This window comes from Oncorhynchus kisutch, linkage group LG6, assembly GCF_002021735.2.
Source record: "Oncorhynchus kisutch isolate 150728-3 linkage group LG6, Okis_V2, whole genome shotgun sequence".
NCBI classification, from domain to species: Eukaryota; Metazoa; Chordata; class Actinopteri; order Salmoniformes; family Salmonidae; genus Oncorhynchus; species Oncorhynchus kisutch.
The window spans coordinates 49,480,958-49,533,035 of NC_034179.2; the positions used below are offsets into that span (position 1 = coordinate 49,480,958).

Genomic DNA, 52,078 nt, shown 5'->3' on the forward strand with positions numbered 1-52,078 from the left:
CTCTCTCTCTCTCTCTCTCTCTCCCCCTCTTCTCTCTCTCCTCTCTCTTCTCCCTCTCCCCTCTCTCTCTCCTCTCTCTCTCTCTCTCTCCTCTCTCTCCCCCTCTCTCTCTCTCTCCTCTCTCTCTCCCCCTCTCTCTCTCTCTCTCTCTCTCTCCCTCTCCCCCTCTCTCTCTCTCTCTCTCTTCTCCCTCCCCCCTCTCTCTCTCTATCTCTCTCTCTCTCTCTCTCTCCCTCTCCCTCTCCCTCTCTCTCCTCTCTCTCTCTCTCTCTCTCTCTCTCTCTCCAGCCCTAGTATTGTTGGTGTTTCTGAACATGATGCTTTTCTATAAGCTGTGGATGCTGGAGTACACCACACAGAGCCTGACCTCGTGGCATGGCCTACGACCACAAGAAAGGTACTTCACACAAATACAATACAGCCCAATTCAATACCGGTGCTGATTGGCTGAAACAGCATTCCAGCCACGTGTATATCATACAAAATATAGTACCACTGCTATGACGACTACTTGTTTACTGTTATATATATGTTGGTAACTTATAATATCAATAAATGCACTTCACCGTTTTATGGTATATGGCCAATGTACCACTGCATTCAGTTGAACAACTGACTAGGTATCCCCCTTTCCCTTTATTCGGGCACTTTACTTCGCCCCTCGGACCTTATTGCTAAAAAAAATCATACATATCAGCCATAATACATTACATCCTCTAGATGGCAATATTTCACTGTGTGTGTGTGCGTGTGTTTCTCTCTCACAGTAAACTTCCACAGACGCAGCTGGAGTGGGCCCAGCTTCTGGAGTCGCAGCAGCGGTACCATGACGATGAGCTGCAGAAGTGGAAGGAGATCATCAAGTCGTCGGTGATGTTGCTGGATGAGGTGAGACAGCCAGTCAGAGCTGAGAACACTGATTCATAACTGACTCATTTGGTCAGAGAAAGAATGGTCATTCACAAACGTTAAAGAACTTTCTTTTTCCTTTAAATATTTCCTTTCCTAGATGAAGGACTCACTACTAAACCTGCAGAAGGGCATGGCCTTAAGAGACTATAACTCTGAATCGGAGGAGAAGAGGAGTCGATATCACTGACAAACCTAACAATCCTAAGCCACCAGCCAGGACATTATGTGCAATATCTAAGGAACCATTTATGGGAAAGTCTTGGGAAAAGTCTTAGGAAAACAAGAGAAATATGTTTTCTTGAACGGGGGGGAACGACGACAGGTCTCCCAGAACGACCGACTCCACTCCCACCGCCCAACGTCTGGCAGAAAGTTACCTCATCACCACCAGGACAGGATTGGGGCGGACGCAGTCTGCACCGTTGCATCATGGGAAAAGACAGAGGTGCCATGACCTACATTGGCCTAAACTCTGACTTTTTTATCACCTCGTTCTCTGAGAATGTTGTACTGTAAAGTGTTTTTTGTTTTGTTTTTTTGGGCCACGTACGGACAAAGCAAAGATAGAAGGGATGGGTCAGGGAAGCTTGCATTTCTTGTCTCCGTCGGATAAAAAAATAAAGTTTTCGGTGGGGATGTGTATTGAAACGTTGGCATATTTGTCTCAGAAGAGCAAAAATAATACTGGGTCAGGGGTTCCTTGTGTTCCTCCATAGCCTTTTTAGGAACTCTTGGACAAAGTTTTGGCGCTGCAGTATCCCTTTTTTTTTTTTTTACAGACCTTTGGACTCTGGGACCAGGTTACGATCATAAACGGAACCACAATCAACGTGCAGTGTTTCAACACAACCCATCATTTATAGGATAGAACCTCCAGGAATCATAGTATATTATAAATGCATATATATATATACATATATATATATATATACGAATATGAATATATTATAATAACGTATGTTTTTTTTTTGTAGAATTGCAGTCAGGGCAAATTTTTACCAGGCTTCCATGGTGTATCAGGGCAGGTTTCCCTGAAAGCTTGTGCCATGGCGTTGTGTTTGTGTGTTCATGTTTTCTAAGGCATGCTCTCTACTGCGTGTAGAGTACCCCTACCCCTTTGATTTGTATTCGTGGACAGGGGAGCTAGCCATTGCTTTTAGCAGCAGTGAGAATGTATTGGATAACTGGCTACGTTGCCAGCTTGTTAGCATACAAGGATGAGAAAGCGGTCAGCTTTTGCAGAGGTACACAGTAGGTGTTTCTCAATATGCATACTACCGTGCTCCACACTGTCGTGCTCCGAGTGCATTCTTAGAAGACGCTCTCTTGAGTACATTCTTGTGAGGACGAGAGTGTGGAGAACGCATAAAACATTAACATTTGAGAAGCACACCCCTTATTGTATTCTCATGCTGCACTTCCCCATTCACGGAACTTTCTTCCAGCCAGGACAATGACAATAGAGATGAAACCAGATATACACAAAGCAAATTGTTTTACTTTATAACTATCAGCTAGCTACATGTGAATTGTAATTATCTAGCTCATCAGATAGTTTAACAGGCAAAAAAATTACCTAAAACTAATGTCATGCAAAGTAGATGTAAATTCTTCATGGTTAGCTAGCTAACAGTTCTTTGTGACCATCTGGCTAGCTAACAGTGTAGCTAGCCAGTTAGCCCTATTGACTTACTACGGGCTTGCGATCTACATATACTACAGTGGGTATTGTAGGCAGGTAAACATGCCAAAATTAACACAGCATGTATTTATTAACGTATCCAGATAAAACATTGTAGTCAAGGCACCATATGAGATGTCAGAGTTTATTTTCTCCCATTTCAGCTAAAATAATGTCTGCCATAGATTTCTAATAATTTTGTATCATTTTTTTTACATGGTTGCATCATATTTCTGTGCATACTTTCCATTGAAACTTGCATTGATTCATGCTTCAAAATATGTACAAACAGAGTACGCATTCGAGAAGTGCCCTCCGTGCTCTGTTTCGCATACTTTGATTTGGACTCACACTCCGACCCTCCTGTGCTTCAATTTGCGTGCTTGGAGCGTGATAGTATGCATTTTGACAAACGCCCAGTATTTTCCAGTGATGCAACGTTCTTCCGGGAACAGGGCTTTCTTGGCCCTAGCCAACCCCAAATGTTATATCAACGTTGTGTGCTTAGGTTTTTATCCATACACGTCTTCAACCTTGTCCTTCAGGATGATTTGTTTTAGGTTATGGATACATCTATTCATTGTTGCCAAGATTTACGTGTCAAGTTTTATGCAAACGTATCTATTTTATTTTGGGCAGTATTGTTATCTTTTATTTAGCCGCTTTGTGTTGTATCAATTCATTTGTGGCTGTCCTGTATTGGCTGGAACAGGATGTACTTGGGAGTGTACTGTATAGGCATTGGTATGGACCCTAAGTGATTTTACACATTCGATGGAGCTTGAATGTGTCTCTACCGGCACTTCAAAAATAATTTAGGTTGTTTTACCCAGTATTTGTTATCAGCCCAAATACTGTGTCAGACAGAGAGAACATAATGATCAGTGTTATGATCATGTGGATGTTATACTATGTCGCTCTATGAACCTTCTTCACATGGCACCTGGTTGTTCAGCTGTTAACCACAGACGGAGTGGACAGTATTTTAGGGAGGGTATTTCTTCGGAGAGGGACGTCATTTTACGAAGGGATACTGCAGCTGAACCCGAAAAACTTTGATCACTACGAAATATTTGATGATTAAAACTGTGAACTTCCTCATTGAAAAATATGCTTGAAGCTGGAAAAAACAAGACTAACGGAAATTGAACAGTATTCAGAGGCAGATATTTAGGGATTTATTTATGTACAGTGTATACAGGAAATGTAAAAGAAACGTTTGGGGAAACATTCAGTGGTCACCCACTGAAGAACTGGATTCAAATACAGTACCATTTGAAATCATTTCAAATATTTCAGCTGTGCTTGATTGAGTTTTCCTGGCTTTTATGGACCAATAGAAAAGTCCTAAAACTGCAGACCCCACCCATTTGACACTCTATGCAGGCTAAAACAAACTCAAAAGTATTTGAAAGATTTCAGATAGTATTTGAACTCGGGTCTGACCTACTGTACTCCTCTGTCTTCCCAAAGATGTCTGTTGTGGGCTATGTCCTGGCATATTGGATGTGTCAAGTTGACACAGTCAACCATTCCCACATCGTTTGTGATTTTGTTGATTTAAAATGCCCAAATGTAAAAATGTACAAGAATGGTATCAACTGTGGCTAAAACTACAATTTTAGTATCTCCCCATCTGTCTATGGAAGAAGCATAGCTATCAAAATACATTTTCATTTCGAATTGCATTTCGACAGCTAAACACTTCCATATTTGCTTGCCACCCATGTATGTTCAATTGGTTGGACTCTCAAGGTTTCCTGTGACGACTTTGGAAACAAACAAAGCATGTGGCTGTTGATTCAGCCACTAACTGGTATGTTTGAGGGATTGGGATGAAGACATACACAGTGCACGGTGTGCAGAAGTAACATTTAGGCCAAAATAATGATGTCTTGAGTTTATCAACGTTACGCATTGGGATACAACGCTTTAGACATGGGTCATATTCACTACGAAGCAAACGGGCGAAAACAGAGAAGGACGTACCTGAAGTTGTCCAATAAGAAACTAGTTTAACTAGTTTTCCTCTACAAAGCATTTTGCTATTGTGTGCGCTAATGACTATGACCCTGCACTCATTGGCTTTGCAGACAGTGGATCGGCACAACTCACGTACATTCCAAAAAGAGGATGGTTTCATCTGAAAGAAGAAACAACAATATATGCAATGGATTGATACAGTGGGTAGCACTTCATACATTATGAATGCGAATCATTTACATCATTGCTGAATGATTTTCCCCACTCCCTTGCGCTATGACATGGTCAATGTTGCTGAAATGGCCATTTGACCTTGTTCAGGTCAAGTTGTTAAGCCTAATTTTAAGAGTGATAATTGAGACGAGATCTATTCAGGGCAGATTAAATGGTATTCTTGAGAAAAAGGGCCCATGATGAGATTACAATGATTTATACTGTACCTTACATTTTTCATCAGTCGACATGACAATCATTTCTGTTGACTTGGTGAGAGGAGTAGAAAGCGGTCAACCAACGTGAGATGATGTGCAACCAGAAGGTGACCCTTGGAATAAAGTGGAATACGCAGCAGGAGGAAACAACGCAACTTGCCGCTCCACCACTCGTTATTGATTTTGTTGCCGAGGAGGGTCGCACAACTGTGTGCAAGTACATATTGTGCTCTTCTATCGTGTGTGCAATGCTGTTGAGGTGGGAAAAAACAGTGTTCGTTGATTGCAGTAACTTTGTTGTTGTAATTTCTCAAACGGACGTGGCTGTTTCACCATTAGGGATTCAAAGAAAACGCTCGATTAATCCGATGCAATACATATATTTAATACATTATCTAACATTTTGATAGTAAGCTGCCTTCGTTTGAGTTTCTGAAAAACGTAGAGACCCTTTGATGACCCTTCTATAGAGAATGCATGCTAGATTCTTGTCTCATTCGATTTAATTCATGATCTCAGATGTGTTCTATGCATAGGTGCTTTATATATGCAGGAATGCCTCAAATGGCCCTGAAAATGAAATTGTTAAATTGTGTTTTTAATAGAATGGTCAGTAAGCATGTCTGAGTGTCTGAGAAAACAAACAAAATATGTTGCACCCAAAAAGTAGTGTTCTTAAAAACCTGAAACTGAAAGAGCTTTCTTTATTAATTTGAACGCTCACAAAGCTGCAGCTTGACCTGTTCATGTTTGCCAAATGATAGTAAATTCTAAGGAAATTATGAACAATATGCACAATATAGGTAGAAAATAGTGTCTTAAATTGAGCATGAGACATAAATAGCGAATTGAAAGGATGTATTTTAGAGCTTGTGTTTGTGGTTAAGTTTCCATGACAATCCCACGAAGCCTGACCTCCAATGCTTTCAAACCCTTCACTTCAGTACACACACGAGCGCACGCACACACCTCAGACCGGTGCAAGTTTTCCATCTCAGAAACACTTGTTGTGGTATTGTATATCCTCTGTGTGTGTGTGTACAATACCTGATATGTTTTTTTTTAAGTGTTTTGATCTATATATATATACATGACTGAAATATTTCTACAGATAATACTGTATGTATATGTTGTGTATAGCTCCGGTGTACACAGACTAGAGAAACCCATCCACGCTGGGCGTGGTCTTGGGGGGGGGGGGGAACTTTGAATGGAAAAAACATTCTAAAAGCTTTATTGGTTTGTGGAGGAGTAGAGATGAAATAAAATAATGGAAAGTATGACTCGTGTCTGTTTGACTCACCCCGTTCAGCAGTCTGTTTGTGTGTCCTTACCAACAGGACAAAGGAACTGTGATATTATTTCAATATGAGTCAAGTGTTTTTCCTGTACCCCTTTGAGCAAATTTCACATGGCTTCCATTTGTGTTAGTGCTACATTTGGTCATGCATTCATTCATGCATTCATTCATGTAAAGTCAATATGTTCATTCATGTCTTTACTCTGATAGTGATGCTGCCATGTTACCAGGATATTTCTAAATAAGACATACATTTTATAGCCCAATTAAAAGGATAGAATAAAGGAGTGAATGCATTTAGAATTTCAGCTCTTCATCATTGTTCATTCATGTCCTTGCCTATGATTTCCCATGTTATCTGAGGTTGTGTTCCAAATGGCACCCTATTCCCTATATAGTGCATTACTTTTGTCCAGAGCCCTACACAAACATACATTCAGAGACATCCACTGAGTGTACAAAACATTATGAACATCTGCTCTTTCCTTGGCATAGACTGACCAGGTGGATCCAGGTGAAAGTGACGATCCTTTATTGATGTCACCTGTTAAATCCACTTCAATCAGTGTAGATGAAGGGGAGGAGACAGGTTGAAGAAGGATTTTTAAGCCTTGAGACATGGATTGTGTATGTGTGCCATTCCGAGGGTGAATGGGCAAGACAAAATATTTAAGTGCCTTTGAACTGGGTAGGGTAGTAGGTGCCAGGCGCACCAGTTTGAGTGTGTCAAGAACTGCAATGTTGCAGGGTTTTTCATACTCAACAGTTTCCTGTGTGTATTGAGAATGGTCCACCACCCAAGGGACATCCAGTCAACTTGACACAACTGTGAAAAGCATTGGAGTCGACATGGGCCGATATTAGGAACGTGTTCCTAATGTTTTGTACACTCAGTGTGCATTCCCTACATAGGGAATAGGGTGCCATTTGGGATGCACATGGCTGGGTCGTTCCACGAAATGAGTCTCTTTTGCATCCCTTTGATATTTTAAGTAGAAATTGTACACCAATATTGCATTTTAAAGGCCTGTTATATTAAATGATGTGCTCTTTGATATAGACCATATGGAAAATTCTAGAATTCTAAAAATAAACAATTTTGACATCCCTCTGTGCCCTCTGTGACTTCTAGGAAGATTTTAACCCGAAAATGTCTCAAGTTTTTACCATCATTGTAAAGCCCTAATTATTTTATTGCTTTGACAAAGACTTTTCTGAAGATTATTGTTATTAGGGATTCATAAAAAATAAAAAATAAAAACGGTCCCTTATTTTAAAGTCAACCCTGTTATGTGAGCTGAACTCTCGTAATATGGTGAAACTGTTCCTTTTTAAATTCCTTTTTAAATATTTTTTTTCTAAAGAAACATTGAACATCTAATGGTCAAATCATAATGTAAAAGAAGATGAGCTGGTTCTACACTTTTGGGCATTTACTGTGATAGAAAACTGAGTGGGTCGAGAATAACACGTCAACCTTGTTACCATTAGATAGACAGGCTAAATTGTTTTGTGAAGCTTGCATTCCCAGTTGCACACAACACACTTCCATTCCCCCTGCCAGAAGGGGATTTATGGCTGATTTAAGGTTAAATAATTGTCAACTCTGTTACTTTATTTGGCACTTACTATAGTCCTTTTTTATTTAATCTATTGAGATGGGAAACCTTGTTTTTTTTATTCAGTTGAAAATGACAGAATGTTAAAATTAGGTTAATTCATACGTTTTTTGTTCACCAAGTTACACTACCCAAAAGGGGCTCATTTCGTGGAACAACCCATCTACTGTATCTCCCAGAAATGAGCAGGCTAGAGTAGTGGCCACTGCAGGCCGCACGTTCCATTATAGGCAAATGTTCCAGACACTTAAAGATGAGTGAAGAGGACAACTGTTGTTATGTACACCCAATGTGTTAATTAGATAATATGTAGCACTAATGTGATTAAATTGTGTGAGTGATTGAGTGAGCGATCGTATGCATATGGCCACCAAATGACGTCTTCCCCTTGTTAGGCTATAACGTACCCAATCTACAGGCAGAAAGTAGGTATCCAGTAGGCTACTTATCAGTGAACTAATTGCAACCAACCTTTGTTCTTTTGTTTCTAGTACAAATTATGTATAGAACCGGCTGTCTCCCTTGCTACTAGACAGTCATATGATGGCCTCATGTTGAATGTAATAAACGGCTCTCTATCCACCGGAAGTGTACCAAACTTACTAAAAGTGGCAGTAATAAAGCCTCTCTTGAAAAAGCCAAACCTTGACCCAGAAAATATAAAAAACTATCGGCCTATATCGAATCTCCCATTCCTCTCAACATTTTTTTGAAAAAGCTGTTACTGCCTTCCTGAAGACCAACAATGTATACAAAACGCTTCAGTCTGGTTTTAGACCCAATCATAGCACTGAGACTGCACTTGTGAGGGTGGTAAATGACCTTTTAATAGTGTCAGACCGAGGCTCAGCATTTGTCCCCGTGCTCCTAGACCTTAGTGCTGCTTTTGATAACATCGATCACCACATTCTTTTGGAGAGATTGGAAACCCAAATTGGTCTACACAGACAAGTTCTGGCCTGGTTTAGATCTTATCTGTCGGAAAGATATCAGTTTGTCTCTGTGGATGGTTTGTCCTCTGACAAATCAAATGTCAGTGTTCCTCAAGGCTCCGTTTTAGGACCACTATTGTTTTCACTATATATGTTACCTCTTGGTGATGTAATTCGGAAACATAATGTTAACTTTCACTGCTATGCGGATGACACACTGTACGCTGTACATTTCGATGAGACATGGGGAAGCCCCAAAATTGCTCTCCTTGGAAGACTGTGTTTCAGACATAAGGAAGTGGATTGCAACAAATGTTCTACTTTTAAACTTGGACAAAACAGAGATGCCTGTCCCAAGAAACAAAGAGATCTTCTGTTGAATCTGACAATTAATCTTGATGGTTGAACAGTCGTCTCAAATTAAACTGTGAAGGACCTCTGTGTTACTCTGGACCCTGATCTCTCTTTTGACGAACATATCAAGACCGTTTAAAGGACCCTCTGCGTAACATTGCAAAAAATCAGAAACTTTCTGTCCAAAAATGCTGCAGAAAAATGTATCCATACTTTTGTCACTTCTAGGTTAGACTACTGCAATGCTCTACTTTCCGGATAAAGCAAAAAATAAAATTCAGTTAGTGCTAAACACGGCTGCTAGAATCTTGAATAGAACCAAAACATTTGATCATATTAATCCAGTGCTATCCTCTCTACACTGGCTTCCTGTTAAATAAAGCAAGGGCTGATTTCAAGGTTTTACTGCTAACCTACAAAGCATTACATGGGCTTGCTCCTACCTGTCTTTCTGATTTGGTCCTGCCGTACATACCTACACGTACGCTACGGTCACAAGACGCAGGCCTCCTTATTGTCCCTAGAATTTCTAAGCAAACAGCTGGAGGCAGGGCTTTCTCCAATAGAGTTCCATTTTTATGGAATGGTCTGCCTATCCATGTGAGAGACGCAGACTCGGTCTCAACCTTTAAGTCTTTATTGAAGACAAATCTCTTCAGTAGGTCCTATGACTTGAGTGTAGTCTGGCCCAGGAGTGTGAAGGTGAACGGAAAGGCACTGGCGCAACGAACCGCCCTTGCTGTCTCTGCCTGGCCGGTTCCCCTTTCTCCACTGGGATTCTCTGCCTCTAACCCTATTACAAGGGCTGAGTCACTGGCTTACTGGTGCCTTGCCATGCCATTCCTAGGAGGTGTGCATCACTTGAGTGGGTTGAGTCACTGACGTGATCTTCCTGTCCGGGTTGGCGTCCCCTCTTGGGTTGTGTCGTGGGGGAGATCTTCGTGGTCAATACTCGGGCTTGTCTCAGGATGGTAAGTTGGTGGTTGGAGATATCCCTCTAGTGTTATGGGGGCTGTGCTTTGGCAAAGTGGGTGGGTTTATATCCTGCCTGTTTGGCCCTGTCCGGGGGTATCGTCGGACGGGGCAACAGTGTCTCCCAACCCCTCCTGTCTCAGCTTCCAGTATTTATGTTGCAATAGTTTATGTGTCGGGGGGCTAGGGTCAGTCTGTTCTATCTGGAGTATTTCTCCTGTCTTATCCAATGTCCTGTGTGAATTTAAGTATGCTCGCTCTAATTCTCTCTTTCTTTCTTTCTCTCTCTCTCTCTCTGAGGACCTGAGCCCTAGGACCATGCCTAAGGACTACCTGGCCTGATGACCCCTTGTTGTGCCCAGTCCAACTGGTCGTGCTGCTGGTCCAGTTTCAACTGTTCTGCCTATGGCTATGGAACCCTGACCTGTTCACCGGACGTGCTACCTGTCCCAGACCTGCTGTTTTCAACTCTCTAGAGACAGCAGGAGCGGTAGAGATACTCTGAATGATCGGCTATGAAAAGCCAACTGACATTTACTCCTGAGGTGCTGACCTGTTGCACCTTTGAAAACCACTGTGATTATTATTATTTGACCCTGCTGGTCATCTAAGAACATTTGAACATCTTGGCCATGTTCTGTTATAATCTCCACCTGGCCACCCCTCATAGCCTGGTTCCTCTCTAGGTTTCTTCCTAGGTTTTGGCCTTTCTATTTTCTTCTTAGCCACCATGCTTCTACACCTGCATTGCTTGCTGTTTGGGTTTTAGGCTGGGTTTCTGTACATCACTTTGTGCCATCAGCTGATGTAAGAAAGGCTTTATAACTAAATTTGATTGACATTTGATTGATAGCAACACAACTTGGTACAAATATTATTGGACACAGACAACAGCACAAAAGGCAAGAAGGTAGAGACAACAAGACATCACGCAAAGCAGCCACAACTGTCCGTAAGAGTGTCCATGATTGAGTCTTTGAATCAAGCGATGGAGATAAAACTGTCCAGTTTGAGTGTTTGTTGCAGCTCGTTCCAGTCGCCAGCTGCAGCGAACTGAAAAGAGGAGCTACCCAGGGATGTGTGTGCTTTGGGGACCTTTAACAGAATGTGATTGGCAGAATGGGTGTTGTATGTGGAGGATGAGGGCTGCAGTATATATATCTCAGATAGGGGGGGAGTAAGGCCTAAGAGGGTTTTATAAATAAGCTTAAACCAGTAGGTCTTGCGACGGGTATACAGAAATGACCAGTTTACAGAGGAGCATAGAGTGCAGTGATGTCCTATAAGGAGCACTGGTGGCAAAACTGATGGCCGAATGGTGAAAAGGGGTTCTTCATGGAAGATCATAGGAAATCCCAGGACACAGTGTCTATAACACTGTAGTAAACTCACATAGTTGCTGTCACATTCTCCACACAGATGTCACTGACTAGTGGGATATCCATTTCACACTGAGCCAACAATGTATGTATGTACAGCATTCTTATAAATACATTTTCTATCAGGTTTTTGCTTTGGCAGACCATCTTTATTGGACATTTGTCAATGAAGCTCATGAAACTGTTTGTCAAACTGTTTTGTCTTCTACTTGTATCCCTGAAAATAGAAACCGACTTCAATGTGAGGCTAAATACGAGGGCATTGCATTTCTGATTTTTCACTGGGGGATTTAATGGGACTGACTATGACTGACACCAAACTAGAGTTGTCTTAGGGGGTTGTTTTAATATGGGTGTCTTTTTTTGTGTGTTCACATGTCACAAGCGTTTGTACATTCACTCTGGCGTAAAAGTACACAATCAGTCTCTCACCTATCTAGATCACTTGAAACAGTCTAACCACTAACCACTAACACAAATCCAATGCAACAACCCAGCAGTTTGTAGCTTGAGCACACCGTTTAGAAACCATAAATCACGCAGGAGTGATGGTGGGACTCAAAGAGTTAAAGGGCAGCTGAACTTCCCGATTTGACGACGACCAAATTCAAAAAGAAATGTGAGTTATAGATCTATCATTCTCATTGAAAGCAAGTCTAAGAAGCTGTAGATCTGTTCTAAGAATCCTGTTCTTAGGTTTTGTTTTTGCATCTTTTTTTGCATATTGCACCTTTAAGAAATTCATGACTGAATTCAAACCTAGGTTCATTTCTTGGGTGTAGTTTGATGTGAGAGTCTGTGTGTTCACAGGTGGGAAGAGTTAGCCAAATGATTTCGCCAATTAGCTTTAGGTGGCTGGTGTGCAACCATGGCAAAGTTGACTTTGGAAAGCCTATCTGTGGGGCTAGTTAGGGACTGTCAATAAATGACACAATGTAAATGAGACAACCTTTTGGTTTTCTTATTGAACGCTTTCAATTTGTATATGAATTTCTACAATTTATAGTTGGTTTGAGGTTTTTAAGTCATTCAAACTTAGCTATTGTAATTTTAACATATTGTCCAACGTATGCACCACACTGAACACACTATAACTGCCTCTGCGACTCAATGCTTCAAGGCAAACACAGTGTTTCATTGGAAATGAATGTAATTCTGGCGTACCAAAATGGAATGACGCTGTCGGTGTGATCGAAGCATAAACTGTGCATGCTTTTTCCAAATCGCAGTGGGAGGACCACGTGACTGAAAATGTACCTTGGACATGATGGTTATTCCAAAGACAGAACAGTAGTTTTTATTTTTTACAAAAGCAATGTCTCAAAATCATCATCACATGTAATGGAAACGGCAGATATAGGAGACATTTTCTAAAGATAGACAACATTTTATCTGTTCGACAGGGCTGGATTTTCCTTTTGTCTAACTTTATTATTGTGACAAATGATGATGGAAACGCTGTTGTTCGAATAAATGATGATTGCTGAATAATTTAAGGTACACGGGGCATTTGACGTCATCACGTAACTGTACAGCTCCACTCCACATTTGATTCTAAATGCGTCCTACTTGCAAAATGACTTCAGATCTACAGGAGTGCAAGTTACACCATGGTACAGACCGTAGCGATACGTTGACATATGAGAATAATTAGAATATGGCAAATGTTAGTAAATGACTGCATTCTATCCATGCCGGCTTCGTGGGCCTGACACATGAAACAGTCTCAACAATTTCTTAATGTGCATTCTGCATAAATAGGTAATGGAAGCACTTCAACCACAACATTATTATTCAACACTGTAGGTTTTTGCAAAAAATACATCGTTTTTTTTCTCTGTGTGACGTCATTACGTCCTGCTGTTTTATCGACACACGATAGTTACGTGGAAACGCACTCTAGCAGGCAATTTTCATATATATTTTTCTATTCCATCTTTCTACAATGTTGGGGGGGGGGGGGAAATCACTGGACAAGTTAATGGAAACATAGCTAAGATCCACTCACTGTATACAAACTGAATCAATGTTGTTTCAACCTAATTTGTCAACGTATTGTCACATAGCATCTGTAGAAAATACCCTGGATTGGCAAAAAGTCATTAACGTAAACATTTGTTTTGAGGGTGAAACTTCTTACCACAGAATTATGTCATCATGGGAACCAATTTTCAACATAGCTTATACACGGTTTGTCTATTTTGCATTTGTACCTTTCATACAACGTCAGATATTCAATGGTATATCCACTATCAGAAAAAAAACAGGATGGGCAGCACCTCCTACTCTAGAGTCTATCTACAGTATCCATTTGGTCTCCGATCCAGGGTTTTCACCAAGCCCTACTTAGCTTTGATATTGTTTCCTGACTACTACCAATGTGCTATCGTGAAAATGAGTCTTGAGAGATCTCTTAATAACTAAAGAGATTCACTGTTGCTATCCAAAGGAAAGGTTTAATAACAGAACAAATTAAATGTAACCATACTTTATAAGTCATATATCATCAATGATACTATTTAGGGCTTTTTGGCATTTGCAAAGTCATCAACAGCTATTGTTAGGGGGTGGCAGTTAGCCTAGTGGTTAGAGCTTTGGGCCAGTAACGAAAGTGTGCTGGGTCGAATCCCCAAACTGGCAAGGTAAAAATCTGTTGTTCTGCCCCTGAACAAGGCAGTTAACCCACTGTTCCCCCAGTAGGCTGACATTGTAAATAAGAATGTGTTCTTAACTGACTTGCCTAGTTAAATAAATGGAGATGGAGATGTGAATCCAACATATCAATTATTAATTTGTAGACAAACTGGAATTAAATTCAGACTAAGTCAGCGGCCAAACACAATGTTGCTATTTGGGGAAACAAATATATTTGCTAGTTAACCATATGTTTAATAAAGTTGATAGCTGTCAACATGTAGCTAGCTAACATTAGCTACGGTAAATCGAAACTTCTGGGGGGTTAACTCCCACCATCATCACTCTAGCTAATAATGTTCGGTTTCTAGAAAAGAAAAGCAATATATTTGCTAGCTATATTTTAAACAGTTGTTACAGACTATTGAACACTTTTTGTCAAACAACTTTGTTCCACTGCCTGTTTATTGATGGAAAACGTTGACAAGAAATAGGCCCCTCCTGCAAATAGGCTGTATTGTTTTGGTATAATTTGGCTGAAAAGGCTTGTTTACATTTACAAGAGTGTTTAGTTAGCCAAGTTACTGACTGACTAGGCTCATTATTATTCATGTCTTTGTTGTTATTGCATTTCAGAAGGAGAAGGAGTAAGATCACTAGAAAGCAGAATGCTGCCAGACAACCACAGGACCCTAGAGGTATTACAGTCAATGCTTATGAACTGGATATTGTATATGAATTGCCCGTTTATATCAATGACACTAACAAAATGGTTGAATTGTTCAGCAACATGTGCAGTAAATGGTAACACGGCTTTGGTGATGAAATGTACATAATGTATATATTGTCATCTTCCCATCAGGCCTCTGCATGCTGTGACATGGGTCTGGATGGTGATACATCTACTTCCAGCTGCCTGACTGTTACTTTACCTGACAATTAAAGCGAGAGTCTCCTTATCTCTGTCTCGTAGCCATTTAACATGTTAATGTGTATTTTTACAAACTGCCACAGTACAATAACTGACTTATATTTACTTGTCTATTTGTCCTATTCTTCAGGCTAGTGTGGTATATATATTTTAGTTGGCACAGCTGTGTGATGTCTTATATACTTATATTCAATACAAATTGAAGTCTGCATGTTGTTTGATGTTTAAGTTACAATACTAGTTAGTGAAAATGTGAAAAACAGGCTATTTTGTAACAACTTTAAAAAAACGAACATGAGTAGTTATTACAAAACTTTGTGTTTGGTGATTATCCTCCAAATTTGAAAAGCCTTGATACTCTAGTTGCATTCCTTCCTCAGGGAACTGTCTGCTGATAGCTGTTTTTTATGTGCAGCTCTAGAGTTCCATGGCCCAGCAGACTCACCTGGGGATAGGGGGATGGACACGTGTTAGTTTGTCTGGGTGACTTGTCTGGAGGAGATAGTATGAGTTTTGGAGTCAGTACATTAAATCCAATCCAACCAGTGGCCCTGGATAATATGCTGTATGTCATCACACAGACAGACAGCCATAGTGAAGGAGGTTTATGTAACAGCGTTGCTTCCGTCCCCCTCCTCACGCCAACCTGGGCTTGAATTAGGGATGCGTAAAATATACAGTACCTCAATGGCATTCAAAGAGAGGAGTGTGTTGGGGGAGAGGCTTGAGTTGTGCTGTCCATCAGAAAAGTTGCAAAGACTATCCTTCAAACCAATTAAAAAACGTAAAACAGTGTATTTCCTGACCAAACAGCTGTGTTGGACATGCGTTTCATGCATTTTGGTTTATAAACAGCCTTACTCTGTGGTTAAATTTGAATCTTCCCATTGGCCCATGGCCTCCTGCCAAACCCTCTAATGAGTCTCTTTGACAGGTTACTCCAGGGGTAGACAGGTTTATGATGTATAGGGCTTCTCCACTCCTCTTATGAGTGGAGAATTATATATATTTAAAAAATATGCATGACATTTATGACATTGAGTGCTCCATGTTCCTGCTGGTAGAAGGCCTTAACCTGAATGCATGGAAATGTCTTGCAGGACTCCTGCGTTGGAGTATGGTTGTATATATCTCCACCAGGCTCCTGGAAATCAAATAACAAACCTGCATAGATTAACAAAATAAAATGGTACTTGCATTTAGTCAGTTTTAGTCATTTAGTCAAAAAAGTCATGGCAGCCATATATGTTTTACGCAGTGTACAGGTTTTTGTTCCAGCACTTCACTAAAACCTCATTCAACTAACTGTGGTCTAAATTGAACAAAAACTTCAAATTAAAATCAAATCAAATTTTGTCACAAATACGTGTTTAGCAGATGTTATTGCGGATGTAGCGAAATGCTTGTGTTTCTAGCTCCAACAGCGCAGTAATATCTAACCAGTAATATCTAACAATTTCACAACAATACACACAACACAAACAAATCCAAAATAAAGGAATGGATTTAAGAATATATAAATATTTGGGCGAGCAATGTGACTAAGATACAGTAGAATAGGATAGAATACAGTATATGCTGTACATATGAGATGAGTAATGCAAAAATCATAAACATTATATAAGTGACTAGTGTTCCATTATTAAAGTGGCCAGTGAATTCAAGTCTAAGTATGTTGGGCCTCTAATGTGCTAGTGATGGCTATTTAACAGTCTGATGGCCTTGAGGTAGAAGCTGTTTTTCAGTCTCTCGGTCCCAGCTTTGATGCACCTGTACTGACGTCGGCTTCTTGATGATAGCAGGGTGAACAGGCAGTGGCTTGGCTGGTTGTTATCCTTATTTCTGTGAAAATTGGGTGATGTAGGGTTCCTGCAGGGTAGGTAGTTTGCCCCTGGTGATGCGTTGGGCAGACCGAACTACCCTCTGGAGAGCCCTGCGGTTCGGGCGGTGTAAATGCCGTACCAGGTGGTGATACAGCCCGACAGGATGCTCTCAATTGTGTATCTGTGAAATTTTGTCAAGGTTTTAGGTGCCAAGACAAATTTCTTTAGCCTCCTAAGGTGTTGAGCCTTCTTCACCACACTGTCTGTGTGAGTGAACCATTTCAGTTTGTCAGTGGTGTGTACGCAGAGGAACTTGAAGCTTTCCACCTTGTCCACTGCGGTTCCATCGATGTGGATAGGGGGTTGGTCCCTCTGCTGTTTCCTGAAGTCCACGATCAGCTCCTTTGTTTTGTTGACGTTGGGTGAGAGATTATTTTACTGGCACCACACTCCCGGGGCCCTCACCTCGTCCCTGTAGGCTGTCTCGTCATTGCTGGTAGTCAGGCCAATTCCTGTTGTGCTGTCTGCAATCTTGATGATTGAGTTGGAGTTGTGTGTGGCCATGCAGTCATGGGTGAACAGGGAGTACAGGAGAGGGCTGAGGACGCATCCTTGTGGAGCCCAAGTGTTGAGGATCAGCGAAATGGAGGTGTTGTTTCCTACCTTCACCACCTGGGGGCGGCACATCAGGAAATCCAGGACCCAGATGCACAGGGCGGGGTTGAGACCCAGGGCCTCAAGCTTAATGATGAGCTTGGAGGGTACTATGGTGTTGAATGCTGAGCTATAGTCAATGAACAGCATTCTAACATAGGTATTCCTTTTGTCCAGATGGGATAGGGCAGTGTGCAGTTCGATGGCGATTGCATCGTCTCTGGATCTATTGGGGTGGTAGCAAATGGAAGTGGGTCTTGGGTGTCAGGTAAGGTAGAGGTGATACAGTGCCTTGCAAAAGTATTCACCCCCCTTGTCGTTTTTCTTATTTTGTTGCATTACATCCTGTAATTTAACAGTATTTTTATTTCATGTAATGGACATACACAAAATAGTCCAAATTGGTGAAGTAAAAATAATAATAATAATAACTTGTTTAAAAATATATATATATATTCACCCCCTTTGCTATGAAGCCCCTAAATAAGGTCTGCTGCAACCAATTACCTTCAGAAGTCACATAATTAGTTAAATAAATTCAATTTCAGTGCAATCTAAGTGTCACATGATCTGTCACATGATCTCAGTATATATACACCTGTTCTGAAAGGCACCAGAGTCTGCAACACCACTAAGCAAGGGGCACCACCAAGCAAGCGACTCCATGAAGACCAAGGAGCTCTCCAAACAGGTCAGGGACAAAGTTGTGGAGAAGTACAGATCAGCATTTAGTTATATAAAAATATCTGAAACTTTGAACATCCCAAGGAGCACCATTAAATCCATTATTAAAAAAATAGAAAGAATATGGCACAACAAAAAACCTGCCAAGAGAGGGCTGCCCACCAAAACTCATGGACCAGGCAAGGAGGGCATTAACCAGAGAGGCAACAAAGAGACCAATGATAACCCTGAAGAAGCTGCAAAGCTCCACAGCGGAGATTGGAGTATCTGTCCATAGGACCACTTTAAGCTGTACACTCCACAGAGCTGGGCTTTATGGAAGAGTGACCAGAAAAAAGCCATTTGATTAAAGAAAAAAATAAGCAAACACATTTGTTGTTCGCCAAAAGGCATGTGGGAGACTCCCCAAACATATGGAAGTAGGTACTCTGGTCAGATGAGACTAAAATTGAGCTTTTTGGCCATCAAGGAAAACTCTATGTCTGGCGCAAACCCAACACCTCACATCACCCCGAGAATTTCATCCCCACAGGGAAGCATGGTGGTGGCAGCATCATGCTGTGGGGATGTTTTTCATCGGCAGGGACTGGGAAACTGGTCAGAATTGAAGGAATGATGGATGGCGGTGAACCTGTTTGAGTTTCTGCCTATAGGAAGGGAGGAACAAAATGGAGTCATGATCAGATTTTCCAAAGGGAGGGTGGGGGAGGGCACAAACACAAAACAGGAAACAACTACCCACAACCACAGGTGGGAACAGGCTACCTAAGTATGGTTCTCAATCAGAGACAACGATGGACAGCTGCCTCTGATTGGGAACCATACCAGGCCAAACACAGAAATACAAAACATAGAACAAAACAGAATGCCCACCCCAACTCACGCCAGTACCAAACCAAAGTATAGACATAAAAAAGGAACTAAGGTCAGGACGTGACAGTAACGTAGTTACTTTGTATAAATAACTTTTCTTCTCCCCATCAAGTTATTTCCTGAGATTTGCGAATCGCTTTCTACAAACTTACAAAACTTTCTACAAGTTTATGAATCTCTTGGTAATGTGACAACAGTGACAGAACCCTGAGCGTGCACAGAAAAAAATCTGCACATGTATTTTTGATTCACAGCGGAGTATTCATAGTCATAAATGTTTTAGTAATAATTCTGAAATGTGCTTGCATATCTTATTGAATATATTCAAATGTCAAGTTACACGTTTGGGACCATAGTTAAATATTTCACACATCATGATACAAGTTTACGAAATTAAATTACACATTTCCAAATTGTCCTTACAACCACGAATATAAATGTGTGACCACGAAATTCAAAATTCAAATTTACGTGGTTCTGTCATCCTTATTATCCCATAATCATGTAGGCTATACCCGCACTGTATCTGCGAGTTCGAGCTGTTGGCTATGTACCAAGACCAGAGTGGACATATTTGCTATATATAACGCAACATTTTTTGTCCCAAACCATCAGTAGAGCTGAAAATGCGATGTAAACCCTTTTAACTAGTATTTGTTATTTGGTACACGGGAAGTGAACTGCAACAGTTCTTTTTATGTGCACGCACAGCCATTCATCTGCAACAAGTAATTTGATGAAAACACGCCACTGGGTACAAACTGGTTGAATCAACGTTGTCTCAACGTAATTTGTCAACGTATTCTGAGGGGGAATCCTTGTAGAAAATAGATTGGATTTGAAAAAAGTAATCAACATAAACGGTTGTTTTGAGGGTGAAAGTTCAACCACAGGATTATGTCATCATGGTAACTATTTTTTTACATAAACAAACCTTGTATAAATATGTTTGAATTTGTATGTTTGAAACAACATGAGATTTTCAACGTTATATCCACTATCAGAAAAAAAGAAGTTGGTGCAGCATCTCATACTGGAGTGTTATTGATCTACAGCTAGCCCTTTGGTCTCCCATCCAGGATTTTAGCCAAGCCAACCACTTAGCTTTGATATTTGTCATTGAATACTACACATGTGCTATCCTGAGAATAATTATTAAGCGATCTCTACTGAATAACTAAATATATTCACTATTGCTATTGAAGTCATTGCAATGGGTAGGTTTAACAGAGCAAATTCCATTTGTCATACAATATATCATCAACAATACTATTTAGGCCAATACAGCATTTGCAAAATCATCAACAGCTATTGGTTCAATTCAACCCAGGGTTTGGCTAAACTTTGGTTGACTTCAAATGTAATCTACAACTTAATAATCAATATGTTGGATTCACATCTCCTTCTCAACCAAATATATATGTTAAAGAATAGGACTAGATCAAATCAAACTTGATTTAAAGTCCATTTAAAGTTTGATTTGATTTAGTCCTATTCTTTAACAATATTATATTTTATAGTTGTTTGAGATGAAGACATGAATCAAACATATCAATTATTAATTTGTAGACAAACTGGATATTCAATTGTGTTTGGTTGTAAATGCAACCAAATATCAACACTTGAAGGAGATGTATCTTCTGATTGGATAGTTCCATCTGTGCCACTGACTTAGTCTGGCTTTAATTCCAGTTTGTCTACAAATTAATAATTGACATGTTGGATTCATGTCTCATTAATCAAGGTTAAAGAATAGGACGAAATCAAATCAAACTTTAAATGCACTTTAAATAAAGTTTGATCTGATTTTAGTACGTCACTAAAGTGACATGGACACATTTTGATTGGACTGTATTTGTCTTCTAATGTAATCACAGAAAGCGTGTATGTTCAAGATAGCATGCAAATGTCACCGGTCTGTGGAGATCTTTACATTTTCTATAATAATCTGCGCTGAATCTTGAACAGCATTGTTCACTTACACTATGTATTTTTTATGTAATCACAAATGCATTAGGTTGTGTTAATAGATGATGCACAGATATTGTAAGTTGTTGTATAAATACGCAATAGGCCTATCTGATACAAAGTATTCCATGAATGTTGTTGTGCTTTTAAATGGTTGAAAGCGTAGTGATAAACACATTGAGAATTCAACAAACGTCTGGCTGTCTTTTTGAATGGGTGAATAAAAGGTTGAAGTCTCATTGATCAACATCTCAACCCAATATAATCAAAATATCCACGTTGAAATGACATGGTGTGCCCAATGGGACATCTCTGGGAGGAAAATGCGCATATAGTTTTTATGCCGATTTTAGAATATGAAAATCGCATAATCGTCACCTATTGGATGGAGACCTAGCTGGTGACTGCAATGGGTTTAGGCGAGGTAGCCAGAGAATGTGCATGGATTTTCATTAAAGGCTGGCCTGGTACAACTTGATCAACGTGGTCTGCTCCCTTGGTGTCAACTTTTACGCATTAAAATTGTCAGAGGGAATATGATGTTGCAAGCAATGGAATACTAAGGAGAGCTCAGTGTCCAATGACATCTTAAAGAGTAGAATACCTTTTGAATATTAACTATTTTGATGTTCTGGGCAACCAATGGACCCTCGGAAAAGGCCGGGCATGCTAATGTCAAATTGACAGCTGCGGAATTGGAATCCAGCAACAGCATTGAGCCAGCAGGAGGAATGGGTTCGGTACTGGCTACAATGTTGCGCAGCTGTAACCTAACGCTTGCTGTGGCTACTTCGAATATCATGAATATCAAAGACTGAAGTAACTTTGAAATTAAAGAATATATGCAGAATATTTATCCGTACTTGGATACTAAATAGGAAGGAACGCCTGAAAAACGATCGGAGAAGAGTCAAAGAGCAAGGAGAACGATGTACGGAGCGTTTTCTTTCCCAATGACAGCGGAGCGCAGACGGAATAAGGAGCGCCTTGAGGCGAGTTTGGCCGGTATATGTGAGTTGGAGCTACTGAAACAGAGCCAGGAATGCCTAGTGCTCAGCGCCCTCTCCATCCGGGACTCTGTCCCAGGACGCCCGGCATGGGGCAACCTCCAACCGACCCGGCCTTCTCCCGACACAGCCAACTGTGCGCTGGAGGACTTGAGTTATAGGCGCCAGCCGGTAAGACTTTCGTATTTGACTTAAAATTGCATATTAAATCGATAAGAAAACATTTTCGTATCGATCTAATTCATAGTCTCTTGTTGGACATTTTTTAAATCAATTTGGTATTAGTGCGTGGTTATGCTTTTCGTGCTCTTGGAATTAAATTGGCTCATAGCCTAGTGTATCTGTGCTGAATAACAGTACCATCACAAATGTTGACCCGACACCCACATAGAGTGTGCTCAGAGCGCGGGTGACCATTTAAGGCAAACTTGGTGTATTCTGCGCTTGTGTTTTTTCATTCCATTGTCTATTGAAGCTGTTTCGAAAAATATGTTCACCTGGCTATATTTTCGATAAGTCTTGTTTTGAAAAGGTCGGACCGTGCCCACCATCATACTGTAGCATCGACCCTGAAGGTTGTTCATAGTTTCGGGGATAATCTTAGTGTCCACCATTGGTTGGGACACCTGTCAATTATTTATCTAGCCTACTTGGTAATATTCCTATGATGAACTATAATATCTCCATATCTTTTATTGTGTTTTACAATTCGTATTTATCTTTCTGATTATTATTTATTTAGGCCTATTGCAGGTTATCTCCTGACTGCTTTTTTAAGAGAGATTGGCCGAATTCTAAGAATTACCTAGGCTTAATTAGGTATGCCTAAAACACATGTTAAAATATTTTTAGAATTTAAGATATTTGTGCAGTCATTGCACAGGCAGTTGTTCATTGACCAAGCAATGTTGCCTGGCTACCCAGACTCCTTGCTCTAGAAATACACTGCCATGCCCATTGATATTAGTTTATTCTCAGCAATAAGTCTTGATCTGACTACCTTCCCTACCCTTCACCAAATGAGAACACATTCGTGGCCATCTGATTGGTCCAGAAACCGATGGGTTGGGCCAGAGCCAGAATACATGTAGGTAAAGTGGCCGTTTGAAAATTATCCTTGCTATCAAGAATCCTTGGGACATCCCTACCCCATTGAAGTTGAAATGTAAAATGGTAAGGGTTAAGGTTTCGAGTTTGGTTGTCTGTGGCTCAGTTGGTAGAGCATGGCACATACAACTCCAGGATCGTAGGTTTCGCGACCCACTGAGGCCATCAATATGGAAAATGTATACATTCATGACTGTTAATCGTTTTGGCTAATAGTGTCAGCTAAATAGCATATATTATAGGTAAGGATTATAGTTAAGGTCAGGGTGAGGGTAGGGGTTAATGTTAGGGTTTAGGGTAGGGACTTCCCAAAGATTCCGGATAGCATTGGCCGTTAGAAAATACGTAATTAGCTTTGATACTCTGATTGGTTGGAGACGATCCAATCGCTGATGACTTTGTACAAGCCCCTCTTGCCCCTTGTCACCATAAAAGTGTTGGGAAGATCAGCTCTTTTTACTGACTCTTGAAATTTTCGACTCGTTCAGTCAAAAGAATGAATCTTTCGACTCATTTAGTTCATTTGAGTCAGTAATGCCCAGATCACACAGGACCCCCTATCGGCCAATGATGAACTGAAAACTCGAAAAACCGAAAGAGTCTACAAGCCTCTCGCTCACATGTCCTTCACCATAGGGGGCTTATTGGAGCCGTCCTTTCTGACGGAGACTTGTAAACGTGGGCTTTAAACTATTTATATTTGATTGCTAGTCATACAACAAATATACTTTTTTTTAAACATTTGAAACGAGGTCTGGTTGTGGCCGCAACCGGACTAGATTGTGAACGACTCTTGGCGGAGTGCATTGCTTGTCTGCCGTGAGGGTGATGAGCACAATATTGTCCGTGGACTTCAGCCACCCAAATGGTTCGCTCTCGAGTTCCAGTTTGTTGAGCAGAGGCCATCTATGTTTTGGTTCTACAAAGCGGTGTCTATAATAACATTCAATATTCAATTAATTGCATTCATTCTTGCACCACGCGATCAACTATCAGTCTGTTTCTTCTCTCTGCTGCCGGCAGCATGATCTATTTTCCCATCGTGCAGGTGAAATGAACAACTTAAATGAAACGGGTCACTCAGAAAAACAAATCATGACTCTCGAATCAGTAAAAAGAGTAGTTAAAAAAGAACAAATCGTTCATGAACTGCACATCAGTACATCACAAACAACTTCAATGGATTTGCAGTCTCAGACTAAAGTATGTTGCAAATGACAGAGCAGGGGAAGAATTTGCTGTGAGTTGTCAGGCTACAAGTGCTGTACTTGATGCAAGTGTTGCTATCGCCTCATCATGGTCTTGGGTGGTCTCCATAAAGCATGGATTACAATAGCATTGGTAAACAAACAAGACAGGACAACATGTGCAAATTTTGCATAAAGTATTATTTTCTCCATTGATTAAATTGGTGATATGGGGATAACCTGGACATGGCTTAGAAAATTTGCCACGGGCTACTAAAATAAGAACCATATATATATATATATTTTACCCCCCTTTTTCTCCCCAACTTCGTGGAATCCAATTGTTAGTAGCTACTATTTTGTCTCATCGCTACAACTCCCGTACGGGCTCGGGAGAGACAAAGGTCGAAAGTCATGCGCCCTCCGAGACACAACCCAACCAAGCCACACTGCTTCTTAACACAGCGCGCATCCAACCAGGAAGCCAGCCACACCAATGTGTCGGAGGAAACACCGTGCACCTGGCGACCTTGGTTAGCGTGCACTGCGCCCAGCCCGCCACAGGAGTCGCTGGTGCACGATATCCCTACCGGCCAAACCCTTCCTAACCCGGACGACGCTAGGCCAATTGTGCGTCACCCCACGGACCTCCTGGTCGCGGCCGGTTAGGGTGCAGCTAGCGCTGCAGTGCCCTTAAATTAACCACTGCGCCACCCGAGAGGCCCCTGAAACATATATTTTATGTTAAATACAATTTGCTTGCCACGGCAATGAACTATCTCGCTGCCTATAAATAGCATCTTAAAAATTGCCTCCAGCATCAAGCGAGAAATTGTATGTGAATGTAATCTAAATGGTTTCCTTGCCTTTTAGCTTTCCATCTAATATAGACTGAAAAACGACACGCATGACTTGCACACAACCCCTATATAGAGGTCACTTTAAATCTCTGTCTCTCTCTCAGTCGCTTCGGGACACTGTGTGAAGAATAGCCACAGATTAACTGGAATATTGATAGGCCATTGTGTTGTTCATTTTGCATCGTTCGGTGCCCCGGGTGGTCGAGGTTTGCGCGTTTTAGACCATTCCATTGGTCCACATAGTGAGTCATGCAAAACAAACTCACTCAATGATCACCTTGTGGGCAATTTGGTTAGGCGCTAATGCTTGAAATATTTTTGAAGGATTGTCTTTGTGGGTTTTAAACAATAAATCCTTCAAAATGTTCATTATGTGGACTATCCAGTATGACTAGCTGATGATTTTATATGACTATTTCTACATAAAAGAAAGATATTGGGCCATGCCGTTTCGGGGCCCAGATTAAGCCTAATCCTAAAAAGCATGTTCACCGGAGATTCTCAATTTTAAGTCATTTTTGTCCAATGCTTAATCAGCGCAGCACAAGTTATTCCTGGCCCACAATATATGCACCAAGCAAAAAAATCGGCAATCACTATTTCTCCAAATGCTTTCCTACATGTTACAAATTCATCATTGGGAGCAGATCTCCAATGGAGGAGCTATTCATTAAGTTACGTATAGGTCAATCAATAGGGAATAAGGATTTTGCCATCTGACCTCCTCCCCACATAAAGGGCTGTGCATCCCAAATGGCACCTTATTCGCTATATAGTGCACTAATTATGACCAGAACATATGGGGCTCTGGTCAAAAGTAGAATGTAAGGCATAGGGTGTTTTTTGGAACACATCCAAGCTGACCCATTGCAGATAGCCTGCTCTTAGACCAGACCTCACATCTGCCTGATTCATAACCAAACAGTGCTTGATTCTCCGTCTGTAGTGTGATAAAGATAAGGCAATAACCAGGGCCAGGTGTAAGGGACTGCTGTGTGTTTGTTTGTATGACTGTGTGTGTGGGCATGTGTCTGTGTGTGTCACAGGAGAAAGTTGAGTGTGTGTGAGGAAGATGCTGCCATGTGGTTAAGGTTGGAGGTGTGTGTGCGTGCCATGTGCGTATGAGTTTGTGTGTGTGTGTGTGCATGTGTATTTGTGTGTGAGCAGACCCTCCAGGTTTATTCCTGAGGCAGTGGTGCTGACAGCCATCTTAAAACAGATAACAGCTGGGAAATCACATATGGTCCCCATTTCAGAGGAAAAGTGTGTGTTTGTGTGTGTGCTTAACAGATAAAACGGATGAATGTGTTTGTGTGTGTACATGGAGGGGGTTTGGAGGACAGATTGTGTGTATTGTATTTGTGATATCTAATCAGTGCTGCTATGTGATATCAATGTATGTGTGGGAATGTTATTCACATAATATGTTTGTGTGTGTGTATGTGTGTGGGCACACGCGTGTGTGTGAATGTGCATGTGTTTGTCCTCCCATTAGCAGGCTGTACTGTAAGCCCCCCCATGGAGCCTCTTGCAGCTGTGTGGCCATGTGTCACCGGAGCTTCTCATATTGTGACACTCACACTCTACTCTAATGTTTAATGTGTGTGTGTGGGTGGGTGTGTGTGTTTGCGTAGCCTGTGTGTGTTTTGTGTGTGTTTCATGCCTAGCTGTGTTGGGTAAACATTGTGGAGTGTCAAGCGAGTGTGTGTACAGAATCAAAGCAGTAGAGCGAGAGAGAGAGAAGGGGGGTTGTTGTCACTTCTCTCTTGTTGTGGGGTCTCTAGACACAATCTGGGGTGAAGTTTCCCCTAGGTACACATCTATGATCAGATTCCCCTCCCCAATCCTAAACATAACCATTAGTGTCTATGGACAACTTCACCCTACTCCCTCTACACACAGTTCCAGAGATGAGGGGAGTGGGTAGAAGCTCCAAACCACTGACGTAGGGTCAGATCTTTTTCCATTCCCCTAATGGTTTGTATAAGGGAGTAATTTGATCCCAAATCTATGGCTAATGACAACCTTGACCTCGAACCCCCCACCATCTCCAACCTCCTGAAAAGAACCCCCATGTTGGCTTGAGGTGAAAATACGTGCAACATAATTATGGATCTCCTCTATCACCACCACCCCCCCCCCCCCCCCCCCCCCCCCCCCCAGCTCCACGGAGGCCGACTACCAACCTCAGTACCCAGCTTCAGGGCTCCCTGCTAGGCTTCGCTGAGCAGCAGGCTGCCTTCCCTCCCCTGCTGGGAGTTGGAGGATAAAGCAGGGGCATAATTAGCCGTACTCAGTGCTGAGAGAAGCTGTTAGCGGTTGTTAGCAGTGAGCCGCGATGCAGGCTGTTAATAATTGATGGGAACAAAAGGTTTAATTGCACAGGAATCCTGCCTGAAGAGAAACATAAGTGGAAGCCGGGATGAGGAGTGTGTGTGGACTCGAATGGAGCATGCTTGTGGGTGTATTGTAGCTGGGTAGAAAGGGATAGGAAGTTGTATTGTATTGTAGTGCTGGTGTCTGTCTGTTAGGGTGAGTGTTTTGTTTGGGGAGTGTGAAAGGGAGAAAAAGGGATAGGAGAGGGCTGAATAATTGATTAAGGGAGATGGAGATGCTTGTGGAGATTGATTTAGTGTTGCTCTAAGGGGATTGCTGTGTGACTTGCCTTCAATCTCTCTCACTCAGTCGCTCCTCCGAACTCTCTCTTTCTCTCCTTCTTTCTCTCAATTCAATTTCAATTTAAGGGGCTTTATTGGCATGGGAAACATATCTCCTTTTTTCTCTCCTGTCCTTTTCCCCTCAATTTCTTTTTCTATCCCACTTATGGAGAAGGCACCTCACTTTGTTGCCGTGACAACGCTAGGGGTGTTACGTCATTTGGTTTACCTAACAAGCTTAAGGCGGTGTCCCAAATGGCATCCTATTCCCTTTATAGTGCACTACTTTTGACCAGGGCCCAGGGAATATGGTGCCATTTGGGATGCACAGTTAGAGTTGATTTTACTTTGGGTGCTTCCAGCAGGCCCTTTGGGGGCCCCCGTCATCAGCAAACACAAACACACCACTGTGATTTGACCTGTCAGAGGGCCCTGCACAAAGGCAGCGTGGCCTCCCGCGTACTCACACACACTACACTGCTCCACACCGCACCACACCACAGCACACTGCACAGTGTGGGGGCTTCTGTTTGAGCTGGATGGTTTTGTGCCCTCCAGTGTGGTCTGTATGCACGTGCGTGTGCTTGAGCGAGAGTGTGTGAATGCGGGTGTGTGCACACTATTGAACAACTCACAAAGCAAAAAAGTCTATACAGTTAAGCACAATGTGACTTCATTCAGCTGCACCACTCTGGAAACTCTGTGTGCACGTCCCCAATGGTACCATATTCCCTATATAGTCCACTCCTTTTGACCAGGGCCCATAGTAACCCAGCAATATAATACTTTATTAAAGGATAAACCCACTCCAAAACGATATTTTGGTATTTTGTTCATTAGTCCACACACTGTTGATACAATCCCAAAATGTTTTGATTGTCAGCAGTCAAGTTTTCAATATATTTTACATTCAAGAAGCAATGTGAAGCAACTTGCCACATCAAGATGATGCCGAACTAGAGGAAATATGGGAAGGTTCGAGGCCCTCAGGAGAGGTACTAGGAGTTAGGCTAGACTCCCAGAACTTGCAGGGAGAATGCATCTAGATTGAATCACTTTTTAAAGATGGCTTGAATCATTTAGACTAGGGAGATGAACTGTATGTGAGGTAGGGGAGGGGGAGAGAAAGACGCTTTACTGTAACTCAAGGCAATTGCTGTTTATTAATATGTTTTAGATTATGAGCCTTTTCAGCGTTAATAATGATGGTATTTGGAAACAAAGGTTCTAACGCTGAACTGAGCTTTAAGATTATTTTGGGAAACCGGTCCCAAAGCTACTTACAGGCGCAATTAGGGTTAAGTGCATTGCTCAAGGGCACATTGACCGATTTTTCGCACAGGGATTTGAACCAGCGACTTTTCAGTTATTAAACTAACGCTCTTAACCGCAAGACTACCACAGCCTTGTGCGTGTGGGGTGCGTGCGTGCGAGAATTACCTGAGTTAATGTCATGCATGCGCTGGATAAAAGGACCTGTGTGTGGGTTTAGGAGCAACTCATGTGAGACCGCATCGGTTCAATAGGCACTTGCTTCCTTTATACACACATACACCTCACAGCTTCTATGTGTAATCCCTAAGATCAAACCTCTGTAAACCCTATACAGGTCAAACTACAAAGGCTCTGGTCCTACGTATATCCTCGGATTAACACTCCAAGTGCACCAGTCAACTCCACTTACAATCCATTTAGTTCACATGGAGAATAGGGAAGTGTTCCCCTGCTCTAGCAGGCTTTTGTTCCAGCCCAGAACTATCTGTCGTAGTACTAAATTAAATCAAATTGTACTTGTCACATGTGCCAAATACAACAGGTGTAGACCTTACTGTGAAATGCTAACTTACGAGCCCCTGACAGAGCAGTTAAAAAAAATACGGATAAGAGATAAAAGTAACAAGTAATTAAAGAGGAGCAGTAAAATATTCAATATATACAGGGGGGTGCCGGAACATAGTCAATGTGCAGGGGCACTGGTTAGTTGAGGTAGTATGTAAATGTAGGTAGAGATTATTAAAGTTACTATGCTTAGATGACAACAGAGAGTGGCAGAGGTGTGGAGAGGGGAGGGGGGCAATGTGAATAGTCTGGGTAGCCATTTGACTATATGTTCAGGGGTCTTATGGCTTGGGGGTAGAAGCTGTTTAGAAGCTTCTTGGACCTAGACATGGTGCTCCGGTACCGCTTGCTGTGTGGTAGCAGAGAGAACAGTCTATAACTAGGGTGGCTGGAGTCTTTGACAATTTTCAGGGCCTTCCTCTGACACCGCCTGGTATAGAGGTCCTGGATGGCAGGAAGCTTGGCCCCAGCGATGTATTGTGGAGTGCAATAGAGACTTCATCATCTGTGGATCTGTTGGGGCATATGCAAATTGGAGTGGGTCTAGGGTTTCTGGGATGATGGTGTTGATGTGAGCCATGACCAGCCTTTCAAAGCACTTCATGGCTACAAACATGAGTGCTACGGGTCGGTAGTCATTTAGGCAGGTTACCTTAGTGTTCTTGGTCACAGGGACTATGATGGTCTGCTTAAAACATGCTGGTATTATAGACTCGGAAAGAGAGAGGTTGAAAATGTCAGTGAAGACACTTGCTAGTTGGTCAGCGCATGCAATCAGTACACGTCCTGGTAATCCATCTGGCCCTGCGGCCTTGTGAATGTTGACCTGTCTAAAGGTCTTACTCACATCGGCTGCGGAGAGTGTGATCACACAGTCTTCCGGTACAGCTGGTGCTCTCATACCATGTTTCAGTGTTATTTGCCTCGAAGCTAGCATAGAAGTAGTTTAGCTCATCCGGTAGGCTTGTGTCACTGGGCAGCTCTCGGCTGTGCTTCCCTTTGTAGTCTGTAATGGTTTGCAGACCCTGCCACATCCGACAAGCATTAGAGCCGGTGTAGTATTTAAAAAAATATATATATTTCACCTTTATTTAACCAGGTAGGCAAGTTGAGAACAAGTTCTCATTTACAATTGCGACCTGGCCAAGATAAAGCAAAGCAGTTCGACACATACAACGACACAGAGTTACACATGGAGTAAAATAAACATACAGTATAAACAAGTCTATATACGATGTGAGCAAATGAGGTGAGATACGGGACGTAAAGGCAAAAAAAGGCCATGGTGGCAAAGTAAATACAATATAGCAAGTAAAACACTGGAATGGTAGATTTTCAGTGGAAGAATGTGCAAAGTAGAAATAAAAATAATGGGGTGCAAAGGAGCAAAATAAAGAAATGAATAAAATAAATACAGTAGGGAAAGAGGTAGTTGTTTGGGCTAAATTATAGGTGGGCTATGTACAGGTGCAGTAATCTGTGAGCTGCTCTGACAGTTGGTGCTTAAAGCTAGTGAGGGAGATAAGTGTTTCCAGTTTCAGAGATTTTTGTAGTTCGTTCCAGTCATTGGCTGCAGAGATCTGTAAGGAGAGGCGGCCAAAGAAAGAGGCGGCCAAAGAAAGAATTGGTTTTGGGGGTGACCAGAGAGATATACCTGCTGGAGCTCGTGCTACAGGTGGGTGATGCTATGGTGACCAGCGAGCTGAGATAAGGGGGGACTTTACCTAGCAGGGTCTTGTAGATGACATGGAGCCAGTGGGTTTGGCGACGAGTATGAAGCGAGGGCCAGCCAACGAGAGTGTACAGGTCGCAATGGTGGGTAGTATATGGCGCTTTGGTGACAAAACGGATTGCACTGTGATAGACTGCATCCAATTTGTTGAGTAGGGTATTGGAGGCTATTTTGTAAATGACATCGCCAAAGTCGAGGATTGGTAGGATGGTCAGTTTTACAAGGGTATGTTTGGCAGCATGACTGAAGGATGCTGTGTTGCGAAATAGGAAGCCAATTCTAGATTTAACTTTGGATTGGAGATGTTTGATGTGGGTCTGGAAGGAGAGTTTACAGTCTAACCAGACACCTAGGTATTTGTAGTTGTCCACGTATTCTAAGTCAGAGCCGTCCAGAGTAGTGATGTTGGACAGGTGGGCAGGTGCAGGCAGCGATCGGTTGAAGAGCATGCATTTAGTTTTACTTGTATTTAAGAGCAATTGGAGGCCACGGAAGCAGAGTTGCATGGCATTGAAGCTTGCCTGGAGGGTTGTTAACACAGTGTCCAAAGTATGACTCGATCTAAGTCCTGTATTGATGCTTTGCCTGTTTGATGGTTCCTCGGAGGGCATAGCGGGATTTCTTATAAGCTTCCGGGCTAGAGACCCTCTCCTTGAAAGTGGCCGCTCTAGCCTTTAGGTCAGTCCGGATGCAAACCCAATCCATGGTTTCTGGTTGTGGTATGTACCTATGGTCACTGTGGGGACGACATCATTGATGCACTTATTGATGAAGTCAATGACAGATGTGGTGTATTGGAGTCTGTGTTAGCAAAACAGTCCTGAAGCTTAGCATCTGCTTCATCTGACCACTTTTTTTATTGATCTAGTCACTGGTGCTTCCTGCTTTAATTTTTGATTGTAAACAGGAATCAGGAGGATGGAATTATGGTCAGATTTGCCAAATGCAGGGCAAGTGAGAGCTTTGTATGCATCTCTGTGTGTTGAGTATAGGTGGTCCAGAGTTATTTTCCCTCTGGTTGCACATTTAACATGTTTATACAAATTAGGTAAAATTTATTTAAGTTTCCCTGCATTTAAGTCCCCAGCTACTCGGAGCACCACCTGTGGGTGAGCGTTTTCTTTTTTTGCTTATGGCGGAATACAGCTCATTCAATACTTTCTTGGTGCCAGCCTCTGACTGTGATGGTATGTAAACAGCTACAAAGAATATAGATGAGAACTCTCTCGGTAGGTAATGTGGTCTGCAGCTTATCATGAGAAACTCTACCTCAGGCGAGCAATGGCTCGAAACTTCCTTAGATATCGTGCACCACCTGTTGTTTACAAAAATACATAGACCGCCTCCCCTTGTCTTACCAGACGCCACTGTTCTATCCTGCCAGTACATCGTATAACCAGCTGGCTGTATGTTGATATTGTCGTCGTTCAGCCACGACTCTGTGAAGCATAAGATGTTACAGTTTTTAATGTCCCGTTGGTAGTTTAATCTTCCCAATACCTCATCCATTTTATTGTCTAAAGATTGCATGTTTGCGAGCAGAATTGAGGGGTGTGGGGGTTTATTCGATTGCCTCCTACTCCTCAGAAGGCAGCCCGCCCTCCGGCCTCTCTTTCTCCGCCGCCTCTTCACGCAGATCACTGGGGTCGGGGCCTGTTCCCGAGGGAGTTGTATGTCCTCCGCCTCGGTCTCGTCGAAGTCGTGAAAATAGAAAAAGGATTCCGCTAGTCTGTGGTGAGTAATCGCAGTCCTCATGTCCAGAAGTTATTATCGGTTATAAGTGACGGTAGTTGCAACATTATGCACAAAAATAGTACAAAGTTAAGTTACAAACAACGCAGATAAACAAACAAAAAAACACAATCGCTTGGGGGCACGTAAAACATCTGCCTTCTGCTCCGACGTCATTATTACCCTGATAACCCTCAAATTAGTTAGTGTTCATCAATCACCCACTCTAACATCTTTACCCTCCCACTTATTTTCCCTCCTCCTCCTCCTCCTCCTCCACTTTAGCAGTTAGAGTTCCTCTGAGCACAAAACCTGACTCAGTCTTACCAGAGAGAGAAATGGTGGAGGGGGTAGTGAGAGACTGACATCCCAGGGTGGTATGTTTGCATCCCTTGTTCCCCCCCCTCTTCCCTGAGGTTGTTGGACCACCCCTGCCCCTGACTGGAGTGGCGGGGCCAGCTCCTTGTCCGATGAATCGCTCCACTGTGGAACCCTGGAGGGGAGAGAGGAAGGGGGAAAGGACAGGCCACTAGGGTTATAGGAAGGGGGTGACAGTTTTGGAGCTGACATTTTGTCAGAGTGATTGACATTTAACAGAAAAAAAACGAATTTGTGATGAAAAGATACATCTCTCTATTTAATGCTGTCTTGATCTCTCTCTTTCAATTGAATTCAAAAAACCTTATTGATTTAGAAAGTTAGAGCACTTACATTGTCAAAGCAAACATAAAACAAGGATGGTCTTTCTCTCTTCTCTCTCTTATCTGTTTCTCCTTCTCTCTATTTACATCTCTCTCCTCTCTCTCTCCCCAACTCTTCCTCTCTTCCTCCATTTCAGCCTCTACCCTTTCCTCTTGCCCTTCTTTCCAGTAAGTTCCCCATGTTTAGCTGGATGGATCAGCATGCCTGTGTTTTCATCCCACAGCTCCCCTGCTTTTATATGGTACTTTTTACTGGGTGAGAAATACCTGATTCAAACAGGGATGCCCAGTTCGTTCTCAGCTGCACTGTGGAAACCTTCCCCACTTCATCAGATGTTTGGCTCCCCTGGCGAGTCTAACAGCTGTGTGTGTGTGTCGTGTGTGTTGGGTTGTAAAATGTGTGCAAGTGTGGGTTTGCATTTGACATGTACAATGTGTGCAGGTGTGTGTTGTCAGTGTCAGCTTGTATGCCCCTGACATCAGCATAATTCCCCCTCTCTTTCTCCTCTGTATAAAATATGGCACATTATCTCTGCCATATTACCCAGTAGGCTTTTCTGCCTTCTCAGCTGGTGGAACCATGCCGATGTTATGAGCCAGCAGTGTGTTTTTGTGTGTTTGTGTGATTCAGCAGTGATTAAAACCTTGCTCCCACTATCTCCTCTCGGACATTCCTAGAAAAAGTAAGTCATCTCCCAATGCTGAATTTGTATTTTTATCCCTCACCTGAACCAACAAGATGTGTATAAGCTGTCTTTCAGAACAATCCTAATGGTCGAAAAGCGATATATTAACTGATTAGAACAAGTTAAGTGCTAGAAATCAGCTCTTTACTGTTCAATGTGTATATGGAAACTTTTAGATTTGGTCTTAGATCATGGTAAGCATGTAAGGTTGGAGAAATCATCTTACTCTGTACACATATAGGGTTGAGTTGTGTCCTTCATTTGCCCTCTCTCACTCTATCTACCCCCTCTCTCTTTTTCTCTCTTTCTCCCTCGCTTCCCTGCTATGAGCATTTCGGTAAATGGACGCTCGATTGGTTGATTGATTATGCAATTTATTTATTGATTGAGTAGGAGATGCTCAAGGTTTGCCCCCTATAATGCTTCACTAAGAGATTTGAGAGTGGTTGTCTTGTATTTTACTCCCCCCTCTCTCCCTCTCCCTCTTCTCTCTCTCTGGTTCTCCTTCTTTCTGTAATATATTCGGTACTGCTGTGCCGCTCATGGGGCGAAGGCTGAGGCCTGTTGTTTTGACAGTTTTAACCTCCTCCAAAGCCGATGCTGTTCCCATCCTTCACCAACCATTTGTTTGAGAGATTTGGCAGAAGCTTTGTGTGTGTGTGTGTGTCCGTGTGTGTGTACATGCGCAACCGTGTATGTATATCCTTGTATCTCAGTGTACATCTGCCTGTGGGGGGAATGACATGTTACTATTCCACTGTTTTGTTCATAAAAAAATATGTTGTCACATAGGTGCAGTGAAATGTTGTTTTACAGGGTCAGCCATAGTAGTACAGCACCCCTGGAGAAAATTATGGTTAGGTGCCTTGCTCAAGGGCCCATCATCTTTTCACCTCGGCTCGGTTATTCAAACCAGCTACCTTCCGGTTACTGGCCCAACACTCTATCCGCTAGGCTACCTGCCGCGTGTTGTAATAGCAGTCTGCAAATGTGAAGGTTGTTTGCGATCTGGTATTGTCTCTGGCTTTGTTTCTGACCCTGGGAGATGAGACCGTGTGTGCGTGTGTGTGTGTAGAACATCCAAATACAGTCTCTAACCCTGATTCTATTTCTCTCTTTGTGTTCCAGAACAGTCTACAGTGTAGTCCTTGGGGTCTGATGGCATCTCTGGAGCAGCAGGTTGGAAAGCTGAGGGTTAATACAGCGGATAACGCAGTGGAGCCCCTGACTGACATGGTGGACAATCGGCCCCGCTCAGGTAACATAACACTACACACATTGGACCCTTGAGTATGGTTGCAAAATTCCCAGGTTTTCCAGATATCACGGTTTCAAGATTCCTGGAACAGGGAGCAAGCAGGAAATCTGGGAATCCTCCAACTGGGATTTCTGGAAAACCTGTGATGGTAAAGTTACCAGAATTTTGCAAACTTTTCCGTAAGCCATTTGTTCAATCTATCATCTTTCTGCTAAACAAAACACAGCCATTGTCGGTAGTATGACAGAAAGTGTAAATGGTGTGATCTACTATGTGTAACGGGGGTGGTTGCGTGATGAGTATCCTTACCCAAGAACAGAAGACTTGTGTTAGCTCCTATAAGCTAAACTACAGGACTGTTTTGCTATCACAGACTGGAACATGTTCCAGGATTCTTCCGATGGCATTGAGGAGTACACCACATCAGTCACTGGCTTTAAGTGCATCAATAAGTGCATCGAGAACGTTGTCCCCACAGTGACTGTACGTACGTACCCAAACCAGAAGCCATGGATTTACAGGCAACATTCACACTGAGCTAAAGGGCAGAGCTTCCACTTTCAAGGTGCGAGACTCTAACCCGGAAGCTTACAAGAAATCCTACCATGCCCTGCGACGAACCATCAAACAGGCAAAGCTTCAATATAGGGCTGAGATTGAATCATACTACACCGGCTCCGACGCTCGTCTAATGTGGCAGGGCTTGCAAACTATTACAGACTACAAAGGGAAGCACAGCCGGGAGCTGCCCAGTGACACGAGCCTACCAGACGAGCTAAATCACTTCAATGCTCGCTTCGAGGCAAGCAACACTGAGGCATGCATGAGAGCATCAGCTGTTCCGGACGACTGTGTGATCATGCTCTCCGTAGCCAACGTGAGTAAGACCTTTAAACAGGTCAACATACACAAGGCTGGGGGGCCAGACGGATTACCAGGACGTGTGTTCCGGGCATGTGCTGACCAACTGGCAGGTGTCTTCACTGATATTTTCAACATGTCCCTGATTGAGTTTGTAATACCTACATGTAACAAGCAGACCACCATAGTCCCTCTGCCCAATAACACAAAGGCAACCTGCCTAAATGACTACAGACCCGTAGCACTCACGTCTGTAGCCATGAAGTGCTTTGAAAGGATGGTAATGACTCACATGAACACCATCCCAGAAACCCTAGACCCACTCCAATTTGCATACCGCCCAAACAGATCCACAGATGATGCGATCTCTACTGCACTCCACACTGCCGTTTCCCACCTGGACAAAAGGAACACTTATGTGAGAATGCTATTTATTAACTACAGCTCAGCGTTCAACACCATAGTACCCTCAAAGCTCATCACTAAGCTAAGGATCCTGGGACTAAACACCTCCCTCTGCAACTGGATCCTGGACATCCTGACATGCCGCCCCCAGGTGGTGAGGGTAGGTAGCAACACATCTGCCACGCTGATCCTCAACACTGGAGCTCCCCAGGGGTGCATGCTCAGTCCCCTCCTGTACTCCCTGTTCACCCACGACTGCATGGCCAGTCACGACTCCAACACCATCATTAACTTTGCAGATGACACAACAGGGGTAGGCCTGATCACTGACAATGATGAGACAGCCTATAGGGAGGAGGTCAGAGACCTAGCCGGGAGGTGCCAGGAAACTACAGTGGACAACAGGAAAAGGAGGACCGAGTATGCCCCCATTCTCATCGACGAGGCTGTAGTGGAGTAGGTTGAGAGCATTAAGTTCCTTGGTGTCCACATCACCAACAAACTAAAATGGTCCAAACACACCAAGACAGTCGTGAAGAGGGCACGACAAAGCCTATTTCCCTTAGGAAACTAAAAAGTTTTGGCATGGGTCCTGAGATCATTAAAAGGTTTTAGAGCTGCAACATCGAGAGCATTTGCTCCGCCTCCGACCGCAAGGCACTACAGAGGGTAGTGCGTACGGCCCAGTACATCACTGGGGCTAAGCCGCCTTCCATCCAGGAACTCTACACCAGGCGGTTTCAGAGGAAGGCCCTAAAAATTGTCAAAGACCCCAGTCATAGACTTTTCTCTCTAATATCGCATGGCAAGCGGTACCGGAGTGCCAAGTCTAGGACAAAAAGGCTTCTCAACAGTTTTTACCCCCAAGCCATAAGACTCCTGAACAGGTATCAAATAGCTACCCGGACTATCTGCATTGTGTGCCCCCACCTAACCCCTCTTTACACTGCTGCTACTCTCTGTTTATCATATATGCACAGTCACTTTAACTATACATTCATGTACATATGTACATACTTCCTCAATTGGCCCGACCACCCAGTGCTCCGCACATTGGCTAACCGGGCTATCTACATTGTGTCCCGCCACCAGCCACCCACCACCCGCCAACCCCTCTTTACGCTACTGCTACTCTCTGGTCATCATATATGCATAGTCACTTTAACCATATCTACATGTACATGCTACCCCAATCAGCCTGACTAACCAGTGTCTGTATGTAGCCTCGCTACTTTTATAGCCTCGCTACTGTATATAGCCTGTCTTTTTACTGTTGTTTTATTTCTTTACCTACCTATTGTTCACCTAATACCTTTTTTGCACTATTGGTTAGAGCCTGTAAGTAAGCATTTCACTGTAAGGTCTACACCTGTTGTTTTCGGTGCACGTGACAAATAAACTTTGATTTGACTTGATAAGCTAATGCCTAGTATTTAGCTCAGTGGGCTAACACAGTCTTGTAGTGAGCAGGACACCCAGCTTCCAACCCAGTCTGTCACATATGCATGGTAGTGAGTAAGTAAGTCAAGGTACTATTCACACATAGCGGGGATAGGCCTAACCATGAGCCTGCTCTAGTTCCAACCCTCCATGCTCTAGTTCCATCTGAGCACGTCACCATCTGATGCTGAGGCAGAGAGAGAGATTACCAAGGCCCATCTAGTTTCTGTCCACGGCTCAGAGGCTGACATCATTATATGAGGTGGTTTGGTAGCCTGGCAGCAACAAAAGCAGGCAGACACGTCTGCTCTATTTTAGAATGGTAACTTAAATTACCCCACAGTGGGCCTATTACTGCTCCATATAGCTATCTCACCCCTATCTCACCTCTAACTCACCTCACTCTTACTGTATAGTACTGTATATTTCGCAATAGTCCTTTTGGAGCAGTGGCGGTCGGTGTCGTTTAAGATGAGGGAGGACGATAATAATTGTTCTGACCATGGCCTTATTTCTATTACAGCATATTGGTTGACTGTCATTCATATTCCATTCACCCAGCTCAATGTAAAATTGATTGGTTTTAGCTACTACATGAAACTCAAATGTTCCATTTACCCATCCTAAGGGTACTACAACCTAGCCTATGAATGGCATGTTGCAACTTAGGTGCACAGGTAGCGAGAAATTTGAGTAATCAAGGTGACAGACAGTGAGTGACACATTCAATACCACCTTGCACACTCTTGCCTGCATCTAGCTGATCTAGGGTGTGATAATTCGTCAAAAGTTTAAAACTAGAGTTTCTATTGGAAAAATGCAAGTATGTTTATCCCCGTTTCGTTCTGTTTGCTTCCGTGTAAGAACGTTTTTCAACAGAATCGGCGGTATGAATACACCCATGATCAAACGCAAACACAATTCACTGTCACAGTGGCCACATACAAACATCCTGATCACTTTGATCATTGTAGCTATAATCTTTCTCGCATTTATGCGCTCTCCTCCTCTCATCTTTTCCCTGGCTTGGACTTCAGTGCACAACACATCAGCTGTCTGTAACCAGGCGAAAAAACCTTTCCAAGCCAAACCTTCACATCATAACCGCTAACTGCTACACAGCCTACATCATTATCACCATTATTAGCTAAAGTCATAGTCAACATAGCTACTCGTAGTAAACCCGCTACAATCATGCAGTACAGTCAGTAAGCAGTGTTAGCAGTTACATGGGTGAGCCGCGGGTGGCAATAAATTAATAAAACCAAAAGCTTAGACTTGGAAGAGTTCCAGTGTTGGATAGCCATAGCGATCTAGCTAGCATTCCTCTCTGTTTGAGACGGGTGTTTGAGTAGGCTAAACTAGCTAGCTGTTTTCGCTAGCTAAGTGAAAGTGAAAAAAACATACAACAAAATATCTCTCTCCCTCTCTCTTTTGAAGAAATTAATTTGTTCAAAACTGTTCAACTATTGTCTTTCTCTCTCTTTGAGTCAGCTATTCACCACATTTTATGCACTGCGGTGCTAGCTAACGGTAGCTTATGCTTTCAGCACTAGATTCATTCTCTTATCCTTTGATTGGGTGTACACCATAATCAGTTCATGCTGCAAGAGCTCTGATAGGTTGGAGGGCGTCCTCCGGAAGTTGTCATAATTACTGTGTAAGTCTATGGAAGGGCGTGAGAACTATGAGCCTCCTAGGTTTTGTATTGAAGTCAATGTACCCAGAGGATGACGGAAACTAGCTGTCCTCCGGCAATAACATGGTGCTACCCTACAGAATGCTGCTGAGGCTACTGTAGACCTTCATTGCAAAACAATGTGGTTTAATCTATTATTTGGTGATGTGAGTGTGTTTAGTTTTATCTGTAAAGGATAACTTTTTTTATATTTCACTATTTTTATTTTTATGAAATTCACTGAGGACGATGGTTCTCCCCTTCCTCCTCTGAGAAGCCTCCACTGATATTGAGGGACTGTCTAGGGCTGCGCTGCTTGTGTTCTTTGTGAATCAAAGCAGGAAACAGTTCCAAAGCCCACATTAAGTTGATAAATGCATTCAGTTTTCCGAGGGAGCATTTTTGCTGAGAGTTTAAAATGACTTGGCTTGAAGAGCTGTAAGCCGTCCAACGAAAATGTACTTTCAGCTCCAGCCGAAGATGCCAGGAGTATAAAATCCACGGCTAATATTGGGTCAATTACCTCAAAGTATGCACAGCCGGCTGGCGATTTGGAGATTGAGGATGGCACATTGAAAAACACTTTGAGAAGCCTTGAGAGTTTAAAAAAGGAAACATTGAGAGGCATCAAATGCCTTGAGGAATGCGTAAATGACTAACCTGCCGTTCACTTTCAACATGGAAAAACTTTGGGATACAAGGCCGCAGTATATCTGCTAACAGTCCTGTCTTCATAACTGAATGTTCATCAGCTATAGTCACACACAAATAAATGCTGTGTGAGTCTTTTGAGTGGGGTACTCTTTTGATCCAGACCTGACTACCAGCTCAAATCTCTGTTGTCGCTATTTCTGGGACCCAAATTTTAATCTTGAGAAAGACAATAATAAACAAAAAAGGAAAGGCTCACTAAAAAGATTACAATTCAATCTATAGAGAGGCCAATATAAGATGGACCCACCCACCTACAGCTGACAAAGTTTCAAAAGTGGTAGATACAAATGAAAATGGCAGGTTCTTTCTTTTCAAATCAGTTAGTGTTCCGGTTCATAAGAAAAGTAAACAATACAATGTATGCATACCCAATAACTGTAGAAACAACTATCCACAGGAACTACAGACTGTTGCACTTGCATACCAGTACTCCCAAATCGTCATTTGGCTGAGACGTGACTGGTATTGGCCCTGTGTGGCTCAGTTGGTAAGAGCATGGAGGTAGCAAAGTTAAGGCTGTGTTGGTTAATTTCCCGCAGGGACCTCATACACATACGAAAAATGTATGCATTCACTCTACTGTAAGTCGCTTCAGATAAAAACATCTGTTAAATTGTATACATGTGTTTGCAGGATTCTATGAGCTGAGTGAGCACCTGTCTCCTATGGGTCTGTCTGATTCCTCTGGGTTTGGAGAGCCCTCCCCCAGCACTGCCCGAGCCATCCGCATGGTCTACGCCAACGACAGGCCCAAATCAGCCGGTAAGTGACGACACACGCACACACACACACACCAGTGGAGGCTGCTGAGGGGAGGACGGCTCATAATAATGGCTGGAATGGAGCAAATGGAATAGCATCAAACACATGTTTGATATAGTTGATACTGTTCCGCGTCTGCCATTACCACAAGCCCGTACTCCCCAATTAAGGTGGCACCAACCTCCTGTGACAAACACACCATGCAAATGCAGTACAATCAATATAGCCTACAGGCATACCTAAGCGAAGAATTCAATGGATTTTATTCGTGTTTTTTATTCAGTTTCAATAACGTCACAGTTGCTCAGCAAATGCATTTACCCAGATATAGAGCAATATCCATTTATATTCTTGGGCATCTGTTTGATTAGGTCAGACCGCATAGTTACTAAATGTATATTAGTCCACATAGACAGTACAAGATGGCAACAATGATGCCAACAATGATGCCAAGCTGGCACTAAGTCCCCCATAGAGCAGCGGCCAGCAGAAGCACATTAGAGCCAGACACCATCAGACTCAATCAGTGCTCCCAAATAGCCCAGACTATAACGAGTTCTGGACGCGCGGCAAAACAAACACAAACCCATTTCTTTGGGTTGCATTAAAGCGAAGGACCTATACTAATGGATTCTCTTCTACTTGAGTTCCCCTCCGTAATTGGCTTCTAGCTATTAGATTAGGAAGACGTGCTCTTAAAGGTACACATGTTTAAGTTGTATAGTATTGCATTGTACTTTTATTTTCTGGACAATGCACTCCAATATCAAAGTTTGGCAGATGTAATGTCCATTTAAAATCAGTGGCTGCATCCCACATGGCATCCTATTTCCAATATAGTACATTAAACAGGGAATAGGTTACTATTTGGGACACAATGTTTTGTATAAGGGACTTGTAAAAAAAAGGGGACATCTTGTGCCCAGTGACTTAGATGAATGAGGGGACTGGTTGTGCTGGTGGAGGGGTGAAAGGAGAGTCTGCTTGTTCTGGCTTTGATGTGTAATTGCATCAGTGGACTGTCCTGCCGTGATTATGTAGAGGCCTTGATTATAGTCATGGGATTTAGACATGGCTGCCGTGTGCATACTCAGTCTGAGAGAGAAAACAGAAAGAGAAAGACCCACTGTACCATGTTAGAGACACGCACGCACACACACACACACACACACACACACACACACACACACACACACACACACACACACACACACACACACACACACACACACACACACACACACACACACACACACACACACACACACACACACAATGCCAGACATAAATCAGGATACAGGAGACAGTAATATGTTAAGGTGCAGGTTAGTTGGTCTGGCCTTGACTGTGGCTAGCTGATGTTACTTAAAGGAATGCTTCCCAGTGGGAAACAGGCAGACTAGCTTAGGGAAGACAGAGGTTGTGTCCCAAAATGGCACCCAATACCCTTTTATAGTGCATTACTTTAGTTTGACATAGAGTTGAGTAGAGCCCCGGTGTCCTACCTCAGCTGTTTATTCTATCTGTAAGGAGGATTCAACAGAACACTGTGTCTGCGCTGCTACGGGCTCTGTTGAAAAGTAGTGCACTCATTAAGTGATAATGCCCTAGAAGCCGTGGTTTGGAGGATATATTGGCACGGGTGTTGTTAGACCCGGGATGAAGTCGAGGGCATTTTATACAACAGTATACCAACATATTAAAATAGTGATTGACATATTTTCATTAAAAACTTGATTTTGATTCATTTATTCATGGTATTTTCTTCCTTCCATGAAACATAGTCGCCAACACAATTTAGGGTTGCTACCCAAGGCGGCTGGTCATTTTGGTTCGATTGGCATTGCTGCCAGCCAAGCCATCTGGTTGTTCATTCTATTGGCATCGTTGCCAGCCAAGCCGACTGCTCATTAGTTCTGTGCGTTCTATGCCAAGCTAGCCTAGGCCCTAGCTATCTAAGCTAAATGGCTGTAGCAGATATTTCAAAAATACTTTCATTTGAAAAAAACAACAAAAAAAAACTTTCATTTGAACTGATGTTACTCAATGAAACAATACCTTCACGTTGTTATCCCCGCAGCTGAGCGAGCTAGCTAGTTAATGTATGTTACTATGACAACCAGACCAACTTGTTGTTTGTCTTGTCCGTACACTTCCTATGATGAGGTGGAAATCAAAATGTTAACAATGTTGCAAAGGTCAGAGAGGCAGTCAGCAAGGTTTATGCACATTTCCGCTGTTGAAAAACAAATGTTAGGCTTAAAGAAATGGGAAATAATGTCCAGATGCTTTTACATTTTTATTGTATTTTTTACAGTGGATGAGCTCATAGGACAGTAGATTGCGCAGTGAGATGGAACAGTAAATCGGCATTTCACCATCATAGCCGGTGGTAGTTGTGAAATAGACACTGTCTGGAATGCGGTTTTAACCCATCAGCATCCAGGATTAGACCCACCCATTGTATAAATAGGGAATACATGCGATAAAGAGATCAGTCAAACACGACCACAACAATGGAAATGCCATGGAAAGGCTATTAAGGCTATTGTTTATATGTGTATTTCACCAATCAACTGCATTACAGTTACAAACGACTTTGACTACCAACACCAATTTATGTATGCTAGCTATGCTACCAGCTTATTCGAACAGGAGTTAGCATAGCAGTCACTTCTTCTAAACCTGAAAAGGTTATTCTAAATGTTAGGCAGCGAAAACAGCCAAATATTATATCCAAATCGGAGTCGAGTTACCACATTGTGGACCTGCTACGATACATCAATCATGACTGATATCCATATTTGTTGAATGTGCGCCAATCCGTGTCCTTCTTCTATACCCCACGGTCTGCGTTCCTTCGACCTCTTTACCGCATCTATGGGGTGCCTTTTAGAACACAGCCTGTGTTCTGTCTGTAACCGTTGGCCACAATAAGCAGTGTCCGGTGTTTCTGCAGCTGTGTGTATTGTACTCACAGCTAGGGCTACGTCCATGGTCCCTGGTGTATGTTTGCTCATTCACACTAGTGGGTTTGTTTACCTACTTCCCACGACCTACCCTGTTTTAAAAAAAAAATAAGGTTCCAAAAAGGTTATTCAGCAGTCCACATAGGAGAACCCTTTTTTTGGTTCCAGGTAGGACCCTTTTTGGTTCTAGGGAGATCACAATTGACCGGTTGGTGACGACTATGAGGACACTCAAAGAACCCTTTTAGGTTCTAGATAGCACCTTCTTTCTCTGAAGAGTGTAAATTGAATTTAATTAAATACATTTTCTTAATCCCACGTGGGGAAATTGGATTTGTCACCAGCAAGACACATACAGCAACAACATACACATGCATACATTGGATACACATAGACAGAGCACTGATGGCTGGTGAAACAAGCACAACCCATGACATCCTTGTATTATTGTATTAGTCCCTTGGCTTAGCCAGCACCCGTGTTTTGCAAATAGTGACAAATTTGGTCAAATTCATCTGGGATAAGGGTTAAGTCTCAGTTGTGGTTAGAAACATTTGTTTACCTGCAGGGTTACAATAATATTTTAAGGGGTTTAGGTGGATCAGGTGACAAAGCTGATTTTTTTTTTTTTTACAGATGCTCTCTAGTGCGCCAACAACCATTGATTTGTACGTTTTTGACAGTGATTACAAAATCACGCTTTAGACGCAGCCTTAGCCTATATCTGTGGGGTTCTCTGTGTGTCACAATCCCAAATCTTTTTGTGTCTGATTATAACCGTGTTACTGGTTCTGTTTTCCAGGGGAATTCTTCGGGGCCAATCGGGACAGACAGCCAGAATCCGGGTCCCGCCCCACAATCCCCCGCTCGTTCTCAGCCCCCTACCCCACCCTGGAGGGCATCGCCGAAGGGGCTAGCGAAGGGGAGGGGGAAGACGAGGCCTGGCCCTGGGACACCAGCAAGGGGCCTGGAGGAGTGGTGGAGCTGGGGGGAGATACGATGGAGGGGGAGCCCACGGAGGAGGACTACCGCCAGGCCCAGCGTGTGGAGACCTACATCCTGGGTTTGATCCAGCGACGTGCCCTGCCCCTCCGGCCCTGCAAGCCCCGCACCAGCCTGGGTCTGCATGAGGCCCGCACCGCCATCACCGTGGCCCGCCAAAGCAGCGTTTGCCGCAAGGAACCCGATCCTCGGCCAGCCACTGACTCCATCCCTGACCATCACTCCCACTCCAATCCCCACCACGCCACTGCTGCGGTTTCCCCCAGCAGTTACGAGCGTCCCCCTCCATCCTGGGCCTGCCGCAGCCTGGACCAGGAGCCTTTTGCAGTCATAGCCCTGGTCCCTGAGGACCCCCCACACCATCACCACCAGCACCCCCACCCCCACTACCCCCAATTCAGGCGGACCCCCCTGGCCAACACCTGCTCTGCCTCCCTGGACTACCCCTGCGGTGAAGCTCCATCCCAGGAACCTAGCAGCAGTGAGCCCGACTCACCCCAGCAATTCCACAATGGCTACCCGGCCCTGCCCCCATCACGCTTGCCTCCCCAGCCAGACGAGCAATTGGTCAATGCCCAGTATATCCCTGCCCAACCATTCCGGGCTACCACCACCAGAGCCTCTGCACACTCCCACAAGGGGCCCAAACCCAGCCGGGGCACCTATTATCCAGAGAGAGGCTCCCAACAGCAGACGGCCCCACAGCAGCTGCAGCCGGCCAAGTCTAGAGCTGCTGCCAAGAAGTGTCGCTTCAGTGAAGAGAGGGAAAGGGAGAAGGAGAGAGAGAAAGAAAGAGACAGGGAGAGAGAGAGGGACAGGGACAGGGAGCGAGAGATGGAGCGGCCGGGAGGCTCCAAGAAGCCAGGAAGACGGGCCTGCAGGTCCCAGTCAGAGAACAGTCTCAATGGTCAGAGGGGGGTCCCTGAACGGAAGTACAACACGGTGGAGAGAGACGGGGGAGGGTCAGGGAGCAGCCGTGGGAGCCAGTCCAAGGGGAAGAGGCCCCAGCCGGGCAGCGCCGGCTACCGCCGCTGGCGCTCCACCCTGGATCTCAGCCAGGACGAAGCCGAGCAGCCTCCACAGCCAACCCCAATGCCCCCAGCCGACCATGGCTCCAGGCGCATCCGCAAACCCAGGCCCCCACCTTACACCTATGTCAACCCCCTGCCCCATCATCATCCCCACCACCCCCATCTGGAGTACCTGGACCGGGATCGTACGTACCTGTGTCGGCCCGAGGAGGGCTACACGCACCCGGGGCAGGGTGAGTCTGAGTCGAGTCTGAGTGAAGCCGACACGCCAGCTTCCAGCTCGCTGTCCAGCGATTCAGACGAGAGCGGCGGTCTGGTGTGGCCCCAGCAGCTGCCCCCTCAGCTCTCCTCCCCCACGCTGCCCTCCGCCCCGGCTGGGGCCCCCCTGCAGCCCAAAGCCTTCGTCAAGATCAAGGCCTCACATGCGCTCAAAAAGAAGATCCTGCGCTTCCGCACTGGCTCCCTCAAAATCATGACCACCGTTTAGAGCGCTACCCTGCACCAGTGTGGAGAATCAGCAGTGGGGATTAAGACACTTTAGTGACTCTTGCTATACATGGTTTCCTTTGAGGAGTAGCACTGTAATTTTTGGAGAGCAGCGGATATATAAGACAGCAAACATAACTCAGTGCACTGCCTAACTGTACATGCATACATAGATTCTTTAGCTTTCAGTGCAGCCTTCACAGGCCTCGGATCTGCCAACAACTCTCCTGAACACAGAGCTGAGCCTGAGCTCTAAACTCTGATCTCTGATCAGTGCAGCTTTTTGCTGTTGCCTGAGCCCAGCCATTTGAGGTCTGAGATAATATGATTTGTGGCTTGATTTGGTGCTAGTGGTCATTTGAGTGACTGAAGTGGACACAAAACTGGGATCCAGAGATTAAGCACCCCCATCCCCCCCTTCTAAAAAGACCTTGCACCCTTTCCAAAAAAGGCCCCTTTCCCTCCCGACAAACAGAGAGTACTGTGAACATGATATGAGCCCTGTGATGTGACCTGTGTCTCGGCATTAACGTGTCTGTAGCCTAGGTTGCATTCCAGGCTGACTACATGGCAGACATTGCATTGCATCAACCAATGGATACATGCCATGTCATCAACTGCGTAACGCAGTCAGGCATCAGATTGCTAAATCATAACATATGGTTAGCTGATATGTTACACACCTACAGTATCCAGGTGTTGTGAGATCAGGCACATGTCTGCAATGTAGCCTGGAAAGTGGCCCTCCTCTGCACATGCTCACCTGTGTGGTGTGGCGGACACACTCCTGTATTTATGAATGTAGTCTGTAAATAAAATGAGCTGGGACCATGGAACCTTTAGGGACCACAGCAGTCTTGTCTCTCGACCATCCGCAGTCAATGTGTGTTTTATTACATTTACATTTTACCAACTTGGCAAAAACGGGTTAATTCAATGTTGTTTCCTTGTCATTTCAACCCCAAAAAATCTATGTGATGATGTTGAATCAACGTGGAATTGCAAAAAGTAATCAACTTAAGGGCATTTTAACTTTTAACCTAAATCCAATGGCATGGTGAAATGTTTTGTTGAATTCACGTTAGTTGAAAACTCAAAACTAGACGTTGAACTGATGTCAGTGTCAAGTTGGTAGTCATTTAGCAGACACTCTTATCCAAAGCGATTTCTAATTAGTGCATTCATCTTAAGATACCTAGGGGGTGGGAGGTGCCATGGGATTTATTTAAAGAGCAACTTTTTTTCTACTGTAAAAATGTAGCAAAAGTGTTATACCTGAGTATGTCACAACGTCTATGGAGGTTGGGTTTATTTCAATCTTGCCAACAGTTGGCAGCACACAAGGAATCATCCTTTTGGAGTGAAGCTGTATGCAACCAGATTGTAATGCCCATGGTAAATGTGATTTGGCTTTGGATATCCCTATAAATTGTAGAAATATTGAAAGCAGTTCATGAGAAAATGAATAGGTGTGCAATATGAACATATTGTCTCATTTACATTGTGTATTTTATTGAAGGCCCCTAACTAGCCCCTGAGATAGGCTATCCAAAGTCAAACCAATATTGCTATGGTGCTGGCTGAAGCTAATTGCTGAAATAATTTGGTTAACTCTTCTCACCTGCAAACACACACATGGGTCATCCACATCAAACCACACCCCAATACAAACTCACGTTTGAGTTCAATCATTGCCACTAGCGTTTCTTGATTAACCAAATCTAAAATGAGGCCAAATCAGGAACTGCAGTCATCCTTTAAGATACACTAAAGAGGCACGTTTTTGAATGTTTTCGGAAGATGGGCAGAGACTCCACTGTTCTGACATTAAGGGGAAGCTTGTTCCACAATGATGATGACCAATGTTGAATGCTACTGTCTGTGGGGTTATTCATATTTTTGTGCAAGCACAGAGAAGAGATTTTATTAGGCGAAGAGAGAGAGAGAGTGAGAGACAGTGTTGGTAGCTTGTTAAAGCTGTGGTGCATAGTTAGTGTTATATGTTGATTTGCCCCAAGGTCTACCGCGCAAAAGACATGGGCCATCACAGCAAGTTGTGACACAGCCTAGGAAAGAACCAGGGTCTGTAGTGACGCCTCTAGCACTGCACTGCCTTAGACCCCTGCACCACTCGGGAGGCCAGATGCAAGAAATCAAAGAAAAACTTTTGAGGAAGAGCCATGCTGACCGATTTGAGGGAAAGAAACGAGAACCAATATGTACATCCATCATTTATTTTTTATTTTATTTAACATTTTATTTAACTAGGCAAGTCAGTTAAGAACAAATTCTTATTTACAATGAACCAAGACGAACATCCATTTCAGAGCCGGGATAAAGCTACGATGGAATGAAAGACAAGCTTGCCATAATGGCTACCGATAACATGATGAATGATAATAGAGATACATGATACACATTTAACTTCTGATAATTGAAACCATGTGGCACTTCCCTCTGACATTGTAGCCAGTCCAGTTGCTCTATCTTATTGAGATAAAACGAAAACTACAGTGCCTGAGTCTCAAATGGCATCCTATTCCCTACATAGTGTTCTACATTTGACCACAGCCATATGGACTCTTGTCAAAAGTATTGCTTAAGGTCAATCTTCTCAATAGGTTGCCATTTGGAAAGGAAACAGTATCTTCTGTGCTGGGTGGTACCAATGGAGCCAACCACGCTAATAACCTTTCACTTGAGTAGGTGGAAGAACACACACAGCTAAGGGAACACACACATTTAGCAATAAAAAGCAGGTGATGTAAGTGTTAAGTGAAAGAAAAGGGGGAGGTGGAGGGGATTAAGGAGGTAAGCGAATGGGTAAAGGGAGCGACAGAGGGAGAAAGGAGGGAAAGCAGGGTAGATGGAGTTGGAAAGGCAGAGGGAGAGCAGTAGAGAGAGGAGGGGAGGAACTGGTTTCTGGGTAGAGATGGTATCTTGTTTTTGTTGTTGTCATGCAGGTCTCGCCTGCTGTGTCACCAACGCGGCTGCAGGCTGCAAGGCACTGGACAGGAATTCACTTGAATATAAACACTTAATCAATTTCTCCCCCCGGAGAACTAACAAGATAATTATCCCCATATGTAGCGGAGCAACATCCTACACACACAGGCATACACACACGTGCACTGGCATACAAGTTACACTCACTAACATGCACTGCCATAGGCACACACACACATGTATTGAAGTCAATGTACACAGAGGAGGACGGAAGCTAGCTGTCCTCCGGCTACACCATGGAGCAAACCCTACAGAGTGCTGTTGAGGCTACTGTAGACCTTCATTGCAAAGCAGTGCGTTTTAATCTATTATTTGGTGACATGAATATATTTAGTCTTGTTTTATCTCAAAAGGATAATTTTTTTAATGTTTTACTTTTTTTAATGACATTCACTGAGGAGGATGGTCCTCCCCTGTGCCTCCACTGAATTATACACACACACACTTGCTCTGACACACTCATGTCCCCTCACATGCAGACAGTCACATGCACATACACACACACACACACACACACACACACACACACACACACACACACACACACACACACACACACACACACACACATGCACATGTCTTGGTGCAGCTGTAGAACAGACCACTATTGAGTGAATTAACAGTAGGGCGTGTGTGTGAGGCTGGGGGAAGAGACTAGGACAAGGAGATTTCTGGGATATGGTTGGGTTCTGACATTATGTCTGACATTATGACACTGTTGTAGTTGTGTTGGAGAAAAGAAAGGGAAGGAGAGGAATGAAAGACTGAAGAAAAGAAGATGCGAAATTGAGAGAAACTAGCTGAAACTACTCAGCCCCTCACGCTAAGCAGTCCTGCTGGACGGAAAGAGGGGGAGAGATTGAGGGACGGAGAGAGAGATGGAGAGAGAGGGAACTCAAGCGAAAGAAAGAAGCCTCTGTCGCCTGTTCTCCCTCTCTTCACTAGTTCAATAATTTGCTCTCATGCATTCCCCTACCCACCCACCACTCCTTCTCTTTCCCTCCCTCTCTCTCCGTCTCTCCATCCCTTCATCTGGATATGGTTAGAGAGGCATGCTCCCTTCAGGGCCAGGAACCTGGGGTATTTCCTGAGAGCAAGCAGGGAGAGACAGGAGAGGAAGGGGGCAGTCAGCCAGAACTGGGCCCGAGGAGGAAACCAAAACCCAGAAAGAGAAACAGAGGGTGGAAGGGAGGGAGGGGGAAAATAAAAGAGAGTCAAACTCAACTGAATGGAGGCCCGGCCGAGGCCACATCTGGTTTTGATTTGAAAGGGAGAGAGAGAGGAAGGGGGGGTGGGGGGGGGGTGATGGTGTATACAGCGTGAAGGAGGAGAGGATAGAGGAGAAGGCTTTATTTCTGGCACTTGTTTGGTTCTAGAGTGATTGACCTATTTTTTTCCTCTTTCTCTCTCATTTTTTATTGCTTTCTTTATCTCTTTGCGCTCTGACTTTAATGAGTTGGTCCGGTTCTCAGGAGACAAAGCAGAAGCAGCAGCAGTCTGAGCAGCCTTTTGCTCATTTTCTCATTTTTACTCTGTCTGTGTGCTTCCTCTGTCTCTCCTATCTCTGCTCTGTCCCACTCCTCACTCCTACTCCCTCTACATACTGTACATGCGCACGCACGCGCACACACACACACACACACACACACACACACACACACACACACACACACACACACACACACACACACACACACACACACACACACACACCTACCTCTACACATACTTAGACACGCACGCACACACACACACACACACACACACACACACACACACACACACACACACACACACACACACACACACACACACACACACACACACAC

At 43.4% G+C, this 52,078-nt stretch overlaps 2 protein-coding genes across 2 annotated transcripts in view; both read left to right on the plus strand.

The window, feature by feature from the left end:
• Positions 1 to 6,287, plus strand: part of LOC109892937 (protein Aster-B-like) — a 70,484-nt gene extending 64,197 nt beyond the window's left edge. Inside the window, exons 9-11 of the mRNA XM_031825948.1 lie at positions 270 to 397; positions 768 to 888; positions 1,010 to 6,287. Of these exons, the coding sequence (XP_031681808.1) occupies positions 270 to 397; positions 768 to 888; positions 1,010 to 1,099 (339 nt within the window). The 3' untranslated portion in view covers positions 1,100 to 6,287. The remainder of the gene's footprint in view (positions 1 to 269; positions 398 to 767; positions 889 to 1,009) is intronic.
• Positions 6,288 to 21,843: 15,556 nt separating this feature from the next.
• On the plus strand, positions 21,844 to 48,116 carry LOC109892165 (dapper homolog 3-like). Its single transcript, XM_020484601.2, has 4 exons — positions 21,844 to 22,308; positions 35,766 to 35,895; positions 41,627 to 41,755; positions 45,527 to 48,116. The coding sequence occupies exons 1-4, from the start codon at positions 22,060 to 22,062 to the stop codon at positions 47,242 to 47,244; spliced, it is 2,226 nt and encodes a 741-aa protein (XP_020340190.1). The 5' UTR covers positions 21,844 to 22,059; the 3' UTR covers positions 47,245 to 48,116.
• Positions 48,117 to 52,078: the final 3,962 nt, after the last annotated feature.

Excerpts from the sequence above, each read along its gene's own strand:
- LOC109892165 (XM_020484601.2), top strand. The coding sequence starts at position 22,060 with ATGTACGGAGCGTTTTCTTTCCCAATGACAGCGGAGCGCAGACGGAAT. Across the intron at positions 22,309-35,765 it reads TGAGTTATAGGCGCCAGCCG|AACAGTCTACAGTGTAGTCC; the intron begins GTAAGACTTTCG and ends TTTGTGTTCCAG. Across the intron at positions 35,896-41,626 it reads GGACAATCGGCCCCGCTCAG|GATTCTATGAGCTGAGTGAG; the intron begins GTAACATAACAC and ends ATGTGTTTGCAG.